General features: G+C 52.7%; 2 protein-coding genes across 2 annotated transcripts; one reads left to right on the top strand and one right to left on the bottom strand.

The window, feature by feature from the left end:
* Positions 1–13,357: 13,357 nt before the first annotated feature.
* On the top strand, positions 13,358–45,322 carry LOC137466081 (zinc finger protein 252-like). Its single transcript, XM_068177991.1, has 3 exons — positions 13,358–13,474; positions 13,642–14,203; positions 43,853–45,322. Exons 1-3 carry the CDS (start codon positions 13,358–13,360, stop codon positions 44,749–44,751), a joined length of 1,578 nt encoding a protein of 525 aa, XP_068034092.1. The 3' UTR covers positions 44,752–45,322.
* Positions 34,594–35,978, bottom strand: LOC137466079 (zinc finger protein 418-like). The gene has a single exon (XM_068177989.1). It carries the CDS (start codon positions 35,866–35,868, stop codon positions 35,014–35,016), a length of 855 nt encoding a protein of 284 aa, XP_068034090.1. The 5' UTR covers positions 35,869–35,978; the 3' UTR covers positions 34,594–35,013.
* Positions 45,323–70,161: the final 24,839 nt, after the last annotated feature.

The following is a 70,161-nucleotide window of genomic DNA, read 5'->3' on the forward strand; positions in this document are numbered from 1 at the left end:
TTGGTTGGAAGGTTCATCCAGAGGCCACCTTTGGCTCAGGGCCTCACTCAGGGCTGTTGTCCAGGCCTTGGCACTTCAGGGACGTGGTTTAGTGCTGGGCTCGACACTGCTGGGTGACCGGCTGGACTGGATGAGCTCAGAGGTCTTTTCCAACAGAAAGGATTCTGTGATTCCATGATTCCATCTGCTGCATTCAGCCAGGTCCATGTTAGCAGCATTCATTTGCTCAGAAAGTCTCCTCAGGCCCAGCTCTTGAGGCCTGAGGCTTCAGCTCCTTCAGCTCCTGGTGCTCAGCTGCTCGTGCTGAACCGGACGACTCGGGGAGAAGAACACAGTCCATCCAATTCCTTCTGGGACAAGGAGAGGGGAGGCTGTGGAAACAGGAGCAGTGTTTGCTGTGGCCTCCTCTCTGCCCTGCACGCCTTTCAGCGCTTTGAACCAGCCAAGAGCTTTCTCCAAGAGTGCAATGGAGCAGCTGCTCCTGCTGCCGGGTCTGGCTCTCTCCAGTCTCTGACCTTGCCTGCTTTTGTCCCTCTTGCTGTGCCCTCTGCTCCCCCAGGGCTCGGTGGCTGCTGCCCAGGACTGTGGGACTGGCACAGATCCAGGGGTCGAGACCCTCCTTTCTCTGCCCTTGGAGCTGCCTGGGCACAGCAGCCTTTTCCATCTGGAAGCTCCCCATGGACAGGGAGTCCCCAGCTCCGTTCCTTGCACAACCTCCAGGAGCCCAGGGCTGCCATCTCAAGTCCCTGCTGGCCCTGGGGGCTCCCAGGTGCCTCAGGCTGCTGTGACACCGCTGCACACGGGAGGGAAGAGTGGCAGGGGCTGTGCTGAAAGTAAGCTCCACGTGCTGCTTCTGCTGGGGGTCATTTGTCCAGCCCTGCCCCAGAGACAGGGATCAGATCCAGGCCCTGCTGCTGCTGCCTCGGGATCAGCCCCAGTTTGGGTGTTGCTGTCAGGGCCAGCAGAAGCGGTGGCTGCAGCAGCGGGTGCTGACCGTGCCCCAGTCCCTGGGACTGGAGGGGTCCCTGGGCTGGGGCTGGGAGCGAGCTGCTCCAGCCCGGAGTGCACTGCTGAGTGCTGTGCTCTGGGGCTGGGGCTCCCCGCACAAGGGACTGGACTGGTGTGCCACAGGAGACAGAGAAGCTGCAGCTTCAGCCTAACTGAGGTGGGTGCGTGGGCTGGGAAGAGTGGGGAGGCTCAAGGGGATTCACAGAGCTCATCCTGCTGCAAGGACGAGGACAAGGGAGTGGGAACTCAGCAGTGAGGAGAGCTGAGGGCTGGAGAGCAGCTCTGAATGACACTAAAATCCCACTGGACCTCTGAGACATTGCTGCTCCTCAGCCCACGACAGGATGAGTCCCTAAGCCTGGGGCTCAGCCTTCCTCGTGGTGAGGGGCACCAAGGAAGGCAACAGTGTGATGGAGACTGCCATGGGCTGGGAACGCACTGGGGGAAAAGAGGGAGCAGTTGGGAAGTACAAGGCAGGTGGGGGAGAGAACTGTTCAGAGAAGGGCTGAGCTACAGCTTGAGCAAGCTGCAAAATGTCATTTGGGGTCATCCCAGATTGATTTCATTTCAGAAGCTATTGAACAAGTTTATTTTTTGGGTGGTGTCATGTTTTCCCTGGGAGGCGTACACTCTGCACACTTGAGCTGTGTTGCTGAAATGCTCCAGCAGGTCTGTGCTGCAGGTCACCCCATTTCTTCTTTGGCTGATTGCGGCCCGCTGCTGAACTCCAGCAGAGCCCTGGCAGAGCCCAGAGCAGCCTCAGCACCCGCAGAGCCCGGCTGCAAGGAGAGAAACCAGAAAGCGCCTGTCAGCTGAAGACTCCTGTCCCCTTGTCCCAGCTGCCCGCGGTGCCCGGGCCATGCTGGCCGTGCCCAGAGCTGTGCCCAGAGCTGCCCATCCCTGCTGCCTTTGGGAGCAGAGCAGGAGGGCAGGACATGTGCCCAGCCTGCAGCCAGCCACGGCACATCCAGCCCTCAGCAGCTGCCCAGAGCAGGATGCTCCCGTGCTCGCTGCCATCTCCCCAAAGCTCTGATCCCACCATGCCAAGCAGACGGGACCCACCTGACGCCATCCCCCGCTGGAAGAAAAGCTGGTCCCAAACGATGTCCTCTGTGGATATTCTCAGTTCAGTCAGAGAGAAAAAGAGAAGGTTTTCTAACCAGGCGAGAGCCTGGGAGACAGTTGGGAGAGAATGTAAATAATTCTCTAATCTCTCTTGTTCACATTGTTTATCGATAGGTTCTGCCACCATGCGTCATTCACTGCACACCAATGGTGTGAGATGTTTTTACTCTAAGACCAATGAAATCAGTCCGCACGATGTTCTCTATAAATAGAGTGGTGCATTTGAAATAAATCAGAGTTCATTCTCTTTGCCTTTGATTTGGAGTAATTTTCGTTCCCGTCCTGCTCTACGGCGACACTGCACTACCAAGATTGTGGCCCCCAAATCCATTAGTATTTATGTCTCCAGCTGCTGGCACCAATGGCAGGGAACGACCTCAACAGTGCTGGGGCACAAAGTTACCTTCCACAGGTCATCTGACAGGGCCTTTTTCTCCCTGTGCTTCCTGTCTTTCTCCTTATCTCCTACTTGCAATTTTGACAGGATTTATTCCTATTTTCTCTTGATCAGTGCTAAAATGCATGTTTCTCTTCCAAGTTTCAGTTTGTTTAGTGATCCTGTCGAGCCTTTTCTCAGAAGCCTTTTTAATGAAATTGAGAGTCAATTTCAGCAATTTTGGTGATTCCCTGTGTGAGTTACACAAATCTCCTGTTAATTAGGGCAACACTTAGGAAGGTACAAAGAGAAAAAGGATGTTTCTGTATGTCAGTTCAGTAGTGGAATATTCATGGATAGAGAGAGTGATTAGCTGAATTTTACATGTACTCCTAACCTGAAAGTGCAACAGCTAACTTGGGGAGAAATTAGAGCCAGATCTCTTCTCCTACCAGCCTGTATTCAAATGTAAAGGAAATACAGCAGGGTGAGAATGTTAGTGCTCAGCTCCTAAAGTGCCTTGTTAAGGTGTTGTTAGAGTAATGGAGATAAACATCTGGGTTCCCATTCCTAATTGTCACTTTCATTGACTCTGAAAACAGCAGAGATGTGCACATCACACTTATCAATCCATTTGGGGATGTTTTAGGTTTGTAATGTAATAGCTTTTTAGATCTCTAAACAATGCTTCCAGGAGTCTAAATGACGAATGACTTTCTCCTTTCTCCTCAGTCTTTGCATTCCTGTGCACCAGAGATCTTCAGTGAATGAGTTCCACTCTACTCCAGGCTGAATCTCTCAGCTGTGTTTACAGTGGTTGTCTGTGGGTCTCTTCCGCACAGCGCAATTTTACAATCTTCATTCCTTTTAATCTCTGTTTTCCCACTCTCTGTGTTATCACACTTGTTCAGCAAGTTTTCTTTCCAAGAATACTAATCACAATATCCCAAAGGAATAAAAAATGGTTGGGAATTTGTTCCCCAAATATTTACAAAAGAACAACTTTAAAACCTGTATAAATGCTGGATGTAAATCGCAAATAAAAATTAACTTGAGAGTTCTCCCAAAAACCTTAAGAAAAAAACCCCATGTATTCAATAAAAACAGATAATTCATCTGCAGAATACAAAAAGGGGCATGTTCTAGAAGAGAAAATTTGTACAACAGTGCTGCACAGAATGAGATGCTTTCAAGCTTTTTGCACTTCAGGGTCAGTATCATTCTCTGAACTGTAATGCTCTGCGCATGTTCTGCTCACCATGGCAGCTTTCTGCTCTCCCCTGGTACAGATCATCCTCCCAGCAAAGGGTGAGTGCAGCCACCACAACTCCCAGCACCTTCCCACACAGCAAGAACCTGAAGGAGAGAGATGGCTTTCACCAGCTGCTGCGTGTTCTAATACTGCCACCTCTCAGCTGCTGAAAGCCTGAATTTCTGTGCCTTTTTCTCCTTCCCCAAATGTTACATTTTGCACCCCAAACCTGCAAACCATTCCTCTCATCAAAGAGGAATGTCTACCTCACCTGTATTTCAATGCCACCACTTGGCTCAGCCTCCTTTCCTTAGACCTACAACTTTTTTCCCAGTGTGTGAAATGCCTCCTCTTTAGAAAGGCATATTCCAGAACTTAGCAGAACAGCAGGGGTGATGCATGGATTGAGAGCAGCCCTGTGGGGAAGGACTGGGAGATCCTTGAGAAGGAAACATTGGCTATGAGCTGTGTTCTTGCAGCCCTGAAAGCCCTCTGTGGCTGTGTCTAAAGAGGGATGTCCAACAGGTCAGGGGAGGGAGTTCTGCCCCTCTGCTCGAGGGAAAGCCAGGAACAGGATGCCCATGGCTGTTGTGGATGTCCCCTCATTGGGAGTGTTCAGGGTCAGGTTGGATGAGGGTCTGAGGAGAGAGGTCTAGTGAAGAGTGGCCCCGAGCATAGCGGGGGGCTTGGACTAGGTGATCTCTAAAGGTCCCTTCCATCCCCACCCTTTCTGTCATTTCATCATTTCAGGGCCCACGGGACAGGAGAGAAAAAGAAATGAAATGGGATCATGGTAGCAAGTTAATGGGGGGATATTCTGGGCCACAGATGTGCAAGGAACTCAAGATCAAACCAGCACCTCGGCAAAGACCCCCTGGCAGCATCCCCGTGTCCCCCAGGGCCAGAGCCTGGGCCGGGACTCCTTCACCCTGTTACCAACGAGGGCTTGAGAGCGATGAAAAAATCCCCAGCAAGGGATCAGCAAAAACCAGATTTAATATTAACTGACAGCACCACAAAGTTCCCTGGCAAGAGTCACTCTGCTCCTGACTGGACACTGCAGGCACACCAAGGAAACAAAGCAACAACAAAACCAAACAAAATCCAGGCAATCAAACCAGAAATTGGCCAAGTATTGGGGCTTTCATTCCTATGGAAAAGAACTGTCCTTCTCCTGCAGGTACCCATGGCTACAATTGGGATTTCCACCTCCAACACTGCCTGTTGTGACAGACTGGAGGAGATTGTTGGCTGGAAACATTTCATGTGTGGGGAGGAAGGGGCAGGTCCAGCCTTGCCCTGCCCTGGAACCCCAGCCCTGCCCTGCCCTGGAACCCCAGTCCCCCCAGAGCCTCTATCCCAGCCCAGCAGTGTCTGCCAGTCCCTGGCACAGCACAGGCAATGCTCCACAGCCACCTCTGGAGCCCCCAGCCCAGCTCCTGAGTGACCAAATGACCCCAAGTCCCACCTGGGGGAAGGGCCCAGGAACACCAAGGGGTATTTAAGGCTGACCACAAGGCAAGCACACATCTTGACCCTACCTCCTCTTGGAATTTCTGTCAGAACACTGCTGGAACCCATGAGCTGGTGGCTCTGTGTATGCTTCTCTAAATCCTATTTGTCTTTCTTTCTGTGTCTTCTTCTATTTCTTCCCTCTTCCAAGTTTGGATTACCTTAAATTTGAACAGGTTTAGAGTTTGTGATGTTGAATGGGCCAAGGTAATGATTTGAGAAATGTTTTTTGTTGATTCATTATCAAATTAAACCTTTTCCCAAAGTTATTCTGATTTTCTAAAGTTGCCAGTAAAGGCTGTTTTGTTGTTTGGAGCTCCTGAGAATCTCTTGTTGGTATTTCTCCAGTGCATCCAACTCAGAGGACACAAACAATTGTAATTCCTTTGAAATGTCTCCTTGAGAGAGTTGTTTGGGGGATGGGAGTCAGGGCTTGTGTGTCCTGCTTGGCACAGCCCAGGCAGGGCTTTCACAGCCACATTCCACACTCCATTTCCCAGCTGGAGCCGCTGGTGCCTCTGAGTTCTGCTGCCCCAGCCCCAGGGACGCTCTCCTTGTCTGCCCATTCCCCCACGGTCTCTGGGCAGGGATGGCCTCAGTGGGGGCTGCTGACATCCTCAGCAACTTGGAGGCTGCTGCTGAATTTTACTGCTCCAGAGGCTTCTTCAGCCTTCAGCTCTTCAGTTCAGCAATTCAGTGTCCCAGAGCTCATTAACATTCAGAACAGATTAACAAGGCAAACCTCTGGGAATAATGTAAGTGTTCAAATAATTTGTGGTTAATTAGCCCAGTTACAGAAGCCTCTTCAAAGTGAATACACTACATTTAAAAAGACAGTGAGAAAAGACTTTTTTGGTCCTGTTTATTTTTTTTTTCCCATGCCCAGAGAGAGGAAAAGAGAGAAATTGGATGAAGAGCTCTCTTGTGCAGAGCCAAGGTCCATGTGCCCCTGCAGTGGGAACCACAACTCATCAGGTTTGTGTCCTTTGGGCTCAGGGATGGTGACACTCATAGGCACAGAAAGGTTTCTTGCCAACAAACACAAGTTGAACATTTGAACTGTTTAATAACCATCCCAGCTCTTCCCTCAGCTCTCTGCGATGTCCCAGCAGCATCTGACATGTCCCCCATCCCCAAGGGATATCCAAGCAGGAACATTCCTGTTTTTGGTGGGAGAACTTCGCCATTTCTTAAAAGTACTTAAGTGACCCAGGTAGTAAAAATGTGCTTGCATATCATGAAATGTACAAGTATTAAAACCTGTGGCCCTTTCCAGGCAGACATCAGCTGTGTGCCCATGACCAGGCAGTGCCACTTGTGCCCTGAGGTGCTGAGCTGGGATTGGATCTCTCAGAGAGGAGCTGAGGGGGAGCAGAGCACCTTGCAAGCTGCAGGTCCCTGCCAGCCCCGCAGGGCTCCTGTGCCATCAACATCTGCTCTGCTCCAGCCTGAAACAGGGCCCAGCATGGTGCCGGGACCATCAGAGAGCTGAGGTGTGTGCTGGAATTCAATGCCCTCCCCATGGCGCAGCAGCCCTGCATTTCCCTGCTCCAGCCTTGGTCTCCAGCACAGCCATGGAGGCTCTTTGGGCTCCTGAGTGTTCCTGCAGTGTCCATGCCCCCAAGGGCACAGAGCAGCCTCCTCTCTCGGGCACTTGCCTGTTTTCCATGCCTTGCACAGGCGCTGGCCCTGCCCCACAAGGCCTGGGCTGAGTCCTGCCCTGCACGCTCAGCCAGGCTGGGATGGACACTGATGGTTTCTGTGCCGGGCTCTCTGAGCCCAGCCCAGCTCCCTGCAAGCTCTGCCAGCTGCCCTGAGCTCTGTGCAGCACCAAGGGCCTCTCCCCAGCACAGCCCAGCCGGCTCTGGCCCCACAGCTCTGCTCAGCCCAGGCTGCTCTGGCCACTGGCCCCACGGCCTCAGCCCCTGGCCAGGGCACAGCAGCAGCTGCAGCTCAGCCAGGACTCAGCCCCAGCCATGGGGGAAGGGGCTTGGCCAAGGCCAAAGGAGGCTCCCTGGGTGCCCTGCTCCCCTGGGGCTGAGGTGCTGAGAGCTCTGCAGCCCCTGCTGCCATCCCATCTGCCCAGGCCAGCACAAGAGCCCGGCCTTGGGGCCCTCCAGAGCTGCTCCTGCTCCAGGCCCAGGGCCCATCCCAGAGCTGGGGCAGCCACAAAGCTGTGCCCATTGCTGGTCATTGCTGCTCTGATGGGGATGGAGCTTCAGCCACTTGGAGGCTGCTGATGAATTTTACTACTCCAGAGGCCTCTTCTTTCTTGAGCGTTTCCTTTTAGGAATTCAGTGAGAAAGGCTCATAAAGATTTGTTTAAAACTTCCAAACAAGAACAGCCTATGGGAATAATTGAAGTTTTCAATTCTTCTGTGGTTAATTAGACAGATTTCAGTAGTGTATTTAAAGTGAATATACTGCTTTGCAAACTATGCAGAGAGAAATGTTTTGTCCTGTTTTCTTTTCCAGTTTATCCTGTTTATAGATTGATATCAACAATGTCGGATTGATATTGATCCCCAGCACCTCCTAATGGAGTCTGAAAAGATGTGAAAATCAAGACCCTTCATGGCTGACAATCAATAACAATTTGTCCCCAACCCCTCCCCATCATTTCCCTCATCCAACCCCTGGCACTCAGAGCAGCTGAGGAATGGAGTCACACCCAGGGGTGTCCCCAGGGCTCAGGACTGGGGCCAGGTCAGTGAAATCTCTTTATTGCTGATCTGGACGAGGCCATCGAGGGCACCCTCAGTCAGTTCCCAGGTGACCCCAAGCTGGGTGGGAGTGTGGCTGTGCTGGAGGGCAGGAAGCTCTGTAGAGGGATCTGGACAGGCTGGAGCCATGGGCCCAGGACAATTGGATGAGGTTCACCAAGGCCAAGGGCCAGATCCTGCCCTGGGCTCACAACCACCCCAAATCCCTGGCCGTGCCCTGCCCCTGATCCCCACAGCCTGTCCTGTTTCCTTCATCCCTGCATTGCCAGGGACTTTCTGGGACAAGGGAGCTCTGCTCTGGGGATGGAGGGAGGTCCAAGCGCCACCACTGGAGTGGGAACCACAACTCATCAGGTTTGTGTCCTTTGGGGGTCAGGAACTGGTGAGAGTCAGAGGCACAGAAAGTTTCTCTTCATGGCCAACAGACCACAGTTGAACAGAACACAATTTAATAACAATCACACTCTTCCCTGAGCTATGTGCAATGTCGCAGCAGTGTCTGATGAGTCCAGCATCTACAAGTGATTTCCATATTAAAATTAATTTTAGACAAACGTGGTTCTATGATAGATAATAAACACAATTAATTTCTTGTATCAGGATGATTGTCCTGCAGTGGGGGCAAAACATCTTCATCAATTCCTGATTTGCAAAGCTGTCAGTGGTGGATGGAGAAGGGAGGTCAGGCTGCTTTTGGTGTTGAGGAAATGCTGAAACCAGCTTGACTCATTTCATCTCCTCCTGGCCTGGCTGATCTCCCCTCTTTCCCTTTCCACCCATTGGCTTCTGTCTCCCACCAGGCCCCCGGTGAAGAGCCTGGCTCTTTGTTCCCCATCCCCTCCTCGCTGGCACTGCCAGGCTGGGATGAGGAGCCCCTCAGCCTTCCCTGCTCCCGGCTGGACAAGCCCAGCTCCCTCAGCCTCTGCTCACAGCCCAAGGGCTCCAGCCCCACCTTGGAGGCCCTTCCCTAACACTGCTCCAGCTGCCAGACATCTTTCCTGCCCTGGGGAACCCAACCCAGGCCACAGGGACCTGGATAATCCACGTCCTTGATGTCCTGGTCACACAGCCCTGGCCCCTTTTCCCCATGTCAGGCTCTGGGGTGGATCCTGTGGAACATCCGTTGCTGGGGGCTGTGGCTCCAGGTGGACCAGGGGGATACCGGGGGACAGGGACCCCGCTGGGCATGAACAGCATTGGACTTGTTGGGAGAAACTGTGAGGGGGAGCTGGGGCGGAGTGACCAACCCAGTGACCTCACACAGCCCTCCTGGGATGTCACACAGCCCCTCTGTGATGCCACAGCCTGCTCTGGGATGTCACAGCCCATTCTCTGATGTCACAGCCAACTCTGTGATGTCATAGTCCCAAAAATCCCCTCTTCCCTGAGGAAAGGTGAAGCCCAGCTGCCCTTTCCTTCTGCTGCCTCCTCCTCTCCTCAGCGAGGATGTCAAACTCCCCAGGAGCAGGAAAGTCCCCATTCCCTGTTTCCTTGTGGCTGCAGCCTGGAACATCCACTCAGAACAAAGAACTTTCTGACAGCCCTGCTGAATGACAGCAGGAGGAAGTTTTGAGAAATGAAGGAAATTGTATTTTGATAGGAAATAAAGTTTAAAAATTATTTCTTTCTGTCCCATTCATTTCAGTCCATTGCAGTTCTGTTTTCAGAGTGCCACCTTCTCAGCTGATTGTGTTTGTGCCCCCCTTTCTCTCCTGCCTCTCTTTGCCTGCTCTGTTTCTCTCTCCGTGTCTCCCTTGAGCCAGGGCAGCTGCCACCAAAGACCCTGCCCTGATTTAATTCCCAGTGCAGGAGCTACAACAACCATGGGTGAAGGTAGGAAGGCTGGCAGTGAAATGTCACTGTAGGATCTTGCTGCACTTGGCTTTTGGCCCCTTCTTAAGAGCTTTGCCTTCAAGGGCAGGAACATCTTTTCCTGGCTGGGAACTGGAATTCCAGCCCCTGGGAGTGTGTGCCACGGATCCCAGAGGGGCATTCCCGAGGCTCCCAGGGTGCTGCTCCTGCCCTGCCTCCCAAGGAGCTGTGCAGGGCCAGGGGACAAGGTGCAGCAGCTCCGTGGGCTCCTGCAGCACGCAGCAAAGGTGGCTGTGCTGGACATTTCCCAGCACATCCCCGGCTGTAGGCAGAGGGAGGGAGGAAAGGAAAGCGAGTCCCCGACAGAATCTCGGAACGATTGGGGTGGGAACGGACCCTGCCCGCGGGTTACGATCCCGTGAGGGAGAGACGCCTCTGCCCCAGTGAAGGTGCAAATGAGAGCATGGGAGCGCAACGTGCGGATTCGACTGAACATAGATTGGACGGAACAAGAAATGGGAAGGAGAAAGGGAGAGACAGAAATAGTAAAGAGATCTCAGAGAGAGAGAAAGCAATCGGGAAAAGGTCTCAGAGAGACAGAAAGAAACAGGGAAAGGCTCCGGCCCGGACTCCGCAGCTCCCCGGGACACCCGCGGGGCGCAGCGCCTTTCACAATTCCAGCCAATCCGAGAAGGCGCTGGACAATTTCCAGCCAACCAGCGCTTTCCTCGCCGATGACTCACCGGTTGCCGGGCGGACCCGCAGAGCCCCGCGGGCCCGGGAGCGGAATTTCGGGCTCGGGCCGGGGGGACGGATCCGCGCCGGGGGGGTCCCCGAGCCCCCTGCCCACCCCTGGGGCCGATCGGGGGCTGCCCCCACGCAGCAGCCGGTGCTGCGGCGGCCCGGGACAGAGGGGTGGGAAAGGGAGCTCCGGGCTGGGAGCGGAGGGGATGCGGGAGGAAGAGGAGGGACAGGAGGAGGAGGAGCAGCAGGAGCAGGAGCGGGAGGATCCCGCCGCTCGCAGCGCTCGCACGCTGGGTCTGCAGCACCCCCTGCCCCGGGAGCATCGCCCCCAGCCCCGAGCCGCAGGGGAGGGGGAGGCCGAGCTCGCCCCGCCTCTATCGAGGGGTCTCCGGGAGGATTTTTCTGGAGAGTGTTCGGAGCCGGCAGATTCCGGCCCCGGATCCCTCCGGGCGTCCCTAAGAGGAGCTTTTTCCGGGGGAGGGGAGCTGTGATCGCCCTCGGGAGGGTCCCGGGGGGTCCAGGCGGGGCTGGCCCGGTACTGACAGGGCGGGACATTGGTTTTGGGGATCCCCGTGAGAGCCGGGGCTGCGGAGCGTGGGACCCCCGGGGCGGGGAGAGGGGAAGGGGCGATAGCGGAGCTGGGGGACCCCCGGCAGCCCGGAGATGAGGCGGGGACGGGACCCCCTGACCCTGACAGGGCCGTGTGCTGGGGTGACCTCGCGGTGCCCGTGCCCCCATTGGTCCGTGTAGCCCGAAATGAGTTCTGCACCTTTAAGGCTGGTTCTGAGAGCGAAGAGGGGCAGGAAGAAGCGCGCAGTTTGTTTCCAGGAGCTGCACTCGCTCCTCCACATTCCGGCTCCTGGACTGCTGTGATGCCTTAAGGAGCTGGAGCAGAGGCCAGACGGAGCCAAGAGGAATAAAGTGGATGTAATAAACGCCAATCACTTGTTTCAAAAATTTAGAAAAGTTTAATAAAAATAAAAATAAAATGGTTATAAAAATAATACAAGTGTAGTAATAAAGGTTAAACAATTAGAGTTAGGACAATTAATGAGACAATAGCAGCAAAGAGTTACAGCCCGGGCTGGGTACCTCTTTCTGGACAAAAGTGAGCCAGGAAAAGGACCCCGTTAAAAGAAAATTTACTCCTTAAGGAGGGTAATCTGTTGCATATACAAAACACTTTATGAATATGCATATATTTTATTTAAAACAAGAAATCCATCTGGTACTTGTCAAGAAATTTTCTGTAATCCCCAGGCGCCTTCCAGTCTAAGTCAGGCTTGAAGAAGTTCGTTTCTGCTGATAAGGAAAACCATACATTCCTCTCCTCTGGAAAATTTATGGGTTTCTGTAATTGTTATCTCCATGTGAAGAATTTCTTGATTATCTTCTCCTTTTCTTGAGCTAATAAAAGAATACCTTACACACATAATTTCTATTTTAACTACTAAAGCTTAATTACAAAACTACATTTACTATATTATTAAAATGTTAATACAACATAACTTTCCAACCTAGCATAATACATATAGTAAATATCTGTGTAGAGTCATATAATATGCATTTTTCACAGTGGATATTTATTGAAGTGCCTTCAAAGGCCACACCCCGGCGGTGCCGGAGCCACAGTCGTGGCTCTGCCTGGATGGCTCCAAGATGGAAGCAAAAGAGGGCTTGTTCATGAGATCTCACATTTTTATAAGTTTTAGTCCATTTGCATACAGGATTTAACTGCCCAATTAATAGCTTCAAATTATGAAGTTTCATCCTCCTTGCTGGCTTGCTTTCCTGCCCTCCTCTTTTCCCGTTGTTTGTGCTTTGGGCCTGAAGTTTGAAGAGATTGTCCTTGACTCTCCAGCTAGAACAGGATTGTTTTGTCTTCACCACCCTGTGAAAAGATCACAGTAACACTTAATAGAAAGCTAAAGCTGCACAGCAAAACAGAACAGAAAAACTTAAACCTAAGGTATCAGTTGTCTGCTAGCAGACAGGCAGCAGGACAGAGCTCTCCTTTGCTTTTAGTTAGTTTTTAGCTCGCTGGGGCAGGGAAGTTCCCTGGATGGTGGTTTTTCTTTTTCTTTGGAGCTGTTTAAACCTGCTCTGGACTGAGCACCAGAAGAGCACTGGCAGCTCGCACCTGTGGCCCACCGGGCCGGGCCTGGGCCACGGAGGGACTGATCAGAGACGGAGTGAGCCGAGCTGCAGCCCACAGAGGGACTTTCTGAGTTTGTCATCTCTTTTGGAGCGGCAACAGGTTGTATTGTTTACTATTGTTCATTTTCTGTGCTGGTGAATGCTTTGCCTGTTAAATAAACAGTTTTTTTCTACTTTTCTCCAAGGAAATCTTTTCTCTAACTGGTTGGGGGAGGGGTCGCTTGAATCTGCTTTCTCGAAAACCCCCTTTGGGCGTTTTCTCCCAAATTTGCCCTAAACCAGGACAGGGTGGTGGGGAGAGGGGGGAGCCTCAAGTGCCTGGACCGGGGGAAGCTGGAGAGGGGGACCCTCGTACCCCAAAACCCCCCAGCATCCCTAAGCAGGACCCTGGAGAAGGGGGATCCCCAGGACCCACGGGATCCCCTGCAGCCCTGAGACGGGGAACCACCAGAACCCCAGAGGGATCAGACTGCAAATGGGACACCCCTGCTTTTTTTGGTTTTTTTTATTCACTCTTGATTTTTGGAGGTTTTTATGGACACCTGGAGACATCTGGAGATGGATTTCGGCAGGAGGAATCCCCAACGCAAGGTGTTCACACCTTGTTTTTCCCCAAACCAGGATTTCCCATTCCCAAACTTTGGCTGGATGGAGGAGAAGGAGGCTGCAAGGAAGATGCCCTGGGACCCTCAGGCAGGTGAGGAGGAAGTCAGTGCCCCTTTCCCCCTCTCTCCTGCTCCATCTCCCAGCCCAGCACGGCCCTGGCTGCAGGACAGCCCTGCTGCCGGTGCCGTCCTGCTGGGGACGCACTGGGGGGATCTCCTTGCCCTTCCCTGTGGCACGGAGGCAAATCCCATCCTCTCCTTGTCCTTCCTCCCCCAGAGCAGGAGCTGAGGATGGAGAGCAGGGAGGACAAATCCCCAGGACAGAACCTCGTGGAAGAGGCCGTTTTGAGCGGCTCCACGGCGCAGGAACCCAACGGGGAGGAAAAGCCCCAGAGATGCCACACGAGGAGGGGCTGCAAACGCAGATCACTGGGATCTGAGGAGGAAAGACCCACCCTGGGGCAGGCAGGTGGACAGAGCTCCAGCCAGAGCTCAGAGCTGGTGGTCCATGAGCAGCCTCATGACAGGGAGAGGCCCTACGAGTGCTTGGAGTGTGGGAAGAGCTTCAGGAAGAGTTTCAACCTGATCTGCCACCACAGGATCCACACTGGGGAACGGCCCTACGAGTGCTTGGAATGTGGGAAGGGCTTCAGCCACAGGTCCGACCTGATTGTCCACCAGAGGTTCCACACTGGGGAGAGGCCCTACGAGTGCCCCCAGTGTGGGAAGAGGTTCCACACCAGCTCCCATCTCCTTGTGCATCAGCGGATTCACACCGAGGAGAGGCCGTTCCACTGCCCCCACTGCGGGATGGGCTTCAAGCACAACTCCACCCTTGTCACCCACCGGCGCATCCACACCGGGGAGAGGCCCTACGAGTGTCCCCAGTGTGGGAAGAGCTTCTCAGACCGCTCGTTCTTTACCCGACACCAGCGGAGGCACCGGTAAGGGACGTCCTGCGAGTGCCCCGAGTGCGGGAAGAGCTTCGTGCGCTGCTCCAGCTCCATCCCCACTGCAGGACCCACGCTGGGCAGAGCCCTGGTGACCCACATTTCCTCTGATACACAGAGGGAAGTGGCTGGTGTTCCTTTTATTTTGTCTCTAATTATCTTTTATCTTCCTCCCTTCAAAATACAGAAATTTGGGGTAAAAATCAACAAATTCATCAAAGGCATCTAAAGCCTCACATTTTACTTGTGTTTTGGGGAATCTTGGATTCTGGGAGACATCTGGAAGGATATGGGAGGGGTTGGAGGAATTTGGTTTAGTGGTCTTTATTTCTTTGCACTCCAAATGACAAGAAGTATTGATCTGTCACCACAAAACCACTCAATACCACTGAAAACTACTGAATCCTACCCCAAAATTACTGGATTCCACTACTTCTCAGGGTGAAATTGGGTTGGAAGGGGAGTGGGCAAAGTGGGATGCAAATCAGGAGGGGTGAGATGGGCATTGGGTGGGGCAGGATGGGTGGGATGGGGTTTGGGCAGTGTGAAATGGGGGAAATCCAGGTTGGGAAGGGGATCTTGATGTCCAGCATGGGTGGGATGGGTTGGGACTGGGGAGGTGGACTGGAGTCTGGAATGAGACAGCCAAAGTTTGGGGATGATTAAGATAGGGGGAGCCCATTACTGAGTGAGTTTTTGAATAGTCTACATTCATGAAGAGATCCCGGGGTATCTCACATGCTTGAGGCAGTTTTGGGGCACTCCCCAACTCTTGGGGTGTTTCCTGAGAGCAGCTCCATGGAGCCCCATTGCCAGGGGTGGCTGTCACGGGCATGAGCTCAGAGCTGTGCCAGAGTCCATTGCCTCGGTGCTGGAGAGCAGAGAAATGATGAACGGCCCCAGACATCTCCAGCGTGTGTTTGTGGAGGCCTGCGAGCTTACTGGGGAGAGGGCAACAGCAATCCCCTGGAGAAATGCACCTTAGGCTCCGGGCATCCCTCACAGCTCAGGGTGAGGACAGAAGATTCCCCCAAGGTGCTCTACAGCACTGTGTTAATTTGTCCCAGTTCTGTCCTCCCCATTGACCCGTTGGCCTTTCCTACCCCTTTTACCCTCATATGTTCATGTTCTAGCAAGTTCTCCCTTCCCTGTCTTCCCCTTGGTTTATGTCCCCGCCTATCCACCCTGGCATTCCCTATCAGTCCCTTTCCCTGTGCACCACCCCTAAACCCTCAGATCCCTGATGCTCTCCTCCACCCCCTCTTTCCCTGCATTTATACCCTAAACCCTCCTTTGTCTTTGTCTTTAACCCCTGGACCGCTGAGCGTCAGACCCTCACAAACCCTCGCTGGAGCTCCATGCCCGGACCCTCCCGTGTCTTCACTGCCGAGCTGCTCCGTGTGTGTGTGTGTGTGTGTGTGTGTGTGTGTGCTGGGGCTCTCGTGGCTCCTGCCCGTTAGCACAAAACACTCTCAGGGAAAGTTGTGCCCGCCACCACCCCAGACCACAACAGTGTCCCTTGGGACCAAGAGGCCATTGTGACACCGTGGGACCAAGGAGAGCATTGCTGCCCTGCCAGACCTCATGGAACCAAGGATCCATGGTGACACTGCCAGGCCTAAGGATCCAAGGACTTTGTGACACCAAGGGGTCCCATGGAAGCAAAGGGACATTGTGACACTGGGAGTCCTCATGGAATCATGGAGACCATTGGGACACTCTGGGGCCTCATTGGAACCGTGGTGACACCAAGTTGGCAGGGAGTGTTGATCTGCTGGAGGGTAGGAGGGCTCTGCACAGGGCCCTGGACAGTCTGGATCCAGGGCCCAAATCCAACAAGGTGAGGTTTAAGAAGTCCAAGTGCCGGGTCCTGCACTCTGGACACAACAACCCCTGCAGCGCTACAGGCTGGGGACAGAGTGGCTGGAGAGCAGCCGGGCAGAAAGGGACCTGCAGGGACTGATGGACAGCAGGCTGGACATGAGCCATCCGTGTGCCCAGGTGGCCCAGAAGGCCCATGGCTCCTGGCCTGGATCAGGAACGGTGTGGCCAGCAGGACCAGGGCAGTGATTCTTCCCCTGTGCTCAGCACTGGTTGGGCAGCACCTCGAGTGCTGTGTCCAGTTCTGTGCCCCCCAATTTAGGAAGGACCTGGAGGGGCTGGAGCGTGTCCAGAGAAGGGCAACAAGGCTGGTGAGGGGTCTGGAGCACAAGTCCTGTGAGGAGCAGCTGAGGGAGCTGCGGTTGTTTATCCTGGAGAAGAGGAGGCTCAGGGGAGACAAGGCGGTTTCAGGGCAATGGCTGGACTTGATGATCTCCAAGGTCTTTTCCAGCCTTGCTGATTCTGTGATTCTCTGAAACCACCCTGGGAGCAGTTGCAGGAGGAGCCCTGGGCCTCCTCTTCAGAAGCTCCAGCAGCCCAGGTTCCTCAGCTTCTCCTCACAGCCCCAAAGCCCATCCTGTCAGTCCTGCAGAGCCTCTGCAGCCCCTCCTCACTGCCCAGAACAGGCAGCCCCACAGCCAGACACAGCAGCCCAGATGTGCCCCCCTGGCCTGGGGTGCCTCTGGCAAGGGAGCAGCACGAGGCACTGCAGGAGCCTGCAGACAATTCCTGCAGCACTTGTGGGATGATCCTGCTCCCCAGGGGCCGTTCCCATGGTGCCAAGTCAGGAACTGGAATGGGGAGTGGGGCCAGAGAGGAAAGGGCAAACAGGGATGGGCTCTTTGCAGGGGAGGGAACAGGGGTGGGCAATGAGAAAAAATTTGTAGCAGGAAGAGTAAAGAAACCAAAGGTGAAGCCAAGGAAATGCTCAGGGCAGTTTGGGGGTGGTTGCCAGGCAGCCTTGGCTCTGAGCAGCAGCATCTGCAGTGGGACAGGAAACTCCCAGCTGATGGGAACAAACTTTCTGGCTGGCTGCAGAGGCCAGGACAAAGCTGAGTGGTTTCCCTGGCGTCCCCCAGCCCTTCCTGGCCCCAGGGGCTGATGGCATTTGTGCTCCCTCAGGTTCATGTCCCCACAGCAGCAGCATGGGGGTGCTCCCGCCTGCTGTGTGCAATGCAAACGGGGCTCCTGAGCCAGTGCCTCCGTGGCTGTGCCTGCAAGGACGCGGCACCTGTGTGAGCTGGGGGAGAGGCCAGGGCTGCAGAGGGGGGATGTTGTTGGCAGCTCCATCAGGATGCTCTGGGACGCTGCCCTGGGCTGTCCAGCGCACTGGGGATGGATCAGCCCCTGCTCTGCTGCTCCTTCCCGTCTCCCCCAGGGCCCTTGCAGAGCACCAGCCATGCTGTGTGCCCCCAGCCTGCCCACGGCCAGCCTGGGGCTGCTCACGGGGGTTTTCTGTGCTGAGCATTGGCCTGGCCGTGTCCTTGAGAGAGCCTGGGCAAGGAGCCTGGAGCCCCCAGGCCCTGGCCTGAGGCGTCAGCGCTGCCCCAGCAGTGCCCATGGGCTGTCCCTGCTGCAGCCCCGGCACTGCCACCCCCAGGACTGTGCCCGGCCCCGAGAGCACTCAGGCCCTGCAGCAACACCAGGGCCACCAGGGCAGCGGGGCAGGGCCACGGGAGCAGCACTGGCAACACCAAGTGCTGCTGCTGCTGGGCACAGCTGCTGTGCCAGCACTGATCTGCCCCCAGCTCTGCACACAGACATTGCTGCTGCAGCTCCAGAGAAGGCAACAGAAGGGCATCTCTGCAGAAAACTCTGCTGGGAGATCCTTGAGTTCCTTTAAAGCCACCAAGAGCGCAGCCCCTCATTGACACAGTCTATAGCCACAGGGAAGGTGGAGAGAAACAAAATGAGAAAGGGCAAAAAACAATGTCATTTCCTTGTGGACAAATTAAGAAAGGAAAACAAAGAAAAAGTATTTCCAAAATGAAACCAACAAGAAGTATCAAGGATGAGTTTTATTTCAAGTGATTTGCAGAAATTGGCCAGCAGTTTAATGTTTCTGAAATTGTCCAGTCATCAGTCTCCACACTGCAGCCTTGAGCCCCTGGTTCCTCAGGCTGTAGATGAGGGGGTTCAGGGCTGGAGGCACCACTGAGTACAGAACTGACAGGGCCAGATCCAGGGATGGGGAGGAGATGGAAGGGGGCTTCAGGTAGGAAATAGCTCCAGTGCTGAGGAACAGAGAGACCACGGCCAGATGAGGGAGGCAGGTGGAAAAGGCTTTCTGCCGTCCCTGCTCAGAGGGGATCCTCAGCACAGCCCTGAAGATCTGCACATAGGAGAAAACAATGAACACAAAACAGCCAAACACCAAACACATACTAGCCACAATGAGCCCAAGTTCCCTAAGGTAGGATTTGGAGCAGGAGAGCTTGAGGATCTGTGGGATTTCACAGAAGAACTGGCCCAGGGCATTGCCATGGCACAGGGGCAGGGAAAATGTATTGGCCGTGTGCAGCAGTGCATTGAGAAAGGCACTGGCCCAGGCAGCTGCTGCCATGTGGGCACAAGCTCTGCTGCCCAGGAGGGTCCCGTAGTGCAGGGGTTTGCAGATGGACACGTAGCGGTCATAGCACATGACGGTCAGGAGGGAAAGCTCTGTTCCAAGGAAGAAGAAAATCAGAAAGAGCTGTGCAGCACATCCTGTGTAGGAGATGGTGCTGGTGTCCCAGAGGGAATTGTGCATGGCTTTGGGGACAGTGGTGCAGATGGAGCCCAGGTCGCTGAGGGCCAGGTTGAGCAGGAAGAAGAACATGGGCGTGTGCAGGTGGTGGCCGCAGGCTACAGCGCTGATGATGAGGCCGTTGCCCAGGAGGGCAGCCAGGGAGATGCCCAGGAAGAGGCAGAAGTGCAGGAGCTGCAGCTGCCGCGTGTCTGCCAGTGCCAGCAGGAGGAAGTGGCTGATGGAGCTGCTGTTGGACATTGGCTGTGGCTGCACATGGGCACCTGTTCATGGAGAAAGGACAGAGAAGAGTTAGAGGAGATACCTGAAACCAAAACCAAAGCCATTTCCCATACACCCTCCTCTGTAACACACACGGACACTCTTCTGTGTTTAAGAGTTTAGAGGTTTTCATTTTAAGCTCCCACCATGTCTCTCCTGCTATTCTTGGATATCAGAAACACTCAACATTCCTGCCTCCCTCTGGTAGAACAGAGTTCTCTGAGGGAAGATTATGAGTGGAGACTGAAGGGAGATGGTCTGTCACTTCATTCTCTTTGGAGTTTCTCTGGGCTTTCACTTTTTCAAATGAAGGATGTTCACACTCTCATGTTTCCTTTAAAAACGCTATGTTGCTACTGAGACAGATGGATCCACCCCAGCCCAGCTCCATATTTGTAGCCAAGGTCTCACGTTGCTCATTTCACCAACCCAGCAGCATTTTCAGTGTCAGAACACCTCTGCCATTCCCCATCAATCTTATAACTCAGAGATACTCTGGGATAGGTTTGCATCCCGGATTGAAGCTCCCAGCTTGGACTGAAATCTCAGGGAGACTTCCAAGTGTCCTTCTGATGCCACTGGATGCAGGGAGATGCAGCTCCTTCCCTGGCTGCACTGACAGCATTGCCCAGAGCCGGGCACTGGGGACAGCTGTGTCACCCTGATCCAGCTGTGCCCCCTCCCAGAGCCCCCAGTGCCGGGCAGCTGCTCCCAGCCCTGTGCTCTGCAGAGGGAACTGGGCCCGGGGCTGCAGAGCTGCCCCACGGCTCTGCTGCAGCTCTGCCTGCACAGGAGGGGCTGCACGCCTTGGAGCCCCAGCCCTGAGGGCAGAGGCTGGGCTGGGGGGACAGGAGGGAGGGGGCTTGTTCAGAGGGAGGGGCTGCACTGGAGGGGATCCTCTGGACATCTCTAAACTCTCCCTGCCACAGCACTTTTGGTTTTGTTTTCTCTCCTTCCCTGATCTTCTCTCTGCTTCCTGGGGATTTTCCTCCTGCAGGTGTTTCCCTGTGCCTGATCTCTCCCTGCCAGCACTCACAGACCCCAAATCTCTGTGCACTCTCCTTGGCCTGACAGAACCCTGCCTGTTTGCAGGGCACTGGCTGGGGGCAGGTTCTGTTTGCAGCTTGGAGCAAGGACAGCTCAGACTGAGCCTGATGGCTCCAGCAGAGGTGATGCTGGTGCTGTCCATGGACAGAGTGGCTGAAGGCACATTAGGGATCTACTGTGACCCTATTGATCACTAAAAGTAACAGTTTGGATGTCTCAGGCACTTGTCAAAATTCTTATCAATAATTCATAAACATCCTTTAATATTTATCCCTCCATCCCTGCCATTCTCCAATAGTAGGAAACAGAATACAAAGTCTTAGGAAATCTCCTCATTTTAATCAAAATCCTTGTTTTGCAAACATTCTATGACAGATCAGAACTCCTCAGCATATCAGAGCTTCATGAGCATTCCACCTGCACTGCACCAGAAATACTCAGAGTTGTACTCACAGGGTCTGTGGGCATTGGGATGTTCCAGCTGTAGGAGATCACTCCAGGAGCTGCAGCTGCATTGTCCTGCAGCCAGAGGTTCCTGTGCCAAGGGCTGCCAGGGATTCTGCCCCAGGCACTTCTCAGCACCTTCCCAGCCCTGACTGATGGAAGCTCTCTGTGCCTCTGTGCTGTGCCCGGGCTGGCTGCAGGCAGTACCCCAGCCCTGCTGGGCTGGGAGAAGAGCTGCTCATCCAGAGAAATGTGCTTTTGAAGCTCTCCTTGCTTACCAGGATCACCCTCTGTGCCAGGAGCCCGGCCCAGCTCAGCAGCACAGACACAGCACAAGGACTTTAATGACCCTCTGGGGCTTTGTGCTCAGGCCCTGAACATCAGGCCCTGAGAGGGAGCTGCAGAAACCTCTCCAGAGCTCCAAGTCAGAATCCAACTCCAAAGTTTCTTTGACTTTTAATGGGTCCCACTGAGGGACACGACTGAGAAAGTGTCCCCAGGCCCCAGGCAGAGCAGAGAACTGGAGGCACTGATGACAGGTGGGGACAAAGAGAAGCCAAGTCTTGGTGCCCTGGGGCACAACAGGGTCTGTGCCACCAAGGGCTGTCAGGAGACACCTTGTCCTGAGGCACTGGGGCCTCCTGGCACAGCCCCAGCCAGGCTGGGCACTGTCAGCCCCTTGTCCTGCCCTCAGCATCCCCCCCTAGCCCACATCCCAGTGGCCTCAAGGATCTGCTGGAAGGAGTCCCTGGGGAGCCTTGCTCAGGAATGGCCCTGGGGGCTCCTTCATGCTCCCAGGGACTGCAGGTTTTTCAAAGCACTTTGGCTTTGGCTTTTGCCTTGGAGTCTCTGAGAGCTTTGTGCAGTCATGGCCTCCAATTATCTGCTGTAATTAGTCCCTGGAGAGGCTTTGTCAGGAACAACACTCAGTGGGTCTCATGAATGCTTCAAGGTGCTTCAGTTCTTTTAAGGTACTTGGTGTTTCCCTTTTGATACAGATTCTGTGAGAAAGATTGTGCAGTCACAGCCTGAAATTATCTGTTTTAATGAGTCCCTTGAGAGCTTTGTACTGACACTCAGTGGGGCTCCTTGATGCTTTGAGATACTCCAGGAGTTTAAGGTACTTTGGATTTTCCTTTCCACACTGAGTCTCTGAGAGGTTTTTGTGCCATCCTGGCCTCCAGTTCTCTCCTCCAAGGAGTCCATGAGGAACCTGTGTTGGGGATGGACCTCAGTGGCACCCATTAATTCTTTGAGACATTTTGTGGTTTTCTTCTTACTTTGACTCCTGCAAAGGTTTGTGCAATCTCCTCTGAGGCCCTGAGTTTCAAGGGCTCAGCTCCAAATGCACCACGGGGCTCATTAGGATCAAGCAAGTCCTGAGAAGCCATGGCTGTGTGTTGATTTCCCTCTGCTCTAATGCAGTTCATTAAGAAGGTTTCCTTTTACAGTTATGGAGAAACATTTCAAAGAGCTTCTAAGAAATATGTATTCCCATTTTAAAGCGTGTCTTTATTACTGTTCTCTTTAGAGAAGAGGTGATTGCAGCATTCTGTGATTGATATTGATGTAGGGCCACTCCTAAGGAGGGCTGGCCAGGTCAGAGAAGTTTTACCTTGAGGTCTGACCCAGTGTGGACAACCTTGCCCCACATTCCCCAACCCCATGTGAGAAACAATTTTCACTTTCAATAATTTAAATAGTTTTATTAAGACCTTGTCAAAATACAACAGACGAGTGAATAAAGTAAAGAATACAGCACCAGGAGCAAAGGATTCAGTCACCATGTGCTCATCTACAAAATGGATGTTCTGTCTTTTATACCTCCAGCCCCTCCCAAAGTCTTGTCAATCCACTCCTCCTTCGCTGTCCAGTGGTGGAGATCACTTTCTTACAGCTTGATTGGAGCTCAGGCACTGCCATAGCAACAAGCTGACCCTCCCAAATGCCCTGACTACTGAGGGCATCCCACGATAACAATGCAAAGGGGAAGGGAAAGATAACTATACACCTACACAACTTCTATTAACATCTACTTAATACTCACCCCTTAATTGTGAGAGACAACCATAGGATTACCCATCTGTAACAACCCCCTGTTTTCTGTTTTTACAAGTCATTTTGCTGGAAAAATTAAGTAAAAAAATTTCTCTCTCTCTTGAATGAGTCATACTAGCATCTGTTGATGTGGGCAAGGACAGTGGGAACAGGAGGAAAATCTCAGGTTTTCCTTAGACACACTTATTTGGAATGGACAAAAGGGCCTATCAGAGGTCCAGAATGGCTTTGACTCCCATCTATCATGCCTATGTGGTTGCTACCCATAGTCAGTGTATCTTAGGGGTCCAGAGGCCACCTCGGTCTCGCCCTCCAGTCCCTGTTGTATTCAAAGACAGCTGGGGAATGACAGTGGTCCAATATGGCCTTTTGTCCCTACATTACCATGCTTACGGGGTTGCTACCCACAGCAGGGCTATGGAGTCTTCTTGGTAGCGAACAAAGGGGTCTTGCCCTCTTTCCTTTGTCTTATTTTCTTAAAGAAGCTGTCCCATTACCTCTTACGGTCCCTTGTTTACTTCCCCTCAACAGGTGCTGGTAATTCTCACCCATTAAAACAGGAAGACAGTTCTCAAACTGGTTGGTGGAAGCTTGACTTTGGGCGTCTTGGTGTTTTTCTGGTTGTCTTTCAGTCTCTGCTTGAGATTCAATCTTGTTTCACCTGGTCTGGATGTTATATGTAGTCGATTCTTTGTGTTTTTCCTGCTGGGCCTTTAACTCTGTTGGCATAAGTCCATCCCCACTCTGCAGTTCACACGGCTGATTCGGTGGTGAGCAGTACCTGAAAGGGACCTTCCCATTGAGGAGTTAAAGGCTGATCTCTCCATGACTTGATCATTCCCCAATCCCCGGGATTAATATTATGGATTCTGAAACTGAGGTCGTAGTTTGAGGAATTGCCCCTTTATGTCTTAGCCCTTCGAAGGTTTCTGCTATAGACATAACATATTTCTTGGCATTGGCTTCCCCTTCCTCATAGGTGGCAACCCTCTGGGGTGAGGTCAAAAAGGGTAACCCAAACGTCATTTCATAGGGTGACACCCCCAGATCTGACTTGGGATGAGTTGTAAGTCTTCATAAGGACAAAGGGAGACATTTCATCCATGACATTTGGGTTTCAATCATCAGCTTATCTAGAGCTCTTTCAAGAGTTTGATTCATCCTCTCTGTGTGACCAGAACTCTGTGGATGCCATGGAGTGTGTAATTCCCATTTACTCCCAGGGTTTGCACAACTTTTTGTAATATTTTAGAGGTGAAATGAGCTCCTTGTTGTCACGATCCGCTTGTGCGGGGTGTCGTGATGGTTCTTTTCACTGATCCCAAAAGTGCAAAAAGGCAAACAACAAGGGACTATCAGTTAATCCCAACAAATGCACCTTTATTAGGGGCCAAAGCAGTAAATGCGATAGTGGGGATCAGAAAGGAGATAAAAGTAGAGAGAGAGAGAGAGAGAAAAGAGGGGGATGGGAATAGCTACCAACACAGGCGAGATCCTCACTGGTCCGGACGATGGGGATCCGTCTGGTTGTGTCGGGGAAGTCTTCAAAATTCTGGTCAACTCAGGGGTCCAGTTATACTCCACGGAGGAAAAAAGTGGGGAATATGCAGGACAATGAGAGTCTATTGTGATTGCTGCAGGGGAATAGGTGAGTCCACTGAAACCACCAAAGCAGGACAAACACAATGAAGAATAAGTCCACTGAAATTACTGAAGAAGAACAGGTCGTGTCATTAGTGGTTTTCCCCCTCCCTGTGGTAGGGTTCTCAGTCTCAGTCCTTGGGAGATGTGTTTTCCATCTCTGTCCGTCTGTCACAGTGGTAACGGGGCAGATGAGAGGTCTTCAGTGAGAGACCACTAGGGTCACCCCAAAAGTTCATTCAGCTTCAAAAGGAGAGTGGGCAAATATGCAGTAGGCCGTTCCTTGCGGGGTTCATGCCATGTCCTCGCCGATTCCTTGCCAAGTCCTTGCCAATTCCTTGCCAAGTTCTTGCCAGGCCTTGTTCGGAACAGCTAACGTAATGGTGCAGCAACTGCACCTGCACTGCTGCTCTCTCCAAGCCGGAACTGTAGGGGGGGAAGGGGTTTCTCCTCGTGGCAATCGGTAGGCAAAAGTGGGTGTCACCAGAGGACACAAGGAAAAACGACGCACCACAGCTTTGGTCACCATGAAGAGACGAATTTATTTTTTCTGACTCCAATCATTTATAGTTCTCAAAAGGTGCAAGTGGATTGGAAGGTGAACGTGCCACCTCTCCAACGACACTGGACAAACTACCAGTCTATCAAATTTCTCCGCCTCTAAGAAAGAATGCAAAACAAGAGGTTGTTTACAGAAAGTGGCGTGAGAAAGTTCTCTACAAGAATGTAAATTCAGAAGGCTTTAGAAAATCCTAAGAAATCAGGGCGACAAGTGGGGGCTTCAGACGGCCTTACACTTGGTCTGAATCAATCCTGTTCACCATCCCATATTGGGGAATGATTGATTCTAGAAGTGTTTTACTCACAACACTGGCATTGGCTTTAACCGTGGGTACCGCCTCTACCCAATGAGTCAGGTCACCTACTATCACAAGTAAAAACTTCCACCGTTGTACCTGGGGAAGCTCGGTAAAGTCTACTTGGATGTTTTGAAAGGGCTGTAAGGCTAGTTCTCGCCCTCCCCTGGTGTTTTCCTCATGACCTTCTCATTTATTGGTTGGCATATCACACACCTTTCAATTACCTGTTTAGCTATCCCAAAAATTCCTATGCAGCCCCAGTCCCTTAGAAATTGATCACTTAGCTCTTGTGTACCCCAGTGTGTTGTTCCATGTATGCCTTCGAGCATTTTCCTGGCAAGGGGTTTATTCAACATTTGCCTCCCATCTGCTAATCTCCACTTCCCTTTGTTTTCTTTCTTGGCTCCTGTTTTAAGGAATTCTTTCTCTTCTTTCCTACCGAATACGGGGACTTCTTGCATTTCTCTAATGGGGGTTAATGCTATCATTAATTTTCCTGTCCCTGATTCAGCTGAATTTTTAGCATCTAAATCTGTAAATGGCTCCCTCGTGCTTCTTGAGTCACTCATTTTTTATGTCCTTTAACATATACTGCTGCCACTTCTTCTGGTAATTGTAAGGTCTCTAACACTTCTAAAACAAGTTTTTAGTTCCTTTCCCCTTGAATTTAATAGCCCACTCTCTTCCCAAATTTTTTTCCAAAGGTATGCACTACTCCAAAAGCATATTTTGAGTCTGTATATATTGTTTCTCTTTTCTGTGTGAATATTTCCAGAGCTCACTTTAGGGCATACAACTCACATGCTTGGGCTGACCAGTTGGAAGGTAACTTTCCTTTTTCTAGGGCCACTAACTCTTCATCTGCTATAGCCCACCCCAATACCCTGTGCCCTGGATTACCCGTGAAAATCCATCGATGTACAATCGTTTTCCACCTTGGAGTGGTTGATCTGTCCTCTCTTACTTTAGTTTGATAGTTTATAACTTCTAGGCAATTATATAATAATTCCTCACCTGGTTTTCCATCTAAAACTGGGCAGGGTTGAGTTGGTTACTCACGACTAGCTCTAAACCATTATCTATTAAGATGGCTTCATATTTTAGTACTTGGGAATCAGTGAACCATTTCTCAGCCTTCTAGCCGAGGATACTCTTTACTGAGTGAGTATATATTTTCAATTTTCCCCCAAAGGTTAATTTTTTGCTTTCTTTTACAAGTGGGGCGCTCGCTGCCACCACCTGAATGCAGGTTGGCCGTCCTCAGCTGACAGGGTCTTGCAGTTTTGATAAATAGGCCACTGGTTTCCTGGATCCTCCCCGGTCCTGGGCTAACCCTCCATGTGCTGCCCCTTTTTCTATATCCACAAACAGATAGAAGGGTTTGTCTAAGGCAGGAAGACTCAGTGCTGTTGCACTGACTGATTTTTGCTTTAAAGCTTCAAAATTTGCTTGTCATCTTCCCACCTAATCTCTTCTTCTACTAACTTTTCATACAAGAACCTGATGGCCTGTGTGAATCCTTCAATCCATAGCCTGCAATATCCCAACAGGCCTAAAAACCTTCTGACTTCCCTCTTAGTTTTTGGTCATGGGAGTGAGGCTATCCCTGCAATTCTCTCAGGGTTCAGCCGCCAGCTCCCTTGACAAATCACATGTCCCAGGCATTTTACTTCCCTCCCTACAAATTGGAGTTTCCCTTTTGATACTCAAAGTCCTTGGTCCACCCAAAAATTTAACAGTGCTGTGGTGGATTCTCGAACTTTGAGATGCCCTGAGAGGAGCCCAGTGCTCCATGCTCCCCTGTGCTGACACGTGAGTGTTTGTCTGGTTTCGGGATGGCCCTGGCTGTGTGAGGGGTGCTACGTGGACACGAGACAGCCGGTCCTGTCCCGCTGGGTCCCAGCAGTGCCTCACAGCAGTCCTGCATCCACGTCAGGATGCTGGCCAAGAGAGGTCCTGGAAGCTGAGGCAGCTGATTTTAAGCTTGTGCAGGTGCCTGCAGGCCAAGGCCAACGGTGTTCCCTCAGGATACAGCAGTCCTGAGGGGTCTCCCTCATTCAAACAAATCGGCAGACAAATGCATTGTCAGCCAAAAGCCCTTTTATTGACCTGGCAGGAGGGCAGGGGTCAGCACCCCACTAAAGTGTTTCTCTGCCACATATAAATTTCAGTGGGTTGATGTAGGAGTTGTATCAAAATCACCATCCATCTTCACACTGCTGAGGTGATTCCATAGGCAGGAGGTTAGAAATACATTGTGTCAGATTCCCATACTTGAAGCTGATGTCCAGGCCCTGGCCAGGGGCGGTCTCCATGCCCCAAAGCAGCACAAAGTCTTCCTCAGGGCTTCCCTGCACAGGGCTGATTCCACACTTGCCCTTAGTTCTTCTGGTAGACTGTGTCTAAAGCTTTTTGTCAGGTCACTCTCATGTCAAGTTAGGCCTGCCAGGTTTTTGTTATGCTAACTGGTGCTAAGTACTTAGGCATGTCTGTGCTAATTACTTGTTTACTCATGTGAATTGCTTGTGCTCACTTATGTCAAACAAAGGCCTTGTTCCATCCCCAAAGGTGCCTGAGGCCACCCGCTCCTTGTGGCACCAGTTGCTTTCCTGTGGAATGTTCTCCCTCCCCGAGGGTAAAGAGGGAGATGCAGAAAGAGCTTGCCAGGCTGCTCTCCATCCTTTCCCAGCACTCCTGGTGAAGTGGAGAAGTCCGAGCTGAGCGCAAAGGTGCAAATGGAGCAGCCGTGCACAGGAAGGCTCGGTGGGAAGGATGATCCAGGATCCATAGGCCTGGCAGCCTGAGCGTGCTCCAGGGGAAGGCCTTGGAGCAGATCCTCCTGAGTGCCATCCCACGGCACCTGCAGGGAACCAGGGCGTCTGCTGGAGGGTGGGAAAGCTCTGCGGAGGGACGGGGACAGCTGGGGCTCCTGGCAGAGTGTTGAGGGCTTCTGTGCGGGAGTTTGGGGGGCTTGGTGCTGGTGGGGTGCTGGAGAAGGAGTTGTCTGGAAGGTGAGAGGTCTAGGCTGGAATTTGAGTCAGTTTGAAGGCAGCATCTGTGCTTTGGCACAGCTTTGGTTAGGGAGGCCAGAAGGAATATCTGTGACTTTTCCTCTTCATGGTCCTGATTGTCCTGCAGGGAACAAGAGGGCAGAGCTGTACTTTACTGGCCACTCAGATCTCTGTACCAGGGGGAGGATTCGCCCTTTTGCCATCTACTCATTTCTTTGGGCTACTATTGTACCACTGAGTGGACTCTCATTTCTTGAGAGCTTTTATTCCTTAAGAGAATAAGGATATTATCATTCCTTCATGGAAAACCGTTTGTAAACCAAAGAATGGCCCTTTTTTTGCCTCTGTGTAGTGCTCTGTTCTGTAAAGTGACTCTCAGTGGATGACATTAAGGCAAATGAGTTGCTGCATTGAGATGGGAAGCAAAATTCCAACTCTTCACCTTCTCAGGTTATTCAAATTAATTTGGGAAGTTTGTAACTTTTTGAAACTACTTGAGTTGAGCAATGGGAAGTAAAGCTTTCCTGATGAGAAGATTCTAAAATTTCAGATTCTTCTGTGCCCTCGCAGCTAAGGTGTTTTTGTGCTGATGAAGCGATTTGCAGAATAAATAAATAGACTCCACAACTTGATGTAGTTATGAAGTGGGTATGTATGCCAGCGCCCAGCGCAAGCGAGATAGTTCTCCAAAAACTTGTGCCCCAAGACTCAGTCTGACCCACAACTTTATTCACAAAAGTGTTCCATATGCAATACATTGCACAACTTTAGCATGCATATTCAACCCGCCTGTCCTTGCCTCTCATGCTAAATAGGTCCACGCCCTTCTGGGCATGCGTGGTTTGCTATGGTGGTCACGCGGGTGGTCTCTGGTGGTCTCTGAGGCTGAAGATTGTGGTCTTCCTCCTATTTGAACTCTTGAACTTTTCTCCTCTGTGCATGCGCTTTTGGTCCTTTCGTGCCTATCTGAGTAGGTCTGTCAGTCTTGATAAGCTTAGAGACAGAGGAGCCCCGTTATCTGGGTTCTTTGCATCTCCTGGTCTTTTCTGGCATTGTCCTTTATGCAAGAAGCTTCAGAGATTTGCATTTTCTTATGCCCTTTGTACCACAGCAGAGGTTTCTCAAGTAAAAGGTTAAAATTCAACACATAATTCTACAAACTAAAATTTAAATGTTTTAATTTATTTTGTTAATTCAAGTGAACTACAAAAATCTCTATTTCACTGAAAGAAATGACTTCAATGAGAAAATCATTTCAGCACGGAGTAAGAGCTTCTGACAGAGACCAAGTGTTGCCAGCAGTTGCTCCAGGTGCTCCTGCCAACAGCCCCTGCAGGACGGAGCACAGCCCCCAGTGCACACAGACTTTGGCTGCCCTCTGGCAGAGAAGCCCTTTCGGGACGCAGGTTTCTGGGGCAGGAGATGGGCACCGGTGCTGCCAGGGCTTGGGGGAACTCTGCTTTGGTGGGGACTGTGCCACACCTGCTGATGTCAGTGCTTCCCGGGCCCCAGGGGTCAGAGCAGCATTCGTGCCCTGGCCCACACGTTCCTCGTCTGTGTCACACAGCTGTGCTTAGGATGGCCACCACATGGGACGTGTCCCGAGGAGGCCGTGCCAGCTTCTGTGAAGGCCCCGTGCCCTTCCCGCCATGGCTGTGTCAGCAGCTGCAGGGGCTCCTGCTGCTCTGAGCCCGCAAGCAGGGCAGCGTTTGCTGAGGGTTTGAGCCGTTCCTAAAGATCCTGTTGGGCTGTCTTAGACACTTGGGGTGAGGGATTCCTTCCAACCTGAGCCACTTTGGGTGGGCTGGGGGCGGCCCCAGGGCAGGGGGCAGTGTGTGCAGGGGCCCTTTGTGACACGGTGCAGCACGGTCACCGTGGCATGGAACGGGACAGCGTGTCCAAGGGCCCTTTGTGACACGGGGTGACATAGGAGCTGGCGGTGACAAGACCATGCCACAGTGCTCGGAGCACGCGACGGGACAGGACGGGACAGAGCGGTGCCATGAGGAGCCCCCACACAGCGCACTCGTTCGTGTCTGATCCGGAGCTTTCCCGAGGCATTACTCCTGCAGCTGACCTCGTGGCCAGACCAGAGGGCTTGGTGACCTCTGGCCTTCCCGAGGCTTCTCTTCTGCAGGTGCCCTCCAGGGCAGACCGTGGCATTTGCTTAGCACGGTCCTTGACAAGGAGTCTCCTGTCCTTGTGGCTGGAGCCCCCAAGACCAGAGTGCAGGACTTGCTGTCCTGTAGCCTTGCCAAGACTTCACTCTGCAGCACTTGCTGACTCGGACCTTTTCCAAGCCACCTTCTCCTGCAAGCAGCCATGAATCCAGGCAGTGACGTAGAGCACAGGCCTGCGAGCGTGCCCAAGCTGGCCTGGGGGAAGGAGGAGAAAGAAGGCCCTGGGACTGTCCCAGCACAGCAGCCTGAAGAGGTGGTGCAGTTCCAGCCACTGCAGAAGGGTGAGTGCCAGAGCTGGGCTGCAGGGCTGGTGCCTGCAGCCAGCTTGGCCCCATCCCATCCCATCCCATCCCATCCCATCCCATCCCATCCCATCCCATCCCCTGGGCACTTGCCCATGGACAGGATGGAATAGGGGCCAGGGCAGACACCCCACAGCCGTGCTCCATCCCCTGGGGCATCCCAGGGCTGTCCCTGCCTGGGGAGCGCAGGGCTGGGCTGTGTTCTCCGGCCTCTCCCGCAACCCCTCAGCTCAGGCTGTGCTCGCTCTTCTCCAGGTGCAGCCATGCAGCGCACACAAGAGCAGGACCCCGCCCGTGGCCTCTTCCGCAGAACAGCGCAGGTACCTGCAGCCATCCCCAGCTGGGCTGGGCCTGCTGTCACCGCTCAGCCGAGCACCGTGCTTGGAGCATTCCGTGGAACATCCCTGGCTTCCTGCCTTTCTCCTACAGCTGGTTTGCAAATTCATCAAGAGGATTCGGGAGGAAGAGACCAGCACCATGGGCACAGGGCTCAGAGCATATTCACACATCTCCAAAACCAAGACCTGTGCTGCCCTGCTGGATATGCTCGTAGAGGAGGGGTTTTCCAATCCAAAGCAAGTAAGCAGCCTGTGGCCAGGGTTTGATCCTCCCAGGAATTGCTTGGCCTCCCAAGCCATGCCTACTGGTCACTGGAAGCCTTTGAGGCCATGGCAGTGTGGTGGCAAGGGAAGCACTTCTCTGGGGAAGCTGGGGACATTCCTCCCTCTGGCAGCTTTCCAAGTCTCCCCGTGCCTTCTCCAGGTGCCTGCCATGGTGAGGTACATCCACCTGTGGCTCATGGCCAGTCAGTTTGCTGAGCACAGGCTGAACAGGGCCCTGCTGCATCTCACCGAAGAACAGCCTGCTGATGCAGTAATGTGTCCTGGTTTTGGGCAAATTTGGGAGAAAACCTTCAGAAGGAGCCCCCAGAAAGCAAACCCACACAGCCTCACCTGAGCTCACCTGGCTCAGGAAGAATTTCCTCAGAGAGTAGTGGAAACAACCTGTTTATTGAGCAGGCAAAGCACTCCCCAGCACAAAAAATGAACAACACCAGATGACAAAAACTCTTTCTACGCTCTGAAGAGGTGACAAATTCAGAAAGTCTCTGCTGGGAGTGGTTGCCCAGTTATCGGTCTCCGGCACTAGGGGTGGCTGCTGCACGTCACAAAATGCTGGCTCTCAGTGTGTCTTGGTGTCTCCCATGTCCCAGTCCTGAGCAGGTTCAAATGGTATTCAGGAAAGGGAAAGAAAAAAAAACAGTCCAGGGAAAAAATTGGATTGCCTAGCTAAACTAACTAATAAGCAAAAGCAAGGGCAAAAGCAAAAAGCAGGAGCAAGAGCAAAGCGAAAGCAAGCAAGCCAGCAAGTAAGCAAGAAAGCCAGCAAGCCCTAGCCTCTCTCCTAGACACAGACTGTGAGGGGAGGTGAGCCGGGTGATAACAAGACAAAACAAACCTTCACTTTTCGGAGCCAGTCCTGAAGGCACAGAACATAACATCAAGCATAAACAGAACACATGATTGGGGATGCAAGCACCATAACGTCACCCTAGGACATTCCACCCCTTATCTCCAAATCATCAACATACTACCAAACGTCATGTAAAAACTTCATCAGGTAAAAACTTCCATCTTTCACTTACTCAGACACATTTCCTTCCATCTCACTTGCTCAAACCTTTGACACACATTTCCTTCTATATCACTTGCACAAACCTTCGACACTTACACATTTCCTTCTGTCTCATGTTGGTGTGGTTTAATGCAAAGACAGTGGCAGGAACATCCAACAAACAGTGATATTTGCATATGAGATCTCCCTGAGGTACACATCGTGTTCTTCCATATTTCTGCATTATTCACCGTGTACAACCTGGTCCCTGAGCAAAGACAATCCCACAAATGGGTTTGTCTGTACTCGAGGCAGAATTGATCCACACTGTCTTCCCTAACAAACCTCTGATATGTGCCACTGGGATTTTATCTACCTGGATCGGAACAGCATATAAAAAGGAGCAGTTCCAAACATATGGCACATTATGCCAATCAGCCTTCTGATGAGCCTGTGACATTTCTTACTCAACAGTGACATTGCAGTGGTGGCCACCAGGCCGGCTTGCCAAGGGAGGCTTCTGGCCATGCCCTGCAAGCAGCTGCTGCTGCCAAGGTGCCTTTGGTGCCTCAGGCTCTCCCTGGCACAGCTCCCAGCACGGCACTCTGCCCTTGTGCCCGAGGCCTTCCCTGTGCTGGGGCTGGCCTGGGGCTTTTCCTGCAGTGGGACCTGCCCTGCTCCTGGCACAGGAAAGGCAGTTCCTGCTGGAGCAGGAGGCTCTGCCTGCGGTGGGCTCAAACCACTCCAGCAAGGCCCTGGTGACGTCAAAATTGCTTCATAGAGCAGAATAGTCTATAATTGGTATAGCTCCTATATTGAGGAGTAAATAACTATTTTTTAAATTTTATTCTGTGTTGTAAATAGACCGTTTTATTTAATAATGATCAGAATCAATCATAGCTGTATTTATACAGATTTATCTGGTATTACATCATTAATATTTGGGACAAATTGCATTAAGGTTCAATTCCACCTGTCCAATCTGCAGGGTCGGGATGGGATCCAGCCACTGCCAGTCTCTTCTATTAGAAGGAATTCTAGAAGTCTAGGGGTCCTGCAGGGATTTGAGGATCCATGGTGGCTGTTGGGTGTCATTTCTCCACCTCATGACTCAGCAGGAGTTTCTCCAATAAAGAAATAAAGCTTTTGCCTGAAGCTCCCACTCTGCCCATGACAGGAACCCCTGGGAGTGTCTGTGACATCCCGGCTCTTTGGCAGCCTGGGGACTCCTGGGATGTCACTGTGGAGCCCCCATGAGTGCCTGTGACAGATCGGTGCCTTTGCTGCCAAAGGACCCCTGGGATGTCACCATGGGATGGCTGTGACTGCCTCTGACCACACGGCTCTTTACCATCCCCAGAAACCCCTGGGAGGTCTCCATGGAGCCCCTGTCTCTGCCTGTGACATTCCAGCTCTTGAACAGCCTGGAGACTCTTGGAAATTCCCCATGGAACCCCTCTGAGTGCCTGTGACAAATCTGATCCTTAGCAGGCAACCATCACCAGGAACCCCTGTTGCTGTGGTCAGTTTCCATGGCAACCATCACCAGCCCCTGTTGCTATGGTCAGTTTCCATGGCAACCATCACCAGCCCCTGTTGCTATGGTCAGTTTCCATGGCAACCATCACCAGCCCCTGTTGCTATGGTCAGTCCCTGGGCAGCTCCATGGAGACCCCATGCCAGGGGTGGTTGCCATGGACACCAGCTCAGGCCTGGAGCCAGAGCCCGTTGCCATGGCAACCATTGGCAGTCCCATCCCCAGGGCCATGGGATCCCAGAACCACAGAACTGGCTGAGCTGGGAGGGACCCATCAGGATCCTCGAGTCCAACTGCTGGCCCTGCACAGGACACCCCAACAATGCCAGCCTGGGCCTGGCAGCGGTGTCCAAACGCTGCTGGAGCTCAGAGAGCCCTGGAGCTGTGACCCTTCCCTGGGGCGCCTGGGCAGTGCCCCAGCAGCCTCTGGGCAAAAACCTTTTCCTGAGATCCAACCTCAGCCTGCCCCGACTCAGCTGCAGCCGCTCCCTCCAGTCCTGTCCCTGGGCACCAGAGTGAAGAGGTTCCCACAGCCCCAGCCAGGGACCCGCTCCTAAGGCTGTTGCCATGGCCACCAGGGCTGGGACCAGCTGGGATGCTCGGTTTCCAAGGGCCGGGGTTCAGGAATGGGATTCCCCAATTTCCTGCTCCCCCTAAAAACCGTGCTGCCGCTCACTGCCCTCCCGCCTCCCATGGAAAGCACAAAAGGCAAAGATCCTGGGCTGGGAGGAGAAAAATTTACTGTGAACAGCAACGAGACAAGGAACAAACAGGAACAGAAAAAATACTGATAACAGAAGGGATAAGAAAAACTATTTACAGGGAAGACTACATCACAACTGACTGGCTCTTCCTGGCCATGTATTTCCTCCTGCCTGGAAAGGACACCCTTCTCCTCGGGGACAGAGAGAGAGAGAGAGTCCCTTTGCTGCCCCTGGCAATGACCTGAGGTAGGAGTGAATGTAATGACAGGGCCATGGCCAGACCCTCATGTTCTTTGATCCCACACCATGTCATTGGCAAGGGCAGGAAGAGATCTCTTCCCAGCATGCATCACAGGGAACATGGATCACCAGGGCTCTTCCCAACATGGGTTCTCCCATGGGGGATGAAGCTGGAGCAGTGCACAAAGCTCTTCCTGCAGTCCGGGCACTCACAGAGCTTTCCTTACTGGTGCCTCCGTTGGTGTCTGGTCAAGTGAGAGCTCTGGGTGAAGCTCTTCCCACACTGGGGACACGTGTAGGGCCTCTCCCCGGTGTGGATGCGCCGGTGCTTGACAAGGGTGGAGCTGTGCTTGAAGCCCTTCCTGCAGTCGGGGCAGTGGAAGGGCCTGTCCTCTGTGTGAATGCGCTGGTGCAGGAGGAGTTGGGAGCTGGTTGGAAACCTCTTCTCACACGCGGGACACTCATATGGCTTCTCCCCAGTGTGGATCATTTGGTGGACAATCAGATGGGACTTCTGGCTGAAGCCCTTGCCACATTCCCCACACTTGTATGGCCTTTCTCCAGTGTGGATCCTCTGGTGGCTGATCAAGTGGGACTTCTGGCGGAAGCTCTTCCCACATTCCCCACACTCATAGGGCCGTTCCCTGGTGTGGATCCTCTGGTGGCAGATCAGGCTGGAGCTCTGGCTGAAGGTCATCCCACATTCCCCACACTCATAGGGCCTCTCCCCGGTGTGGATCCTCTGGTGGCTGATCAAGTGGGACTTCTGGCGGAAGCTCTTCCCACATTCCCCACACTCATAGGGCCGTTCCCTGGTGTGGATCCTCTGGTGGCAGATCAGGCTGGAGCTCTGGCTGAAGGTCATCCCACATTCCCCACACTCATAGGGCCTCTCCCCGGTGTGGATCCGCTGGTGACGGAGGAGACTGGAGCTGGTCTGAAAACTCTTCTGACACTCGGGACACTCGTAGGGCCTCTCCCCCGTGTGGATGCGTTGGTGGATGACGAGGGCAGAGCTGCAGCTGAAGCCCTTCCCACACTCCCCACACTTGTAGGGCCATGCCTCGGTGTGGATCATCTGGTGGCAGATCAGGTTGAAACTCCTCCTGAAGCTCTTCCCACACTCCAAGCACTTGTAGGGCTGCTCCCCATCATGAACCTGCTCATGCACCACCAGCTCTGAGCTCTGGCTGAAGCTCTGTCCACCTTCCTGGCACAGGGTGGGTCTTTCCTCCTCAGAGCACCCTGGGTTGGGTTTGCAGCCCCTCCTCCTGCGGGATCTCCGGGGCTTTTCCTCCCTGTTGGATTTCTGCGCCATGGAGTTGCTCAAAACAGCCTCTTCCACAAGGTTCTGCCGCGGGGATTTGTCTTTCCTGGTTTCCATCCTCAGCTCCTTCCCTGGGGGAGGAAGGACAAGGAGAGGATGGGATTTGCCTCCATGCCAGAGGGAAGGGGAAGAGAATCCCCCCAGTGTGTCCCTGGCAGGATGGCGTCGACAGCAGGGTTGTCCTGCAGCCGGGAGCCACGCTGGGCTGGGAGATGGAGCAGGAGAGAGGGGGAAAGGGGCACTGACTTCCTCCTCAGCTGCCCGGGGGTGCCAGGCCTCCTTCTTCTTCCTCACAGCTACCTCCTCCATCTGGTGAAGGTTTGGAGATAGGAAATTCTGTTTTGGGAGAAAAACAAGGGATGAGCACAATGAGTTTTATACTGGTTTGAAGGCAAACCAGGGGGAGAGTCTAAGCCAGAATTACAATTTAGTAAGAATATTAAGATCAAGGCAATGAAACAGAAACACTGGCTTAGACTGACAGAGTCAGGATTTAACCTGACACCCCGTTGGTCAGGGTGGTGGTAGCAGTCTGATGAAATGGTGTCTGCAGTCCTGTTGGAGTGATGAACGTGATTCTGTCAAAGCGGTGATCCTGTGGAAGGGTCTGGTCTTCCTCTGAAGGTCCAGTGGTGGTTACGGAGCTCTTGACCTCTGGGAATCCAGTAGGCAAGGTGGTCCTGGTGTTGGAAGGGTGAGATTATATCCAGGTAGGAATGTTTGGTTCCTCCCCCTGGGCGGAGCATCCCACAATGGGATGATGTAATTTTATCAGTCCTGCAGTGGCACTCAATGGCCCATTAACAGAAGATTGCCCCTGGAGGGCGTTATCAGGGCTGAGCCATGGAAGAGATAAAGAACACTGCCCCACCTGTTTATCACAGTTTATGAAGATGGTGACTGAAAACATACTTTGGGTTACATCTTACATTGCACCCTGAAAAAGTGAGGCAATCCCTGCTCGGGGTGGGGGGTGAACACCACCCCCCTTTCCAAACTGGCTCAGGTGTAAAACCCCCACCCTGGGAAGGCCACGCACACAGGGGACAATGTCACACTTGCCCCACCTCAGGGGAGGTCTCTGTCCCTGTCACTCCCTTGCTCTCCCCCCTTTTCTCTTTCTTCCATCTCTCCCTCTACCTCACATTTACTGTTCAATAAAATCCACTTGGGATTTGGTCTCGTTAGCACCTTAATTGTGGCAGAAGCACCTCTCTAACAATTTAATTAACCAGATTGAGACATTATTTTGGTGCAGTGAGTTCAGGGCGCTGTTGTCTGACCCCAAGTGCCTTTGACAACAGCATGGTTTCCTCCTCTCAGGAGGTTCTGGCTCTTTCTGGAGGAACTCTTGGAAACTTCAATTCAGGTTCTTCAGTGTGACTTTTGGGAGAACTTATGAGGAAAATGGCTGCTGTGGGTGGCCAGTGTAAAGAAAATATTTTGTTGTCCTTCCTAGAAAAGTTTGTTAAAATCGCTGGAGGAAAGGGAGCAAATGATACCAGCAAGACTGACAAGGATCATTCAGCACAAGGTGAGGAACACAAGGCTGCACGAAGTCGTACAAGAAGCCCAGCTCAAGTGTCTAAATTCCCCAATAAGTCCCAAATTCACAGGCTTGGGGGCTTTGCCAAATGAGTTAGTTAGATATGATAGTTAGAGAAAGTAGCATGTACTTTTAGTATCCTCTTTTATATAGTATATTAATGCATTATAGCATAATTATAATAAAGAAATCATTCAGCTTTCTGAACTGCTGTTAGACATCTTCATTCTTCCTATTGGGTTCACCTGCATCTACAACAGCCAAATGTGAGAATCATTTTTCTCTTCATCCCTGTCACCATTGTGACAGGTAGACTGAGCTTTCCCTTCCCTTTATTAATCTGTATTGGGCCAAAGTTCCACTTTTCTTTTATCTGAACCTGCCAGTAGCTGAGCTGGAGCTGTGCAGGAACCAATGAAATTTGGAATTGCCACAGAATTGCTTCTATTGTCAGTTTGTTCATGTTTGGGATTTGTTTGCATTTCCATCACAAGTGACTTGTGGGAATATCAAATATTCATCAAAGTATTTTATGCAGAGTTAAGTTTGATTTCTGCTGAGATTATTTTGTCTGGTGCCGAAGGGATGCTCCAGGGCAGTCTGTGCCTCTCGCCCTGGAGGATGCTTGGGAGGGGCTTGGGGGGGTTGTCCCTGTCCCTTTTACCCCAGGCCATTCCCCAGGGTCTGTCCCTGTCATCCAAAGCCATTCCCCAGGGGGTGTCCCTCTCTCACCTCAGACCATTCCCCATGGGGTGTCCCTGTCCCTGTCACCCCAGGCCATTCTCCAGGGGGTTTCCATTGTTCTCACCCCATGGAATGCCTGGGGGGTCTCCCTCCCTCTCACCCTGTGCCAGGAGTTGTTTGGGGCAGTCTCTGTCCCTCTCAGCCCTGGGAGTGCTCGGGGGTCTTTGTCCCCTTGCCCTGGGGGATGCTCGGGGGGTCTCCATCCCTCTGGCCTCAGGGAATGCTTGTGCAGGGCTGGGGACCAGGGGCTCTGTGTCCCTCTCACCTCTGAGGGTGCTCAGGGCGGGGGGGCTCTCCAACATTCTCATCCCTGGGGAGGTGGGGGTTTCTCTGCCCCTCTCAGCCCTGGTGTGACCCCGCCCAAATGTCATCAGGGTCAGAGGGACAGAGACATCCCCAAACGCCCAGAAAGGCTGAACCTGGGATTTGATTTGGGATGAGGATTTAGGAAGAGGGTGGAATTGGGGCTGGGTTTGGAGTTGGGACTGAGATTTGGATTAGAGCTGGGATTGGGGTTAAGGCTAGTCATGGGATTGGCTTTAGGGCTGGGGTTGGGATTGGGTCTGAGGCTAGATAATTCTGCCTCTGGGATGAGATTAAATACAGAACTGTGAGTGTGTCTAAATGTGGAGCGAGATTGAGAGCAGGATCAGGGTCAGGTTTGGGACTGAGCGCACGCAGAGCGGGACAGGGGGGATGTCACTGCAGGATGTTCCTGGAATCGTCCCAGCCCTCCTCAGGCACCTCCAAACATGGGGGGCAGCTGGGTTCTCCAAGATCCAGGTGCTCCCACACTGCCCCTCAATACCAGGCGAGCATTCCCTGTGGGCAGCCCTGAATGTGACCCTTGGGGCTCTGGGATCAGCCTTCACATCCCTGTGGGAGCAGCTGCAGACATGATGAGAGATTTTTCCCCTGCCTCTTTCCTGAGGAAGGGTGAAGCCCAACTGTCCTTTCCTTCTGGTGCCTTCTACTCTCCTCAGCTGAGGATGTCAAACTCCCCACGAGCAGGAAAGTCCCTATTCCCTGTTTCTTCGTGACTGCTGCGTGGAACATCCATTCAGAATGAAGAACGTTCTGAGAGCCCTGCTGAATGAGAGCGGGAGGAGGTTTGTGAGAAAGGGAGGAAATTGTATTTTGATTGGAAATACAAGTCACAAAATTATTTCTTTCCATCCCATTCCTTTTCAGTCAGTTGCAGTTCTGTTTTCAGAGTGCCACCTTCTCAGTGTTTGTGTCCTCTTTTCTCTCCTGCCTCTCTTTGCCTGCTCTGTGTCTCTCTCAGTGTCTCCCTTGATCCAGGGCAGCTCCCACCAAAGGCCCTGCCCTGATTTCATTCCTAATCCATGAGCTACAACAACTATGGGTGAAGTTATGAAGGCTGGCAGTGAAATGTCACTGTAGGATCTTGCTCCACTTGGCTTCTGGCTCCTTGTTAAGAGCTTTGCCTTCAAGGGCAGGAACATCTTTTCCTGGCTGGGAACTGGAATTCCAGCCCCTGGGAGTGTTGCCGTGGATCCCAGAGGGGCATTCCCGAGGCTCCCAGGGTGCTGCTCCTGCCGTGGCTCCCAAGGAGTCGTGTCACATCAGGGAGAATCTCAAAATCTTGATTATCTCAGGGGTCATTTATAGTCCTCTGTGGAAGGGGGGGACAGGCAAAAGACAATGAATGTCCATTGAAGCCACCAAAGGGGAACAGGTCATGTTATCAGCAGTGAGCAAGAGCCATTGTCTTCTTGGTCCATCGACCACACCTGGGCAAACATCTCGCATTGATCAGGCCAGCCCTCCTCCCTGTGGTAGGGGTCTGAGTCTCAGTCTTTGGGAGGGGCTTCAATCTCCATCCATCACAGTGGTCATGAGGCAGATGAGGGGTCTTCCGTGGGAGATCACCAGAGTTACCCCAGAAAGTTAATTTGGCCAAGAGGTGGGAAAATTCATGGGTTGAGCAGGTATTGTGAAGCAGGTGTAAGCACGTACAACAAGCCGCTCCTTGCCAGGCCCTGCTCAAAGCGGTGGTCCGTGGTGGCACAGCAAATACACCTGCAAAAATAATCATCCACCTCTCCAAGCCAGAACTCCGCTCGGCGTCTCCAGGATCTCAGTCTCTGCCATAGCGGCAAACGTGAGGCAAAAATGAGGGGAACTTGGGACCGTCTCTTACACAGGGGCGTGCATGTCCTTTGAAGGGGAACGATCCCCACATGCTTCCAGCACGGCAATAAACACACAGTCTCTACAGCTCCGTACGGGATTTGTGGGATCGATTTTTCATCCACGTTTCAGCAGCAGAGCTAGCAGTATTTTATCTAGGCTGGCAAGCTACTAATGATTCAAAGCAGCACATTTCACCTAAATACACATGGATTTCTACCCTGTTAAGTTTACCCTGTAAAATACCCTGTTTCAACTCCTGAGCACCCCCTGGGCTGAGAGGGACAGAGACTCCCTTGAGCACTCCCCTGGCACAGGGGTGAGAGGTAGGGAGACCCTCCCAGGCATTCCCTGGAGTGAGAACGATGGAGAAATGGAGACCCCCTGGGGAATGGCCTGGGGTGAGAGGGACAGGGACACCCCTTGGGGAATGGCCTGGGGTGACAGGGACAGGGACAATCCCCCAAGCCCCTCCCAAGCATCTGCCAGGACAAGAGGCACAGAGACACCTCAAGCATCCCCTGGGCACTGGACAAAACAAACTCGGCAGAAATCAAACTTCACCCTACATAAAATGCCTTGAGAAATATTTGCTCTTCCCACATGTCACTTGTGATGGAAACGCAAACAAATCCCAAACATGAGCAAACTGACAATAGTAGCAATAATGTGGCAATTCCAAATTTCATTGTTTCCTGCACAGCTTCAGCTCTGCTGCTGGCAGGTTCTGATAAAAGTGAAAATTTGGCCCAATACAGATTATTAAAAGGAAGGGAAAGCTCAGTCTACCTGTCACAATGGTGACAGGGAGGAAGAAAAAAATTATTCTCACATTTGGCAAAGCCCACAAGCCTGTGAATTTGGGAGTTATTTGGGAATTTAGCTACTTCAGCTGGGTTTCTTCTAGTGAAACATAAACTTTAAGGGATTTAGAGATTTTAGAGGAGCTAAGATTTTAGTTAGAGATAAGCCTTACTAGAGTTAATTAAAACAAATGAGTAGGCCTTGATGAAGTTAAGAGTTAGTAGTTAACTAATAATTGATTGCTTGTCAACACAATGTTTAGTTAGCTAGGTTTATAATGAAGAATATAGAAACTGACAAATAGCTTTTAGGAACATAAGACAGTTGTGGGCCTCCTCTGTTCTGAAACCAATTGAAGACAGGGAATGGGAACTCTACCAAGGTTCATTTGTCCTATTTGCATTGAAAAGGTAGAAAGGTCAGAATGAGGAAGACTTCATTTACTTCCTCATTTTGGGACCCCTCCCCATGAAAGGGACCACCAACCCTTTTCAAGGAACAAACTACACATGCTTAATAGCTTTTGAAATGATTAGCATACAAAGTGAGGAATGGGATGCACTAAAATTATGAATATGTATTTGCATTTTGGGTATTCAATACTTGTATGGATAAAAGGACTCTGTAATCATTTGAAAGGTGCAGTGTGTATTTGGGAGCTATCCCGCACGCTGCCTGGCATCGTAATAAACATACACTTTCTTACTTTAAACTGTTAGATAGTTTCTGTCCGTCACAGTTGGATATCAGTACTAGATCAATATCCATATTTCTTTAATAAATCACCAGGACTTTTGGCAGCCTTATGTTCCTCACCTTGTGGTGAATGATCCTTGTCAGTCTTGCTGGTATCATTTGCTTCCTTTCCTCCAGTGATTTTAACAAACTTTTCTAGGAAGGACAACAAAATATTTTCTTTACACTGGCCACCCACAACAGCCATTTTCCTCATAAGTTCTCCCAAAAGTCACACAGAAGAAGCTGCCTCCAGGTGTCCAAGAGTTCCTCCAGAAAGAGCCAGAACCTCCTGAGAGGGGGGAACCATGATCTTGTCAAAGGCACTCAGGGTCAGACAACAGTGCCCTGAACTCACTGCACCAAAATAATGTCTCAATCTGGTTAATAAAATTGTTAGAGAGATGCCTCTGCCCCAATTAAGATGCTAACGAGACCAAATCCCAAGTGGATTTTATTGAACAGTAAATGTGAGGTAGAGAGAGAGATGGAAAGAAAGAGAAAAGGGGGGAGAGCAAGGGAGTGACAGGGACAGAGACCTCCCCTGAGGTGGGGCAAGTGTGACATTGTCCCCTGTGTGCGTGGCCTTCCCAGGGTGGAAGTTTTACACCTGAGCCAGTTTGGGAAAGGGGGGGTGGTGTTCATCCCCCACCCCGAGCAGGGATTGCCTCACTGTTTCAGGGTGCAATGTAAGAGGTAACCCAAAGTATGTTTTCAGTCACCATCTTCATAAACTGTGATAAACAGGTGGGGCAGTGTTCTTTATCTCTTCCATGACTCAGCCCTGATAACGCCCTCCAGGGGATATCTTCTGTTAATGGGCCATTGAGTGCCACTGCAGGACTGATAAAATTACATCATCCCATTGTGGGATGCTCCGCCCAGGGGGAGGAACCAAGCATTCCTACCTGGATATAATCTCACCCTTGCAACACCAGGACCACCTTGCCTACTGGATTCCCAGAGGACAATAGCCCCATAACCACCACTGGACCTTCAGAGCAAGACCCATCAGGTGATCCCTTCTGCAGGATCACTGCTTTGACAGAATCATGATCATCACTCCAACAGGGCTGGAGCCTCCATTTCATCAGACGGCTACCACCACCCTGACCAACGGGGTGTCAGGTTAAATCCTGACTCTGTCAGATTAAGCCAGTGTATCTGTATCATTGCCTTGATATTGATTTTTTTTTTTAATTAAATTGTAATTCTGGCTTAGACTCTCCTCCTGGTTTGCCTTCAAACCAGTACAAAACTCATTGTGCTCATCCCTTGTTTTCCTCCCAAAAGAGAATTTTCCTTCTCCAAACCATTGCAAAATGGAGGAGAAGGCTACGAGGAAGGGGAAGGAGCCCCTGGAAACCCAGGCAGGTGAGGAGGAAGTCACTGCCCCTTTCACCCTCTCTCCTGCTCCATCTCCCAGCACAGCACAGCCCCCGACTACAGGACAACCTCTCTGCCAACGCCATCCTGCCGGGGACGCACTGCGGGGATCTCCTTCCCCTTCCCTATGGCACGGAGGCAAATCCCATCCTCTCCTTGTCCTTCCTCCCCCAGACAAGGAGCTGAGGATGGAGACCAGGAAGGATAAATCCCCACGGCAGAACCTCCTGGCAGAGGCCGTTTTGAGCAGCTCCATGATGCAGGAATCCAACGGGGAGGAAAAGCCCTGGAGATCCCACAGGAGGAGGGGCTGCAAACCCAGCCCAGGGTGCTCTGAGGAGGAAAGACCCACCCTGTGCCAGGAAGGTGGACAGAGCTTCAGCCAGATCTTGGAGATGGTGGGCCATGAGCAGCTTCACCATGGGGAGAAGCCCTACAAGTGCTTGGAGTGTGGGAAGAGCTTCAGGCAGAGCTCCCACCTGATCTGCCACCAGATGATCCACACCGGGGAATGGCCGTATGAGTGTGGGGAGTGTGGGAAGGGCTTCAGCTTCATATCCAAACTCATCACCCACCAACGCATCCACGCTGGGGAGAGACCCTACGAGTGTCCCAAGTGTCAGAAGAGGTTTCCAACCAGCTCCAGTCTCCTTGTACATCAGCGGATTCACACTGAGGAGAGGCCCTTCCGCTGCCCCGACTGCGGGAAGGGCTTCAAGCACAGCTCCACGCTTTTCAGACACCGGCGAATCCACACCAGAGAGAGGCCCTATGAATGTGGGGAATGTGGGATGAGCTTCAGCCAGAGCTTCAGCCTGATCCAGCACCAGAGGATCCACACCAGGGAACTGCCCTATGAGTGTGGGGAATGTGGGAAGAGCTTCAGCCAGAAGTCCCACTTGATCTGCCACTGGAGGATCCACACTGGAGAAAGGCCACACAAGTGTGGGGAATGTGGGAAGGGGTTCAGCCAGAAGTCCCATCTGATTGTCCACCAAATGATCCACACTGGGGAGAAGCCATATGAGTGTCCCGCGTGTGAGAAGAGGTTTCCAACCAGCTCCCATCTCCTCCTGCACCAGCGGATTCACACAGAGGAGAGGCCCTTCTGCTGCCCCGACTGCAGGAAGGGCTTCAAGCACAACTCCACCCTTGTCAAGCACCAGTGCATCCACACCAGGGAGAGGCCCTACACGTGTCCCCAGTGTGGGAAGAGCTTCTCCAGCAGCTCTCACTTGGCCAGACACCAACGGAGGCACCAGTAAGGAAAGCCCTGTGAGTGCCCCAACTGCAGGAGGAGCTTCGTGCACGGCTCCAGCTTCATCCCCCATGGGAGAACCCATGTTGGGAAGAGCCCTGGTGATCCATGTTCCCTGTGATCCATGCTGGAAAGACATCTGTTCCTTTTCCTGCCCCTCCCAATGACATGGTGTGGGATCAAAGAACATGAGGGTCTGGCCATGGCCCTGTCATTACATTCACTCCCACCACAGGTCATTGCCAGGGGCAGGAAAGGGACTCTCTCTCTCTCTCTCTCCGAGGAGAAGGGTGTCCTTTCCAGGGAGGCGGAAATACATGGCCAGGAAGAGCCAGTCAGTGGTGTTGGAAATTTCCCTGTAAATAGTTTTTCTTATCAGTTCTGTTATCAGTATTATTTCTGTTCCTGTTTGTTCCTTATTTTGCTGCTGTTCCCAGTAAATTGTTCTTAACTCAGCCCAGGATCTTTGCCTTTTGTGCTTTCCGTGGGAGGCGGGAGGGCAGCGAGCGGCAGCGCGGTTTTAGCGGGAGCAGGAAATTGGGGAATCCCATTCCTGAACCCCAGCCCTTGGAAACCAAGCATCCCAGCTGGTCCCAGCCCTTGTGGCCATGGACACAGCTATGGGAGCGGATCCCTGGCTGGGGCTGTGGGAACCTCTTCACTCTGGTGCCCAGGGACAGGACTGGAGGGAGCGGCTGCAGCTGAGTCGAGGCAGGCTGAGGTTGGATCTCAGGAAAAGGTTTTTGCCCAGAGGCTGGTGTCCATGGCAAACACCCCTGACATGGGGTCTCCATGGAGCTGCCAAGGGACTGGCAATAGCAACAGGGGGCTGGTGATGGTTGCCATGGAAACTGACCATAGCAACAGGGGCTGGTGATGGTTGCCATGGAAACTGACCATAGCAACAGGGGCTGGTGATGGTTGCCATGGAAACTGACCATAGCAACAGGGGGTTGGTGATGGTTGCCATGGAAACTGACCATAGCAACAGGGGCTGGTGATGGTTGCCATGGAAACTGACCATAGCAACAGGGGCTGGTGATGGTTGCCATGGAAACTGACCATAGCAACAGGGGGTTGGTGATGGTTGCCATGGAAACTGACCATAGCAACAGGGGCTGGTGATGGTTGCCATGGAAACTGACCATAGCAACAGGGGCTGGTGATGGTTGCCATGGAAACTGACCATAGCAACAGGGGTTCCTGGTGATGGTTGCCATGGAAACTGACCACAGCAACAGGGGCTCCTGGTGATGATTGCCTGCTAAGGATCAGATTTGTCACAGGCACTCAGAAGGGTTCCATGGGGACTTTCCAACAGTCTCCAGGCTGTTCAAGAGCTGGAATGTCACAGGAAGAAACAGGGGCTCCATGGAGACCTCCCAGGGGTTTCTGGGGATGGGAGAGAGCCGTGTGGTCAGAGGCAGTCACAGCCATCCCATGGTGACATCCCAGGGGTCATTTGGCTGCAAAGGCACTGATCTGTTACAGGCACTCATGGGGGCTCCACGGTGACATCCCAGGAGTCCCCAGGCTGACAAAGAGCCAGGATGTCACGGGCACTCACAGCGGTTCCTGTCATGGGCAGAGTGGGAGCTTCAGGCAAAAGCTTTATTTCCTTACTGGAGAAACTCCTGCTGAGTCATGAGGTGGAGAAATGTCCCCCAACAGCCACCATAGATCCTCAAACCCCTGCAGGACCCCTAGACTTCTAGAATTCCTTCTAATAGAAGAGACTGGCAGCGGCTGGATCCCATCCCGACCCTGCAGATTGGACAGGTGGAATTGAACCTTAATGCAATTTGTCCCAAAAGATTAACGATGGAATACCTGATAATTCTGTATAAATACAGCTATGATTGATTCTGATCATTATTAAATAAAACGGTCTATTTACAACACAGAATAAAATTTAAAAAATAGTTATTTACTCCTCAATATAGGAGCTATACCAATTATAGACTATACTGCTCTAGGAAGCAATTTTGAAGTCACCAGGGCCTTGCTAGAGTGGTTTGAGCCCACCGCAGGCAGAGCCTCCTGCTCCAGCAGGAACTGCCTTTCCTGTGCCAGGAGCAGGGCAGGTCCCACTGCAGGAAAAGCCCCAGGCCAGCCCCAGCACAGGGAAGGCCTCGGGCACAAGGGCAGAGTGCCGTGCTGGGAGCTGTGCCAGGGAGAGCCTGAGGCACCAAAGGCGCCTTGGCAGCAGCAGCTGCTTGCAGGGCATGGCCAGAAGCCTCCCTTGGCAAGCCGGCCTGGTGGCCAGCACTGCAGTGTCACTGTTGAGTAAGAAATGTCACAGGCTCATCAGAAGGCTGATTGGCATAATGTGCCATATGTTTGGAACTGCTCCTTTTTATATGCTGCTCCGATCCAGGTAGATAAAATCCCAGTGGCACATATCAGAGGTTTGTTAGGGAAGACAGTGTGGATCAATTCTGCCTCGAGTACAGACAAACCCATTTGTGGGATTGTCTTTGCTCAGGGACCAGGTTGTACATGGTGAATAATGCAGAAATATGGAAGAACTCAATGTGTACCTCAGGGAGAACTCATATGCAAATATCACTGTTTGTTGGATGTTATTGCCACTGTCTGTACATTAAACCACACTGACATGAGACAGAAGGAAATGTGTGTCAAAGGTTTGAGCAAGTTAGATGGAAGGAAATGTGTCTGAGTAAGTGAAAGATGGAAGTTTTTACCTGATGAAGTTTTTACATGACGTTTGGTAGTTACATTGACGATTCGGAGATAAGGGGTGGAATGTCCTAGGGTGACGTTATGGTGCTTGTATCCCCAGTCGTGTGTTCTGTTTATGCTTGATGTTATGTTCTGTGCCTTCAGGACTGGCTCCGAAAAGTGAAGGTTTGTTTTGTCTTGTTATCAGCTGGCTCACCTCTCCCCAAAGTCTGTGTCTAGGAGAGGCTAGGGCTTGCTGGCTTTCTTGCTTGCTTGCTGGCTTGCTTGCTTTCACTTTGCTCTTGCTCCTGCTTTTTGCTTTTGCCCTTGCTTTTGCTTATTAGTTAGCTTAGCTAGGCAATCCAATTTTTTCCCTGGATTGTTTTTTTTCTTTCCCTTACCTGAATACCATTTGAACCTGCTCAGGACTGGGACCTGGGAAACACCAAGACACACTGAGAGCCAGCATTTTGTGACCTGCAGCAGCAACCCCCAGTGCCGGAGATCGATAACTGGGCAACCACTCCCAGCAGAGACTTTCTAAATTTGTCACTTCTTCAGAGCGTAGAAAGACTTTTTGTCATCTCGTGTTGTTCATTTTTTTTTTGCTGGGGAGTGCTTTGCCTGCTCAATAAACAGGTTGTTTCCACTACTCTCTGAGGAAATTCTTCCCGAGCCAGGTGAGCAAGGGGCTGTGTGGGTTTGCTTTCTGGGGGCTCCTTCTGAAGGTTTTCTCCCAAATTTGCCCAAAACCAGGACACATTACTACATCAGCAGGCTGTTCTTTGGTGAGATCCAGCAGGACCCTGTTCAGCCTGTGCTCAGCAAACTGACTGGCCATGAGCCACTGGTGGATGTACCTCACCATGGCAGGCACCTGGAGAAGGCAGGGGAGACTTGGAAAGCTGCCAGAGGGAGGAATGTCCCCAGCTTCCCCAGAGAAGTGCTTCCCTTGCCACCACACTGCAATGGCCTCAAAGGCTTCCAGTGACCATCAGGCATGGCTTGGGAGGCCAAGCAATTCCTGGGAGGATGAAATCCTGGCCACAGGCTGCTTACTTGCTCTGGATTGCAAACCCCCTCCTCTACGAGCATATCCAGCAGGGCAGAACAGGTCTTGGTTTTGAAGATGTGCGAATATGCTCTGAGTCCTGTGCCCATGGTGCTGGTCTCTTCCTCCCGAATCCTCTTGATGAATTTGCAAACCAGCTGTAGGAGAAGGGCAGGAAGCCAGGGATGCTCCACGGAATGCTCCAAGCGCGGTGCTCGGCAGAGCAGTGACAGCAGGCCCAGCCCAGCTGGGGATGGCTGCAGGTACCTGCGCTGTTCTGCGGAAGAGGCCACGGGCGGGATCCTGCTCTCGTGTGCGCTGCACGGCTGCACCTGGCAAAGAGCGAGCGCAGCCTGAGCTGAGGGGCTGCGGGAGAGGCCGGAGAACACAGCCCAGCCCTGCGCTCCCCAGGCAGGGACAGCCCTGGGATGCCCCAGGGGATGGAGCACGGCTGTGGGGTGTCTGCCCTGGCCCCTATTCCGTCCTGTCCATGGGCAAGTGCCCAGGGGATGGGATGGGACGGGATGGGATGGGATGGGATGGGATGGGATGGGATGGGATGGTATGGGGCCAAGCTGGCTGCAGGCACTGGCCCTGCGGCCCGGCTCTAGCACTCACCCTTCTGCAGTGGCTGGAACTGCTCCACCTCTTCAGGCTGCTGTGCTGGGGCAGTCCCAGGGCCTGCTTTCTCCTCCTTCCCCCAGGCCAGCTTGGGCACGCTCGCAGGCCTGTGCTCTACGTCACTGCCTGGATTCATGGCTGCTTGCAGGAGAAGGTGGCTCGGAAAAGGTCCAAGTCAGCAAGTGCTGCAGAGTGAAGTCTTGGCAAGGCTACAGGACAGCAAGTCCTGCACTCTGGTCTTGGGGGCTCCAGCCACAAGGACAGGAGACTCCTCATCAAGAACCGTGCTAAGCAAATGCCACAGTCTGCCCTGGAGGGCACCTGCAGAAGAGAAGCCTCGGGAAGGCCAGAGGTCACCAAGCCCTCTGGTCTGGATACGAGGTCACCTGCAGGAGTAACGCCTCGGGAAAGCTCTGGGTCAGACACGAACGAGTGCACTGTGCGGGGGCTCCTCACGGCACCGCTCTGTCCCGTCCTGTCCTATTGCGTGCTCCGAGCACTGTGGCGTGGTCTTGTCACCGCCAGCTCCTATGTCACCCCGTGTCACAAAGGGCCCTTGGACACGCTGTCCCGTTCCATGCCACGGTGACCGTGCTGCACCGTGTCACAAAGGGCCCCTGCACACACTGCCCCCTGCCCTGGGGCTGCCCCCAGCCCACCCAAAGTGGCTCAGGTTGGAAGGAATCCCTCACCCCAAGTGTCTAAGACAGCCCAACAGGATCTTTGGGAACAGCTGAAACCATCAGCAAACGCTGCCCTGCTCTGCGGGCTCAGGGCAGCAGAAGGAGCCCCCAGGGCTGCCGACACAGCCGCGCTGGGAAGGGCACGGGGCCTTCACAGAAGCTGGCACGGCCTCCTTGGGACACGTCCCGGCTGGTGGCCATCCTAAACCTGCGGGTGTGACACAGACAAGGAACGTGTGGGCCAGGGCAGGAATGCTGCTCTGACCCCTGGGGCCCGGGGTGCGCTGACATCAGCAGGTGTGGCAGGGTCCCTGCCCAAGCAGACCTGCCACCCCCCGAGCCCTGGCAGCACCGGTGCCCATCTCCTGCCCCAGAGACCTGTGCCCGTGGGGGGCTTCTGTGCCAGAGGGAGCCAAAGCCCACGTGCATTGGGGGCTGCGCTCCTGCCTGCAGGGGCTGTTGGCAGGAGCACCTGCAGCAACGCTGGCAACACTTGATCTCTGTCAGAAGCTCTTACTCCGTGCTGAAATTATTTTCTCATTGCAGTTATTGCCTTCAGCACAAAAACACCTTAGCGGCCAAGGCACAGAAGAATCTGGCAAGTAAGAATCCTCAATTCAGTAAAGCTTTACTTCCCATTGCTCAACTCAAGCAGTTCCAAAAAGTTGCCAACTTCCCAAATTAATTGGGATGGCCTGAGGAGGTGAAGGGTTGGAATTTTGCTTCCCATCTCAAAGCAGCAACTCATTTGCCTTAACCTCATCCACTGAGGGTCACTTTACAAAACATAACACTACACAAAAAAGGGAAAAAACAAGGGCCATTCTTTGGTTTTCTATGAACAGATGATAATATCCTAATTCTCTTAGGGAATAAAAGCTCTCAAGAAATCAAAGTCCACTCAGTGGTAGAAAAGTAGCTCAAAGAATTGAGTAGATGGTAAAAGGGCGAATCCTCCCCCTGCTACAGAGATCTGAGTGGCCAGTAAAGTACAGCTCTCCCCTCTTGTTCCCTGCAGGAGAATCAGGACCATGAAGAGAAAAAGTCACAGATATTCCTTCTGCCCACCCTAACCAAAGCTGTGCCAAAGCACAGATGCTGCCTTCAAACTGACTCAAATTCCAGCCTAGACCTCTCACCTTCCAGACAACTCCTTCTCCAACACCCCACCAGCACCAAGCCCCCCAAACTCCCGCACAGAAACCCTCAACACCCCGCCAGGAGCCCCAGCTGTCCCCGTCCCTCCGCAGAGCTTTCCCACCCTCCAGCAGACGCCCTGGTTCCCTGCAGGTGCCGTGGGATGGCACTCAGGAGGATCTGCTCCAAGGCCTTCCCCTGGAGCACGCTCAGGCTGCCAGGCCTATGGATCCTGGATCATCCTTCCCACCGAGCCTTCCTGTGCACGGCTGCTCCATTTGCACCTTTGCGCTCAGCTCGGACTTCTCCACTTCACCAGGAGTGCTGGGAAAGGATGGAGAGAAGCCTGGCAAGCTCTTTCTGCAGCTCCCTCTTTACCCTCGGGGAGGTAGAACATCCCACAGGAAAGCAACTGGTGCCACAAGGAGCGGGTGGCCTCAGGCACCTTTGGGGATGGAACAAGGCCTTGGTTTGACATAAGTAAGCACAAGCAATTCACATGAGTAAACAAGTAATTAGCACAGACATACCTAAGTACTTAGCACCAGTTAGCATAACAAAAACCTGGCAGGCCTAACTTGACATGAGAGTGACCTGACAAAAAGCTTTAGACACAGTCTACCAGAAGAACTAAGGGCAAGTGTGGAATCAGCCCTGTGCAGGGAAGCCCTGAGGAAGACTTTGTGCTGCTTTGGGGCATCGAGACCGCTCCTGGCCAGGGCCTGGACATCAGCTTCAAGTATGGGAATCTGACACAATGTATTTCCAACCGCCTGCCTATGGAATCACCTCAGCAGTGTAAAGATGGGTGGTGTTTTTGATACAACTCCGACATCAACCCACTGAAATTTATACATGGTGGAGAAACATTTCAGTGGGTGCAGACCCCTGCCCTCCTGCCAGGTCAATAAAAGGGCTTTTGGCTGACAATGCATTTGTCTGCTGATTTCTTTGAATGAGGGAGACCCCTCAGGACTGCTATATCCCGAGGGAACACCATTGGCCTTGGCCTGTAGGCACCTGCACAAGCTTAAAATCAGCTGCCTCAGCTTCCAGGACCTCTCTTGGCCGGCATCCTGACATGGATGCAGGACTGCTGTGAGGCACTGCTGGGACCCAGCAGGACAGGACCGGCTGTCTCGTGTCCACGCAGCACCCCTCACACAGCCAGGGCCATCCCGAAACCAGACAAACACTCACGTGTCAGCACAGGGGAGCAAGGAGCACTGGGCTCCTCTCAGGGTATCTCAGCTGGGCTCGCTCCACAACACACCCCCACTTTCAGGCCTGCTGATGCCCAGCTGCCAGAAATGCCTACCTTGTTCTCTCCAGGGTGCACAGGGAGAGCCAATGAGCAGGACGCCTTGGGAGGCAAACCTTCCCAGCCTTTTCTGAGGCCAGGGACACACCAAGATCAGCCAAGACTCTCCACACTGCCTGGCCCACCCAGCCCAGCTCTGTGCTGGCCCTGGGCCACAGCAGCTTCCACCAAGCAAGAGCCACATGCACATTGCCAAGAGTTGAAACACAGCAGACAGGGAAGAGGTGAAAAGTGTGTGTGTAAAGGCCTTTTAATTCACAGCTCTCAGAGAGAGCTCTGGGGCTCACGGCTGGACAGAGATGCTCCTGCTCACGCCTCTGTCCAAAGGGGGGAACACACCCTGCTGCAGGTGCTTGGGTTGGTCTCCACAGGTCCAGGCGGATGCCAAACCCGCTCTTCACAGCCTTCTCCCTTGCCCTGCCCCTCTGCCAAGTGCAACGGGCCTCAGGCAGTGAAAGGACCACAGAGAGCCAAAGGGGGACACTTGCACCTGCCTCGCTGTTAGCTCCCTGGGAAGCACTTTCCTTGAGAAGCAAGCCCCTTTCCTCCAAAGGCATTTCCCCACATGTGTAGCTGTCCTGGGGAACATCAACACACTCTCAAGAAAAGCTGGCAAGGCTGAATGACTTCAGGTCCTTTCAGGACAGGCACTCCGGCTGTAGCTCATATTCTCCCAAGTGTGTTTCCAGGTGGAGGTTCAGAGGGGCAGCCCCAGGCCCTCTACAAACACAAGCTGCCTGCTGCCTCTTCATCTGCCTCAACTCCTGCCTGTGGTCACTGCAGCAAAACCAGGCTGTTCCAGCCAGAGCCCAGAGCCCTGTTCCCACAGGACGCTCTTGCCAGCACCTTCCAGGACTCTCCGCTGTGCATGCAGCACTTTTCATGCCAGCTCTCAACAGTGGGATTTGAGGGGCAGCAAGGACAAATGTCACAAACCTGTGTGACACTCCAGATCCTCATGGAACCAGGGGGCCAGTGTGACACTGTGGGGCCTCATGGAAACAAGAGGCCATTGTGAGCCTGCAGGGCTGTAACACCCCAGAACACTGAAATGCTGGGGGTCACCAAAGGTTTCTTTACTTGAGTTTGGTGCACAGGAGAAACACCAACCAGATATTCTCACCATGGCCAGATGAAAGAGTTTTCTTGGTAGGAAGGGATCCAGCTCTTTAGTGAATGGCCCACACAGGGATGGAACCCACAACCTCAGTGATACCAGCACCATGCTCTAACCAATGGAGCTAAGAGATCAAAATGACACAAAATTTTACTGACAAAATATAGACAATCAAGGAACTTGAGCAAAGGGTTTCATACAACATCCACTGCAGCATAAAACTCTTACCATAGCATTAACTTTGTTAACTTAGCCCAATTTACCTAAAAACCTTTAACCTTTAAAATGTTAAATTACCCAAAAATGTTCCAGGTAAGCAGGATTAGAAGAAGAAATAGAGAACAACAGAAAGACAGAAGATCTGTAGAAAGACACACACACAGGCACCACCTGCTCAGGTTCCAGCACCATTAACAGAGGAACCCCAGGAGAAGGCAGGATCCAGACCATGGGCTGGCCTCGTGCTCCGGCTTTTAAACCCCTGGGCCTTCATGGGCCCGCCCCTGGGGTGGGACTGCCAGTTGCTTGTCCAATCAGAGTCAGGTTAGGCACCAGCTGCTGGTGTGTGATTGACAGCTGGGCCAATCAGAGCTGGGTTAGCCCTGCCAGCTGTGTGATTGACTGACAGCTCAGCCAATCAGAGCTGGGTTAACACCGCCCCTTCCATGTGATTGACAGCTGTGCCAGGCCAGGGCTGGGGGCGGGGCTCTGTCCCACCACAAACCAAGGCCTGACCCGCTCCTGGTCCCACACAGGCATTCCGAGCATCCCAAGGCATCTCGGGACATTGATCTCATCCAGCCTCTGACAGTGACCACATGGTGACACTACAGAACCTCATGGAGCCATGGGTCAGCTGTGACACTGTGCTGCCCCATGGAATCAAGGAGACCATTGTGAACACGGGGGCCCCAAGGAACCAAGGGTCCATGGTGACTTTGTGGAGCCCACAGTGTCACAGAGGAGCCATTGTGACACAGCGAGGGTGCATGGAGCTGAGGAGCCATTGTGACACATCAGGGCTTTATGGAACCACAAAGCCATTGTGACATTGCAAGGCCCCATGGAAGCACAGGGCCATTGTGACACTGCAGAAGCAAGGGGAACATTGTGACACTCCAGGGCCTCATGGAACCAAGGAGACCATTGTGACACTGTGGGGTCACACGAAACCAAGGGAACATGGAACAGGTCTGGCTGGCTGGGCCTCCTGGGGACCACCAGAGAGGTCCAGCAGACCTTGGCATGTCGATGGCTGCTTCTCATCTGCCCTGAAGCACTGGGGCTCGTGGCTTTCCTTCCTATGGGAGAGAACTGTCCTTCTCCTCCAGGGACCCAGGGCCAAAACTGGGATTCCTTCTCCAAATTTCCTTATATGCAAGGATTGTTTTCAGATGAAATCTGCCAGGAGAGACAGATCTGGCTGCCCTGGCCACCCAGGGGCCACCTCTCATCTGCCTTTGAAACACTGGGACCATCTGCTTTTCTTTCTTATGGGAAAAAACCATCCATCTCGACCAGGCACCCATGGCCAAAATTGGGGATTTGCCTCCAGAATTCCCTATATCGAAGGATAGCTCCCAGACAAAAGCTGCCAGGGGAGACCAGTCTGGCTGGCCTTGACTTCCTGAGGGCTGGCACTCATGTGCCTCTGAAACACTGGGGCTCTGTGCTTTCCTTGCTAATGAAAAGAACTCTTCTTCCTCTCCAGGTGCCCACGGCCAAAACTGATGTCCTGTGTCCAAGGATAGCCCCTATACAAAAGGTGCCAGGACAGACAGGTCTGGCTGGCTTGGCCTAAGGGTGGCCACCTTTCATCTTCTTCCAGAACACTTGGATTGTGTGTTTTTCTTTCCCATAGGAAAAAAACATCCATCCTGACCAGGCACCCATGGCCAAAACTGGGATTCCACCTCCAAAACTCCGTACATCCAAGGATTGCTCCCCAGTGAAAGCAGCCAGGACAGAAAGGTCTGGCTGCCCTTGGCCTCTTGGGGGCTGCCTCTCACCTGCCACAAAACACTGGGGCTCGTAGCTTTCCTTCCTGTGGAAAAGAGCCGTCCTTCTTCTCAAGGTATCCAAGGTCAAAATTGAGATTCCTCCTCCCAAATTCTATATATCCAAGGATCCCTTCATGACAAAAGCTGCCAGGACAAACAGGTCTGGCTGGCTTGGCCTCCCAGGAGCCACCTCTCTCCTCTTCTGCCTTTGAAACACTTGGGCTCTGTGCTTTCCTTCCTGTGGAAAAGAACCATCCTTCTTATCTATGCAGAAATGGCCAAAACTGGGGTTCCACCTCCCAAATTCCCTATATCCAAGGGTTATTTCAGAAAAAAGCTACCAGGACAGAGAGGTCTGGCTGGCCTAGGCCTCTGGTGGCCATCTGCCCTTGAAACACTGGTGTTCCATACTTTCCTTCCTATGGAAAAGAATTGTCCTCCTCCCCCAGGTGTCCATTTCTGAAATTGGGATTCCACCTCTAACATTCTGTATATCCAAGGGTTGCTTCTAGCCAAAATCTGCCAGTACCGTCAAGTCTGGCTAGCCTTGGCCTCTGGTGGCAGCCCCTGCCACACTGGGGCTCGGTTCTTTCCTTCCCATGGAGATCACTGTGACACAGTGGGGACCTCATGGAAGCAAGGGGATCATTGTTGCTACAGCAAGCCCATTCCATGGGCTCCACTGGAGCCCATGGAACCAAGGGGCCATGGTGACACAGCGGGGCTTCATGGACCCAGAGACCATTATGGCTCTGTGGGGCCTGATGGAACCATGGAGGCCATTCTGACCCTTCAGGGCCTCGTGTCACCAAGGGGGCATTGTGACACCTCAGGGTCTCATGGAAGCAAGGGATCATTGGGACACTGTGGGGCCCCATGGAACCGAGGGAACATGGAACAGGTCTGGCTGGCTTGGCCTCCCAGGGGCCACCTGACAGGTCTGGCTGATGTTGGAATGCCAAGGACTGCCTCTCATCAGCTCCTGGAGCACTGGGGCTCCATGCTTTCCTTCCTAAGGGAAAGAACTGTCCCTCTTTTCAGCTGCCCATTGCTAAGTCTGGTAAGCTCCCTAAAAAATTTCCTCCATGCAAAGGTATCTCTCAGAGCAAAACCTGCCATCTCTGGCTGGATTTTGCCACTGGTGGTCACCTCTCATCTGCCCCTGAAACAGAGGGCTCTGTTCCTTCCTTCCTGTGGAAAGAAATACAGCCTTCTTGCCAAGGACCATGGCAAAAACTAGAATTTGGTCTCCCAAATTCCATATATCCAAGGATGGTGCCCAGACAATAGTAGCCGGGACAGACATGTCAGGCTGGCCCTGTCCTCTGGTGATTTTCTTAGGCTATGAGCTGAATGTTTTCATTTGAAAACAACTTGGAGAGGGCCCAGAGATCTCTCAAGGTGGGGTTTTGGGGCTTCGGGCACATGACCACTACATACAGACAAAGGAGCTCTGTGCTCTGTGCTGTTGTGGTGGTTTTGCATCACGGAAGTGATGTCCTGAGAGAAGCTGCTAGCAGTTTCCTCGGTGTCTGACAAAAAAAACAATCAGTAATTGTTATAAAAGGCAATCACTTGGTTTTTAAAATTTTAAAAGTTTAATTATAATAAAATTGTTATAAGAATAGTAATACAATTAGAGTAATGAAAATTTAGAGTTAGGACAATTACAAGACAGTAAAAAGCAAAGAATTACGGATGTCCGGATGCTCTCAGGCACTTAAGCCCAATAAGCATGCCTTGTGAACAAAGGAATAATCTTTAAAAGCAGTAGCCTGTTGCATATTCATACATCTCATACATGATGCATAAATTCCTTGCAAATTAAGAACTTTTCTGGTTTTTGTCAGCTTCTTCCCCTTAATCCTGGTGGTTCCATAAAGACAGAGAGAAGGTGGAAGAATGTTTGTCTTTTCCGATAAGGAGGCAGTAATTCTTTATGGGCCCCCATCATTGTCATCTCTGTGTGAAGAGTTTCTTCATTATCTCATCTCTTGCTTGAGCTAGTAAAAAAAAAACCCACATACATAGGCTCTATTTTAACTACAAAACTACATATACCATACTATTAAAATGTTAATACAGCATTTCTAATCAATATAACATAATACATATAGTATTCAATTTAATATTTGCGAAAAGCCAATCATAAAACATGCATTTTTCACAGTAATTATCTTTGAGAGCTGACAATCTGTTAAACCACTAAGGAAACTGCACACGCCTCTGTGAAGACACAAGTTAAAGATGGAGAAGCCTGGCTGGGTCTCTTTCCCTTCTGGCCAGCAAAGAGGTGACCAGGCCGGCCCAGCCCCCGTCTCAGCCAGGCCAGGCCGGGCGGCTCCTGCCGTGGGGCCGGGCCCCTTCCCAGGGAGCCGCCAGGCCCCATCGGCTGCCGGGCAGGGCAGGGGAGGCCGCGGGGCCGAGGCCGGGCCGGGCCGTGGCTGCGGTTGCTGACATCTGGCCGCTACCGAGCCCTGCCCCGCCGCCAGCCCGGGCCCAGCCAGGATCCGCCGGGCCCCAGGAGCAGCCCCGGGCCGGGCTGGCTCGGCCAAGGTTCTGCCGCCCTTGGGGTTCGCCCGCAACCAGCGGGCAGGGGAGGAGAAGCCATGGGTCCCGGCCGTGCTGCTGCTGTGCTCTGGCCTGGCTGCTGAGATCCTGGCCCTGCCCCAGCGCGGCCCAGCCTGACACAGCCCCAGCGCAGCCGCTGCAGGAACCTCCATGGTAAAACAGCTCCGGCCGCAAGTACCGAGCCCGGCCGGGGTCACGGAACCATCTGCAGGCCCCGGCTGAGATATTGACTCTTCCAGTGCTTCCATCCTCTCTCGAGTGAGAGAAAAGGACAAAGTGCAGGCACACAGAGGAGCAACATGAAGACACCGAGGTCAGTGAAGAGGAAGTTGAGTCCCAGATGGGAGGGATGAGGAGATGCCTTGATCTTGGGGCTGAAATCCTCTGGTAAAGCTATGGAGAAGGATGTAATTGATACACCAGACTCTCTTTTTCCCTATAAAGCATTGAAAAGTGTGGGGAGATGACTTGTTTCAGCAAAGGCCTCCATGCTAATGTAAGCAAATGTTGCAGTAGCTGTGATCCCATGAGAAGTTTGAACAATGTAAAAGAGCAGAGTGATGAGACCCTGTGCCCCCAGGGAGAGAAGAAGAAGACCTCTGTTCCCACAGATAAAGATGATTTCAGCAACAGATAAAGAGAATCTTTGCTCTTAAACAGCTCATCTGGAAACAAATACCCTATAAGTTGACACTGGTAATTAGCCAACACTGAACACACCAGACTAATTGATGCATTGGCTGAGAAATCTTAAATTGGCGAAACAATGAACTGCACTAGAGCAGAGGGAAATCAAGACAGAGCCATGGTTTGTCAGGACTTGCTTGATCCTAATGAGACCCGTGGTGCATATGGAGATGAGCCCTGGAACCTCAGGGCCAGAGAGGAGATTGCACAAACCTTTCCATGAGTCAAAGGCAGAAGAAAACCCCAAAGTGTCTCGAGGCATTAATGGAACCCACTGAGGTCCATCCCCAACACAGGCTCCTCATGGACTCCTTGGAGGAGAAAATTGGAGGCAAGGATGGCACAAAAAACCTCTCAGAGACTCACTGTGGAAAGGACAATCCAAAGTACCTAAAAAACCTTGAATATCTCAAAGCATTAATGAGCCCCACTGAGTGTAAGCACAAAGCTCTCAAGGGACTCCTTAAAGTAGATAATTTGAGGCTGTGACTGCACAATCTTTCTCACAGTCTGGATCAAATGGGAAACACCAAGTACCTTAAAAGAACTGAAGTACCCTGAAGCAGTAATGAGCCCCACTGAGTGTTGTTCCTGACAAAGCCTCTCCAGGGACTAATTACAGCAGATAATTGGAGGCCATGATTGCACAAAGCTCTCAGAGACTCCAAGGCAAAAGCAAAAGCCAAAGTGCTTTGAAAAACCTGCAGTCCCTGGGAGCATGAAGGAGCCCCCAGGGCCATTCCTGAGCAAGGCTCCCCAGGGACTCCTTCCAGCAGATCCTTGAGGCCACTGGGATGTGGGCTAGGGGGGGATGCTGAGGGCAGGACAAGGGGCTGACAGTGCCCAGCCTGGCTGGGGCTGTGCCAGGAGGCCCCAGTGCCTCAGGACAAGGTGTCTCCTGACAGCCCTTGGTGGCACAGACCCTGCTGTGCCCCAGGGCACCAAGACTTGGCTTCTCTTTGTCCCCACCTGTCATCAGTGCCTCCAGTTCTCTGCTCTGCCTGGGGCCTGGGGACACTTTCTCAGTCGTGTCCCTCAGTGGGACCCATTAAAAGTCAAAGAAACTTTGGAGTTGGATTCTGACTTGGAGTTCTGGAGAGGTTTCTGCAGCTCCCTCTCAGGGCCTGATGTTCAGGGCCTGAGCACAAAGCCCCAGAGGGTCATTAAAGTCCTTGTGCTGTGTCTGTGCTGCTGAGCTGGGCCGGGCTCCTGGCACAGAGGGTGATCCTGGCAACCAAGGAGAGCTTCAAAAGCACATTTCTCTGGATGAGCAGCTCTTCTCCCAGCCCAGCAGGGCTGAGGAACTGCCTGCAGCCAGCCTGGGCACAGCACAGAGGCACAGAGAGCTTCCATCAGTCAGGGCTGGGAAGGTGCTGAGAAGTGCCTGGGGCAGAATCACTGGCAGCCCTTGGCACAGGAACCTCTGGCTGCAGGACAATGCAGCTGCAGCTCCTGGAGTGATCTCCTACAGCTGGAACATCCCAATGCCCACAGACCCTGTGAGTACATTCTCTGATCATCTCTTGTGCAGAGCAGCCAGGGGTGCCCAGGGCTGTCCTGCAGAGCAGGGTCCTGCAGCCCAGGGCGCTGTGCTGGGCCAGGGACTCTGCTGCCTGCCAGGGACAGCTCTCAGCCGGCCCGGGGAGCTGCTCCCAGCCCTGGGGGACAAGATGTGGGTGGAAGGAGACAGTAGGTAAGGCTTGGAAATGTTCTCCTTGTGTGGTGAGGATGCTGCATTGGTCAGGACTGCTCCTAGCATGGGCTTTAACTCCAGAACATTTCCAATCAGATTATACAGGGAGCACAGTAAGTCATGGGCTACAAAAAAGGGAAAATCCTGCTTTTTTAATCTACTGCTCTAGGTTGCTTGGATGGGACATTGCACATAGATATTAATGTCCCAGTTTCGGTTGAGAAAAATAAAGAAGTTTTCTCTCAGATATGATTAAAGCAGGAGTGACAAAAATGAGCACAGGGCCCCTTAGAGGCAGCATCAGAGTTACTTCTCCAGCCTCCTAAGGGTTGCTCTGACGTTGCCATCACAGCCTGCAGAGCCAGAGCTGCCCCTGGGCAGTGCCTGAGCTGGGAGGGGTCTGCAGGGCAGAGCTGAGCCCCCAGGGCTGGGCTGAGCTCTGTCAGCACTGGCAGGGCCCAGCCCTGGGCACAGGGAAGCAGCTGCTGGCAGGGACAGCTTGAGGCAGTAGATCCCTGGGCAGGCACAGGGACAAAGTGCCCCAAAGCTGTGCTAGGATATTTAAAGTCCTCTCCAAACCCAGCTATTCCATGATTACTGTTCTTACAGATCCCCATGTGCAGCCACAGCCAATGTCCAACAGCAGCTCCATCAGCCACTTCCTCCTGCTGGCACTGGCAGACACGCGGCAGCTGCAGCTCCTGCACTTCTGCCTCTTCCTGGGCATCTCCCTGGCTGCCCTCCTGGGCAACGGCCTCATCATCAGCGCCGTAGCCTGCGGCCACCACCTGCACACGCCCATGTTCTTCTTCCTGCTCAACCTGGCCCTCAGCGACCTGGGCTCCATCTACACCACTGTCCCCAAAGCCATGCACAATTCCCTCTGGGACACCAGCACCATCTCCTACTCAGGATGTGCTGCTCAGCTCTTTTTCTTTCTGTTCTTCATCTCAACAGAGTATTTCCTCCTGACCATCATGTGCTACGACCGCTACGTGTCCATCTGCAAACCCCTGCACTACGGGACCCTCCTGGGCAGCAGAGCTTGTGCCCACATGGCAGCAGCTGCCTGGGCCAGTGGCTTTCTCAGTGCTCTGCTGCACACGGCCAATACATTTTCCCTGCCCCAGTGCCATGGCAATGCCCTGGGCCAGTTCTTCTGTGAAATCCCACACATCCTCAAGCTCTCCTGCTCCAAATCCCACCTCAGGGAACTTGGGCTCATTGCTGTTAGTGCCTGTTTAGGACTTGGCTATTTTGTGTTCATTGTTTTCTCCTATGTGCAGATCTTCAGGGCCGTGCTGAGGATCCCCTCTGAGCAGGGACGGCACAAAGCCTTTTCCACCTGCCTCCCTCACCTGGCCGTGGTCTCTCTGTTCCTCAGCACTGGTGCTTTTGCCTACCTGAAGCCCGCCTCCATCTCCTTCCCATCCCTGGACCTGGCCCTTTCAGTTCTGTACTCGGTGGTGCCTCCAGCCCTGAACCCTCTCATCTACAGCCTGAGGAACCAGGAGCTCAAGGCTGCAGTGTGGACACTGATGACTGGATGCTTTCACAAACATTAAACTGCTGGCCTCTTTCTGCAAATCACTTGTAATAAAAGTCATTTTTGATACTTCTTGCTGGTTTCATTTTGGAGATTCTTTTTCTTTATTTTACTATTTCCATATTGTCCACAAGGAAATGTCTTTGTTTCTTCCACTTCTCATTTTTCTTCCCTCCACATTCCCTGTGCCCACAGACTGTGTCAATGAGGGGCTGTGCTCTCAGTGGCTTTAAAGGAACTCAAGGATCTCCCAGCAGAGTTTTCTGCAGAGATGCCCTTTTGTTGCCTTCTCTGGAGCTGCAGCAGCAATGTCTGTGTGCAGAGCTGGGGCAGATCAGTGCTGGCACAGCAGCTGTGCCCAGCAGCAGCAGCACTTGGTGTTGCCAGTGCTGCTCCCGTGGCCCTGCCCCGCTGCCCTGGTGGCCCTGGTGTTGCTGCAGGGCCTGAGTGCTCTCGGGGCTGGGCACAGTCCTGGGGGTGGCAGTGCCGGGGCTGCAGCAGGGACAGCCCATGGGCACTGCTGGGGCAGCGCTGACGCCTTAGGCCAGGGCCTGGGGGCTCCAGGCTCCTTGCCCAGGCTCTCTCAAGAACACGGCCAGGCCAAGGCTCAGCACAGAAAACCCCCGTGAGCAGCCCCAGGCTGGCCGTGGGCAGGCTGGGGGCAAACAGCATGGCTGGTGCTCTGCAAGGGCCCTGGGGAAGACGGGAAGGAGCAGCAGAGCAGGGGCTGATCCATCCCCAGTGCGCTGGACAGCCCAGGGCAGCGTCCCAGAGCGTCCTCATGGAGCTGCCAACAACATCCCCCCTCTGCAGCCCTGGTCTCTCCCCCAGCTCACACAGGTGCTGCATCCTTGCAGGCACAGCCACGGCAGCACTGGCTCAGGAGCCCCTGTTTGCATTGCACACAGCAGGCGGGAGGACCCCCATGCTGCTGCTGTGGGGACATGAACCTGAGCGAGCACAAATGCCATCAGCCCCTGGGGCCAGGAAGGGCTGGGGGACGCCAGGGAAACCACTCAGCTTTGTCCTGGCCTCTGCAGCCAGCCACAAAGTTTGTTCCCATCAGCTGGGAGTTTCCTGTCCCACTGCAGACGCTGTTGCTCAGAGCCTGGGCTGCCTGGCAGCCACCCCCAAACTGCCCTGAGCATTTCCTTGGCTTCACCTTTGCTTTCTTTCCTCTTTCTGCTATAAATTTCTTCCTACTGCCCACCCCTGTTCCCTCCCCTGCAAGCAGCCCATCCCTGTTTGCCCTTTCCTCTCTGGCCCCACTCCCCATTCCAGTTTCTGACTGGGCACCGAGGGAACGTCCCTTGGGGAGCAGGATCATCCCACAAGTGCTGCAGGAATTGTCTGCAGGCTTCTGCAGTGCCTCGTGCTGCTCCCTTGCCAGAGGCACCCCAGGCCAGGGGGGCACATCTGGGCTGCTGTGTCTGGCTGTGGGGCTGCCTGTTCTGGGCAGTGAGGAGGGGCTGGAGAGGATCTGCAGGACTGACAGGATGGGCTTTGGGGCTGTGAGGAGAAGCTGAGGGACCTGGGCTGCTGGAGCTTCTGAAGAGGAGGCCCAGGGCTCCTCCTGCAACTGCTCCAAGGGTGGTTTCACCGAACCACAGAATCAGAAAGTCTGGAAAAGACCTTGGAGATCATCAAGTCCAACCTGTGCCCTGACACCGCCTTGTCTCCCCTGAGCCTCCTCTTCTCCAGGATAAACAACCCCAGCTCCCTCAGCTACTCCTCACAGGACTTGTGCTCCAGACCCCTCACCAGCCTTGTTGCCCTTCTCTGGACATGCTCCAGCCGCACAATGACCTTCACTGCCCTGCTCCTGCTGGCCACACCATTCCTCATCCAGGCCAGGAGCCATTGGCCTTCTTGGCCACCTGGGCACACGGCTGGCTCATGTCCAGCCTGCTGTCCATCAGTCCCTGCAGGTCCCTTTCTGCCTGGCTGCTGTCCAGCCACTCTGTCCCCAGCCTGTAGCGCTGCAGGGGTTGTTGTGGCCAGAGTGCAGGACCCGGCACATGGACTTGTTAAACCTCACCTTGTTGGATTTGTTCCCTGGATCCAGCCTGTCCAGGTCCCTCTGCAGAGCCCTCCTGCCCTCCAGCAGATCAACACCCCCAGACAACTTGGTGTCACCACGGTTCCATGAGGCCCCAGAGTGTCCCAATGGTGTCCATGATTCCATGAGGCCTCCCAGTGTCACAATGTCCCTCTGTTGTCACAAAGTCCCTTGGATCCTTGGGCCCTGCAGTGACACAATGGCACCGTGGTGCCCCAGGGCCCTGCAGTGTCACAATGGATCCTTGGTTCCATGAGGTCTGGCAGTGCAGCAATGCTCTCCTTGGTTCCTGCTGTCTCCCACACCTCCCACTGTCAGGCTATAGAAGGACACCTGGCTGATGAAGTGGAGTGGGAGTGGGTACCTACTCGAGGAGGTAATAATAAAAATCCCTCCCAACCCCCTCTCCCAAGCCAGGTGCCACTTCAGATTCGGTATGATCCCCTGGATCTGGAGAGTCAGCCAGATGGTTTAGAAGAAAATTATCTGCCCAGTGAGCCTCCCAATTGTGATTCATCTGTGAGACAGATCAGCACCTCTAACATCAAAAAGGAAAGACAGACAATCGTGGTGGGTGACTCCCTCCTGAGGGGAACAGAGGGCCCCATATGTCAACCAGAGCCACCCCACAGAGAGGTCTGCTGCCTCCCTGGGGCCCGGGTACGGGATATCACTGACACACTGCCTGGGCTGATTCAGCCCTCTGATTATTACCCACTGCTGATACTCCAGGCTGGCAGTGATGAGATTGAAAAGAGGAGTGTCAGGGCAATTAAAAGGGACTTTAGGGCCTTGGGTCAGGTGGTTAATAGGACAGGGGCACAGACAGTCTTTTCCTCAGTCCCTTTGGAGTCTGAGAAAAACGGTGAAAGCAATAGGAGAGCTCACATTATCAATGAGTGGCTCAAGGGTTGGTGTCATCGACAAAATTTGGGATTCTTTAATCATGGGGCAACTTTTACAGCACCTGGCCTGCTTGGACCAGACGGGCTCCATCTGTCTGTGAAGGGCAGAAGAATTTTAGCTCATGAACTGGCAGAACTTGTTGAGAGGGCTTTAAACTAGGTCTGAAGGGGAAGGGGATGTAGCTGGTTTGTCTGGAAGCGGGCTCGTGGGTGGTAAGCCTGAGCTAGGGGTGAAATCAGCAGCCCAGCTGAGGTGCATGTACACCATTGCACACAGCATGGGTAACAAACAAGAAGAGCTGGAGGCCATGGTGCAGCAGCAGAGCTATGATGTAATTGCCATCACAGAAACAGGGTGGGACGACTCACATGGCTGGAGCGCTGCACTGGATGGCTGCAAGCTCTTCAGGAGAGACAGGAAAGGGAGAAGAGGTCGAGGGGTGGCCCTTTACATTAGGGAGGATTTTGATGCTACGGATGTTGAAGCTAATGATGATGGAGTTGAATGTCTATGGGTGAGACTTAGGTGGAAGGCCAACAAGGCTGACATCCTACTGGGAGTCTGGTATCAGCTACCCAACTGGGAAGAAGAGGTGGACAACTCATTCCATAAGCCGCTAAAGAATGTTTCTGGATCATCACCCCTTGTCCTTGTAGACGACTTCAACCTGCTGGACATCTGCTGGGAGCTCAATACAGCTGAAAAGAGGCAGTCCAGGAAATTTTTAGGGTTTGTGGAGGACAATTTTTTGTTGTAGCTGGTGAGTGAGCCCACCAGGGGAGGGACTATGTTGGATCTGTTGTTTGTAAATAGAGATGGGCTGGTGGGAGATGTGGTGGTTTGAGGTCACTTGGGGCACAGTGATCATGAAATTATAGAATTCTCAATATTTGGTGAAGTCAGGAGGAACACTAATAAGACTTTTACATTGGACTTCGGAGGGCAGACTTTGGCCTACTTAAGAGACATATTCAGAGAGTTCCTTGGGAAGCAGCCCTTGAAAAGAAAGGAGTTCAGGAAAGGTGGGGGAGCTTCAAAACAGAGATCTCAAGGGCACAGGAACACAATGTTCCTGTGTGCCCAAAGACGAGTCGACGAGGCAAACATCCAGTGTGGATGGGAAAGGAGGTTTTGAAGGAATGTAGGAATAAAAAGAGGATGTATCATCTTTGGAAGGAGGGTCAGATCTCTCAGGAAGTATTAAGGGGCTTTCTAGGGCATGTAGGAAAGAAATTAGGGAAGCCAAACCTCAGATTGAACTTAAAATGGCAGTTTTTATAAAGGATAATAAAAAACGTTTTTACAAATACATCAATGGTAAAAGGAAGGGAAAGACCAACCATTGTTTGTTATTAGATGTGGAAGGCAATTTGGAAACTGCAGATGAGAAGGCAGAGGTGCTTAGCGCCATTTTTTGCCTCAGTTTTTAGTGAGAAAATGATTTTCCTTCAGGACAACTGTCCTCCTGGGCTGGTTGATGGTGCCAGGGAGCAGATTGGTGCACCCATTTTTCAAGAGGAGGTCATCAGAGAACTGCTGAGCTGCTTGGATGCTCATAAATCCATGGGACCAGATGGGATCCACCCCAGGGTGATGAGGGAGCTGGCAGATGAGCTTGCAGAGCCACTCTCCACCATTTACCAGCAGCCCTGGCTCACTGGTGAGGTCCCAGATGACTGGAAGCTGCCCAATGTGACACCCATTCAGAAAAAGGGTGGGAAGGAGGATCCTGGTAATTCCAGGCCAGTCAGCCTGACCTCAGTACCCAGTAAGGTCATGGAACAGTTCACACTGAGTGCCATCACACAGCACTTCCAGGATGGCCAGGGTGTCAGACCCAGCCAGCAGGGGTTTAGCAGGGGCAGGTCGTGTTTGACCAACCTGGTCTCCTTCTATGACCAGGTGGCCCTCCTGGTGGATGCAGGACAGGCTGTGGATGTGTCTATTTGGACTCCAGCAAGGCCTTTGACACTGTCTCCCACAGCACACTCCTGGAAAAGCTGCAGCCCACGGCTGGGCCAGGAGCACTCTGTGCTGGGTTCAGAACTGGCTGGATGGCCGGCCCAGAGAGTGGTGGTGAGCGGTGCTGCATCCAGCTGGGGACAGTCACCAGTGCTGTCCCTCAGGGCTCTGTGCTGGGCCAGCTCTGTTCAATATTTTTATTGACCACATGGATGAGGGGATTGAGACTTTCATTAGTAGAACTGCAGATGGCACTAAGCTGGGAGTATGTGTCCATCTTTTGGAAGGTAGGAGGGCTCTGCAGGGACACCTGGAATGGTTTCCATTAAGATGAAGTTTAACCAGTCCAGGTGCCAAGTCCTGCATTTTGGCCACAATAACCCCCTGCACTGCTCTAGGCTGGGGATGGTGTGGCTGGACAGTGCCCAGGCAGAAAGGGACCTGGGGGCACTGGTCGACAGCAGGCTGGACATGAGCCAGCAGTGTGCCCAGGTGGCCAAGAAGGCCAATGGCTCCTGGCCTGGATAAGGAATGGTGTGGCCAGCAGGAGCAGGGAGGTCATTCTTCCTCTGTACTTGGCACTGGTGTGCTTGGCATTCTTCCCCTGTACTGGCAACGTACCTCGAGTGCTGTGTCCAGTTCTGGGCTCCCCAGTTTAGGAGGGACATTGAGGACCTGGAGTGTGTCCAGAGAAGGGCAACAAGGCTGGTGAGGGGTCTGGAACACAAGTCCTGTGAGGAATGACTGAGGGAGCTGGAGTTGTTTATCCTGGAGAAGACTCAGAGGTGACCTTATCACTCTCTACACTCCCTGAAAGGTGGTTGCAGTCAGGTGGGGGTCGGTCTCTCTCCTCACAGCAACTGACAGGACCAGAGGACAGTGTCTTAAGCTGCACCAAGGGAAATTTAGGTTGGATATTAGGACAAAAGTTTTTTATGGAAAGGGCGATAAATTACTGGAATTGTCTGTCCAGGGAGGTGGTGGAGTCAACATCCTGGGATATGTTTAAAAAAAGACTGGATGTGGCACTCAGTGCCATGGTTTAGCTGAGGTGGTGTTAGGGCATGGGTTAGACTTGATGACCTTAAAGGTCTCTTCCAACCCAGTAATTCTGTGATTCTGTGATTGTGTGACACCACAGACCAGGTTGTGACATCATATAGATGGCTGTGACATCACTGGCTCATTATGTGACATCACTGGGCAGGTTGTGACATCAGAGGATGCCTGTATGACATCAAAGAGCAGAGCAAGCTGTGAGGTCAAAGAGTGTGCTGTGACATTATAGGGTGGCTGTGTTCCATCACTGAAGGTGTTGTGACATCACAGGGTGGGTCTGTGAGCCCACAGAGGTGCTGTGTGACATGCTAAGTGAGTTCTGCCATCACAGAGCAGGCTGTGACATCACAGAGCAGGCTGTGACATCACAGAGGAGGTTGTGATGTCACAAAGTCAGCTGTGACATTACAGGCTGGCAGTGTGACATCACAGAACGGGCTGTGAGGCCACAGAGAAGATGCTGCCATCATAGAAAAGGGTTCTGTGACATCACAGAGCAGCTGTGTGATGTCACAGAGCACACGGCAACATCACAGGGCAGATTTTGTGACATCACCGAGCACACTGGGACCTCAAAGAGCAGGCTGTGACATCACAGGGCACCTGTATGAAATCACAGGCAGCCTGTTACATCTCAGAGTTGGCTGTGTGAAACTACAGGGCAGCTGTGTGACATCACAGGGGCTGTGTGACATCACAGGGCCTGTGTGACATCACAGGGGCTGTGTGAGGTCACTGGGGAGGTCGCTCCACCCCAGCCCCCCCTCACAGTTCCCCCAGAGAAGTCCAACGCTGCTCGTGCACAGCGGGGTCCCCTGTCCCCCCGGGTCCCCTGACCCCGGCGCCGCAGCCTCCCCCAGAGGATGTTCCACGAGATCGACCCCAGAGCCTGACATGGGGACGGGGGCCGGGGCTGTGGGGGGTGGGACAGGGGGACAGGGACCCCCCGGCAGCGTCCCCGTGTCCCCCAGGGCCAGAGCCTGGGCCAGGGCTCCTTCACCCTGTTACCAACGAGGGCTTGAGAGCGCTGAAAAAATCCCCAGCAAGGGATCAGCAAAAACCAGATTTAATATTAAGCAACAGCACCACAAAGTTCCTTGGCAAGAGTCACTCTGCTCCTGACTGGACACTTCAGGCACACCAAGGAAACAAAGCAACAACAAAACCAAACTAAATCCAGGCAATCAAACCAGAAATGAGCCAAGACCTGGGGCTTTCATTGCTATAGAAAAGAACTGTCCTTCTTGTCCAGGTGCCAATGGCCACAATTGGGATTTCACCTCCAACACTGCCTGTTGTGACAGACTGGAGGAGATTGTTGGCTGGAAACATTTCATGTGTGGGGAGGAAGGGGCAGATCCAGCTTTGCCCTGCCCTGGAACCCCAGCCCTGCCCTGCCCTGGAACCCCAATCCCCCCAGAGCCTCTATCCCAGCCCAGCAGTGTCTGCCAGTCCCTGGCACAGCACAGGCAATGCTCCACAGCCACCTCTGGAGCCCCCAGCCCAGCTCCTGAGTGACCAAATGACCCCAAGTCCCACCTGGGGGAGGGCCCAGGAACACCAAGGGGTGTTTAAGGCTGAGCACAAGGCAAGCACACATCTTGACCCTGCGTCCTCTTGGAATTTCTCTCTGAACCCAGCTGGAATCCAGGATTTGGTAGCTGTGTGTGTGCTCCTGTGTATCTTTTTTGTCTTTCTCTTTCTGTGTCTTCTTCTTCTAAATATGTCCCCTCACAAATTTTGATTAACTTAAAATAGAACAGGCTTAGAGTTTGTGAATTTGAATGGGCCAAGGTAATGCTTTGAGAAGTGTTTTGTGTGAATTGAATGTAATATTAAACTTCTGCCAAAGTTTCCCTGATCTTCTAAAGTTGCCAGTAAAGGCTGTTTTGTTGTTTGGAGCTCCTGAGAATCTCTTGTTGGTATTTCTCCAGTGCATCCAACTCAGAGGACAAACAATTGTAATTCCTCTTAAATGTCTCCTTGAGAGAGTTGTTTGGGGGATGGGAGGCAGGGCTTGTGTGTCCTGCTTGGCACAGCCCAGGCAGGGTTTTCACAGCCACATTCCACACTCCATTTCCCAGCTGGAGCCGCTGGTGCCTCTGAGTTCTGCTGCCCCAGCCCCAGGGACGCTCTCCTTGTCTGCCCATTCCCCCACGGTCTCTGGGCAGGGATGGCCTCAGTGGGGGCTGCTGACAGCCTCAGCAACTTGGAGGCTGCTGCTGAATTTTACTGCTCCAGAGGCTTCTTCAGCCTTCAGCTCTTCAGTTCAGGAATTCAGTGTCCCAGAGCTCATTAACATTCAGAACACCTTAACAAGCC

The sequence above is a fragment of the Anomalospiza imberbis genome, unplaced genomic scaffold (genome assembly GCF_031753505.1).
Source record: "Anomalospiza imberbis isolate Cuckoo-Finch-1a 21T00152 unplaced genomic scaffold, ASM3175350v1 scaffold_134, whole genome shotgun sequence".
NCBI classification, from domain to species: Eukaryota; Metazoa; Chordata; class Aves; order Passeriformes; family Viduidae; genus Anomalospiza; species Anomalospiza imberbis.

What these genes read in the sequence shown, in the direction of transcription:
- LOC137466081 (XM_068177991.1), top strand. Translation starts at nt 13,358, where the DNA reads ATGGAGGAGAAGGAGGCTGCAAGGAAGATGCCCTGGGACCCTCAGGCA. An exon ending in CCAGCCCAGCACGGCCCTGG is followed by an intron (nt 13,475 to 13,641) that starts CTGCAGGACAGC and finishes CCAGGACAGAAC; the next exon opens with CTCGTGGAAGAGGCCGTTTT. An exon ending in GCCCTACGAGTGTCCCCAGT is followed by an intron (nt 14,204 to 43,852) that starts GTGGGAAGAGCT and finishes TGTGCCAGGAAG; the next exon opens with GTGGACAGAGCTTCAGCCAG.
- LOC137466079 (XM_068177989.1), bottom strand. Translation starts at nt 35,868, where the DNA reads ATGATCCACACCGAGGCATGGCCCTACAAGTGTGGGGAGTGTGGGAAG.